The 52,936-nt window shown below is 37.8% G+C and overlaps 4 protein-coding genes across 4 annotated transcripts in view; 1 reads left to right on the top strand and 3 right to left on the bottom strand.

Annotated features, from left to right (window-relative positions):
• Positions 1–255: 255 nt before the first annotated feature.
• LOC146145437 (uncharacterized) lies at positions 256–22,405 on the bottom strand. The gene is made up of 22 exons (XM_083390568.1): positions 22,354–22,405; positions 21,345–21,496; positions 19,113–19,326; positions 18,458–18,604; positions 17,359–17,475; positions 16,518–16,631; positions 15,446–15,559; positions 14,574–14,687; positions 13,815–13,934; positions 12,351–12,470; positions 11,665–11,784; positions 10,712–10,834; positions 10,038–10,154; positions 8,520–8,651; positions 7,749–7,877; positions 5,945–6,058; positions 5,164–5,289; positions 3,838–3,945; positions 2,573–2,707; positions 1,868–2,026; positions 830–956; positions 256–436 (listed from the first exon to the last, which is right to left on the bottom strand). The coding sequence occupies exons 1-22, from the start codon at positions 22,403–22,405 to the stop codon at positions 256–258; spliced, it is 2,835 nt and encodes a 944-aa protein (XP_083246694.1).
• Positions 22,406–28,672: 6,267 nt separating this feature from the next.
• LOC146145436 (uncharacterized) lies at positions 28,673–35,962 on the top strand. The gene is made up of 8 exons (XM_083390567.1): positions 28,673–29,211; positions 29,913–30,099; positions 31,340–31,534; positions 32,091–32,210; positions 33,246–33,372; positions 33,642–33,840; positions 34,254–34,395; positions 35,834–35,962. Exons 1-8 carry the CDS (start codon positions 28,700–28,702, stop codon positions 35,960–35,962), a joined length of 1,611 nt encoding a protein of 536 aa, XP_083246693.1. The 5' UTR covers positions 28,673–28,699.
• A 1,712-nt stretch (positions 35,963–37,674) lies between these two features.
• On the bottom strand, positions 37,675–46,031 carry LOC146145435 (uncharacterized). Its single transcript, XM_083390566.1, has 3 exons — positions 45,957–46,031; positions 39,042–42,475; positions 37,675–38,412 (listed from the first exon to the last, which is right to left on the bottom strand). Exons 1-3 carry the CDS (start codon positions 46,029–46,031, stop codon positions 38,262–38,264), a joined length of 3,660 nt encoding a protein of 1,219 aa, XP_083246692.1. The 3' UTR covers positions 37,675–38,261.
• Positions 46,032–50,452: 4,421 nt separating this feature from the next.
• LOC146145434 (uncharacterized) overlaps positions 50,453–52,936 on the bottom strand; it is an 8,195-nt gene continuing 5,711 nt past the window's right edge. Inside the window, exons 3-4 of the mRNA XM_083389826.1 lie at positions 52,279–52,430; positions 50,453–51,295 (exon numbers count right to left, since the gene is read on the bottom strand). Of these exons, the coding sequence (XP_083245952.1) occupies positions 50,781–51,295; positions 52,279–52,430 (667 nt within the window). The 3' untranslated portion in view covers positions 50,453–50,780. The remainder of the gene's footprint in view (positions 51,296–52,278; positions 52,431–52,936) is intronic.

Genomic DNA, 52,936 nt, shown 5'->3' with positions numbered 1-52,936 from the left:
TTTAAACTAATATTTTGGTAACAAAAATCATTTTTACTCACTATACTGGCCAAATTTGTAACTCATAAGCAAATACGTGACTTTTCTGGTCAACGCATCGGGTTAGACCCAGGCAGCGCGTATTTCTAGAAAATATCTGTTGTGCGATACTGATGTAACGTATTGAACATATATCCTTGGTATAAAAATCAACTTTCGGTTGGTTGAATTTTGTCAAAAATGCGTGCTTGACAAATGATCGCACAAAAAGCGCTTCTACTTTTTCTTGTGACTTTCAGGCTTCGCAGTGATGTCCGAGATTTTCGATTTGCTCGGCTTGCTTGACTTGGCCGTTTTTGTTTTGCCTTTAGCTTTACTGGTTGATGGTTTTCCGGAACTCTTAGCAGCGACCGTTGCTTCGGCCAGCTTTGCTTGTACTGCAGGATTGTTCCACGGTCTGCATATATATTAAAAAGTTTCTGATCAAAATGACAACAACGCTGGCTAAATATGTGCTATAGCCTCATATCCGCACCACAAAAATTAAAACCTATAAAGGGAATGATAGCAGAATATATGGATGTTAAAATATCGCCAGCAAAGGCATCTTCAGTATATCTGAATAATTAATAAACGAAACAGTATAAGTAGGCCTATTAGTCAGAAACATTATTAGATAAATAAAACAAAGTAGGACAGAATAAATTAAAAAAAATCATAAAGAAGGGGAATGATTAATTATTATCTAAACACGATCGTTTACAGTAATTCCTATCGGTCAGATACAAATGTTCTGTTGTATATTTAATTTATTACCGGTGCAATATATCATACCAAAACCCAAACTTACGCCAAATAGAAGACGTATACCACGTAGCCAACCACAGCGATTCCGACGACACCGCCGGCTGACGTAAGGATAATCATCATGGGCGACATGACTGATTGGTGGCCCGAAGCGTAGTTGGTACCGTTTACTGCAAAATGCCAACAAACAGTTAAGAAAGGTTACCGACATCTGCTGCTTGACCATGCTTTTACTTGTTGACAAAAGGCTGTGGAATTATCCTATATCTTTTAAGTTTACACAGACTGAAAAAAAGTGTAAAAACACTATAAAAGCGTGTCAACATTGAGATACACATTACAACTTAAATTGTTAAAGCGAGAAACGTGATTTAATTTCTATGTTGATGACACAACAATGCCATTGTTTTTTCTTCTAGATTCGCTAAATGTTGCTAGCAAAAAGTACATAGCGCAAGTTCCCAACTTTAATTTGTCAACTGTAAATTGGTTATTTCTGTATTAGTTTTTTGTATTAATTAGTCGTATTAAGTTTAGAATTATTAGGAAGGTATAAACATTATGTTTATTGTTTGTTTAGTCTTTAGTTAAAGAAATTAAAGCGAAACTAAAAATTAGCTGTGCATGACTATATTATATCCAAGGCTATCCTGGATAACGTAATTGCAGCCACGACGTGTGTAGAAAGCGAAATTAATTTATCGCCTATTGCCGCTGCATAAAATAACAGCAAAAAATGTAGAAAAGAACGAGTCGTTACAATTAGCAGCTGTACGACACGTGTTTGCGTAAAAAAACGCAGAACGCCATGCAGCACTTTTGGGTGATGGTCTAGTCTAGACTCTAGAAGCCTACCACAACGAACATTATTTGTGCTAGGATGCGGGTTGGGCATTGTGTTTGGGTAGGTTAAGCAATATTAATAAATGATAATACTTGGCCCACTCTCACCCAAACGTTAACCAGCACCCTTACCCATATTGTGCGTTGCTTTACTAATTATTTCAACGCTGATTGTAGGACTCTAGACCAGGGCCACATGTTGCCCTAATCTAAGCCAAAATCATATATATCGCCCTACCAATGCACTGCGGAACAGGCGAGTCGAATTCGCCGCTGTCCAGGCAAAGGATTCTCTCCGGGCCTTTCAGGATCAAGCCCTCGCCGCAAACGCTATCCAAACTTGCCCCAAAAGGAACGAACCCACCGACACCTGGATGAGGATTCGGACAACCCTCGGCTGCATCAAAAGGTTGGAATATGTCACGTGAACGTTAATTTCAGTCTAAAATTTAATGCGACCTTGCGGAGCATACTATTAAAGATGTGCTTAAATTTTAAGTTGTTTTATCTGTGTGACTATTTTAGGGGGTAAACGATGGTCAATTATTATTAGTTCTGATTTTTATTGTTTGGCACATTTAAGGACCTTGACAAAAATCTTCTATTTCATCTACGATTTGAAAAACTTATATGTAAATTTATTTATACACAGTTCATTCCTGTAAATGTTAAAAAATGAACTCCAAGTGAAACTTAATACTAATTACATAAGATATTTGCATGTATATAAATAGACAATAGGACTGTTTTAAAACGGGCCGTATCAAAGTAACATTTTTACCTCTTAAAAATCAAGAAAAATTTATTCTGAGGTTGCCCATACTTCTATAATTATTAACTTTGATTTTCGTACCAAGTCTAACTAGAGCCTCAGACCATTATGCTCTTTTATAGTTGTACGATACGTGATTTTCACCTACAGTTTCAAATGCGATCGACCTACCTACTTTGTTGTCGCAATTCAGTCCGTTCCACCCGATTGCGCACAGGCACCTGTACTTTGTGGCGTTGCCGTTTTTCACCTCTTCGCAATCAGCATCGTTCATGCAAGGATCGCTTGCACAAGGAACGTGATTTTCTTGGTGGACAACAATAACACTATATCGTAAACTGGGAGCCTTACACGAGGAAAAAAACTAACTAAACTTGTATGCAAGTGAGGCTAGAAAAATTATATCAAAGTGAAGTTCGAACTTGGCTTTTCAACTGGGATATAGCCGATTATGTAGAGTCAAAACGACAATGGCACGCCCGCGGTAATGGAGGCTTTAGCTCACTTTAATTCCGTTTTAGTTTCACTTTCAGCATTTTTCTTAAAAACGATAAATTGGACAAACGCATCCTTTGGTTAATCATAAAGACAAACGATTCTGGTTGCACTTACAGTAATGCAAGAAAACTTAATAACCCAGTTTATATAGATGTAATACATAAATGTATTATACTCAAATGGGGCCATCACGTGTTGGACTGTAACTGTTACAAGTGAAACACAAATAGGCTCCACAAATACCCATAGAAACCTTACGGATGTTTAACCGCCATTGCCAAATTGCGCGTATACTTTTAATGTGTAACTAATTTGTTGATTTACCAAATGTGCCATTAAGGCCAGGCACTTTTGTATTGAAATATTACATATTATTAGTACCGGTACTCAAATGGTTATTTTCCCGCTCACGCATACTTTACCCGTTGTACTGCTGTGGTTGTAATAGGCTTCACATGGTGCATAATCAATGGTTTATGCTGCTGCTGCATAACCATCATAATTTCACAATTAAACGAATAAACTACAAACCTTTACATGGTCTTCAATTTTACAAATGTGTTCGAGCCGTACAGTACAATGTACATTTAGTGTTAAGATAAGAAAGGGTGTGTAAAATTACCGAGTTATTTTAATTTTTCCCATCACAAAAACTAAGAAACTTACTTATATAAAACATTTTTATATTACAAAATCCTTTAATACTTTATTATTAAACTTATATTATACACGTTCTTAACGGTATTTTTAGAGCTTAATAAACCGCAAATATGGTGAAAAATAAAAAATAAAAATGTGCCAGTTGCAACAAACTGTACGTATTTGGCCTAGAAAAAAATTACACACAAAAGCAAAGGAGAAGCAAAAAAATGATCATTTGGACGACTATAGGTTTTATTTACTTTTAGATAGCTTTTATTTTTAAATTTTATTCTTACCACAGTTGGTTCCGTTGTAGCTTGATAGGCATACACAGACGTACTCGTTCAGTTTATCGTTGCACGTCCCTCCGTTTTGACAAGGATCGCTCTCACACTCGTCTATTTCTGTAAACATATAACCCACGCACTGATTGCTACCGTTACGATAATAAACTGCGAAGTTTGGCACAATTTTACCAATCTAAACATAGGTTAAAAAGCTTGGGTTCTTTCGTTCTTGTCAGTTTACGTCTATATTTTTAAAGCTGTGTCATGCACAACATTAAATAGTTCATGTTTTATAAACCAAAGTTCTTAGCACTGACTAACGCCATGTAGTTTTGGTCCATAACACCTTGTTATTTAGCTTTTGCATTAAAAGTAGCACACCTTTTTAGTAGCACACGATATGAAACTTTAATAAACGAACCGTTTGGAGTTTTTAAGATTACATCTTTTTGACGTCACGTTTGAATGTAATGCGACGTCAGGTTATGACGCATCTTTGGTACATAATGTCTAAAAAATATCCCCCAAACATTGGTGCCAGATGGTAGGCTATGTTCATTTATATCAGGGGTTCCCAACGAGAGCGGTACCGCCCCCTTGTGGGCGTTGGCGGGTTACAAGGGGGCGTTTTGAGTATTTTTGTCATTTAAGGGGGGGCGCTGAACGCACATAAGGGGGCGCTAAGTAAAAGTACATTCTGCCAAAATTTTATGTTCACACAAAAATAGCAACAAACAGCATTTGTACTATGTAACATTTAACCTTTTAAATGGCAACTTCCGTACTGCGAACTTGTAGTAGTTTTCCGACAATTGTTTACGTAATATTTGGCTTTCTTATGTAAGGTTGTTGTTGCGTTTCACCGTTTTATACGCGGCTGTTTGTTGAAAATGTTTGTTTATTTAAAGCCTTAGACTGGTGCAGAAAGTTGATTTTTTTGTGCTAATACCACATAAAACCTTGGAAAATAATGCATGTATATTAGGAAGTAATCTTTTATAGTTAGCTACCGATAAAACTGGGTTGCATTATCAAGTTAAATTTTCCGCAAGATGCAGTGCAGTGTTATGTTGTAGTATGCATAAAACTATGTAGAATCATCAGCCATTTTGAAAACCTTACCGGAATGATTGTTGTATGTAAATGGGGGCGATATAAAAATAATACGAAGCCCAAATGTGCGCTAGTGTGAAAAAGGTTGGGAAACACTGATTTAGATTATATCAACTCGTGTAAAACAAACAAAATAGACAAGAGGAAACCTTTGTTAAACCTATACGTATACCTGAATGGTTTAAGAATTTATTCTCTGTGAAACTCTGGAGCGCGACTTACCGACATCACAGCGTTCGCCCGTGTACCCGGGATCACATTCTTGACGGCAGATAAACCCGTTGACCTTGTCCACGCACACTAAGTCTCCTTCGCACGGGTTCTTCGTCGTCTTACATTCATCGATGTCTGAAGTTGCGTAATATATTTGATGTAATAGAAAAGGAAGGGGATATTTGACCGGATCGCTCTTTTACGCTTGAACCAATACGTGAATATTTATCAGTTTGTTTTAGGAATAGGGTTTCGGTGTTGATGGTATAAGATTAAAATTTTCGAGTTTTTCACAATTTTAAAGATTTTTTTTTCGGAAATCGACTTAAATTACTTTGGTTGCCGGGTAAATAGCCTCATAAGGTGCCTTCATGTTATTTTTACCGGATCGCACCCGTTAGTGATTATATGTCCTTTTGAACTACCTTGGTGTCCGGGTAAAGAGCCTGTTCAATAGGAAATACGTCACTGCACCGCAATTGCAAATATTCACCCGGTAGTTTACCTACAGTCAGATAAGACACGCATTCGAACCTTATAGTGAAATATAAAGCATTGCCCGACCCAGTTACTTTTATGGTTTGTAGATTGAGCCTCTTGTAATACGGTAATGCATGTTCGTCCACTTATAGAAGCTTGATGGCGAAGATATATAAAACTTTATTTATAGGATTTAGCTCATATACCTATCATTCAAAACAATATGTAGCAACGACTCGGTTTGCGATGAAAAAAGTATGTTGTACGTCTCAAAAACGATGTAATTGACTGGAAACGAGTCTCAACTTACCTACGGAGCAAGTGTCGCCCTCGAATCCGCTTGCGCAGGTGCAAGTGAACGACTCTCCCCACAGAATGCACGAACCGCCGTTTTCGCACGGGCTTGGAATGCACTCGCTCTCCCCTAGAAAAGCGTTCGCCTATAACAGGGGTCGGCAACCTTTTTCTAGTCGTGGGCCAAAACCAAACTCAGAAAGATATCTGCGGCCGCAGAGAATGATTAAGAATTATGTTATTTTCATGTTAGAACAACTGTGAATCAGGCGGGACTCGGATCGTTTTTGCAATTAAAAACGTGTTTAATTACATTAAAGGAGTCAGCAAGTATTGGCGCAAAGTGCGAAAAAAAGCGTTTATTTGGTATAAAATTGTCGCCATCCATACATATAATGAAAAGTGTAATAAAATGCTTTGAGGGAACGCGATAACATTTAAAGTTAATCTAGCTCAGTGTTTGTTAAGCTTTTTAAGTCAAGGCACATGTGCGGCTAGCGAAGCGAGCGCGATTTTTTTAGGTATACCGGCATTTCTTTTAAATTTCTTGCAAGTTTTATTACATTGCCGTAAATACAAAAAATGTTAAAAAATATATGTCCAACATTTTGAATACGTTTTCCGTGACGTACTTGGCGGCCTTCCACTTCGCAACGATTAAGAAGCGCTGATCTAGTTGACAAGACGGTAAACAAACTGGACGTAGAGTGATGATTCGCGCTTACGTAGAAGTAGAATGATGATGAAAATTTTTCGCACTTACGTAGTTAAAATAGTAAAAAAGTATGTGAAATGGACGTGTCTAATTTGTCAAAGAAGCGGCGGGGGCCAGATCCGGCTCGCGGGCCGTAGGTTGCCGACCCCTGGCCTATAACTTCGGACTATGACATTGTCGCTTATAATAACTGATCACGGTTGTTGGATTTTTTGACAAAGTCTCGACTGTATAATGTTGGGAACAAATTCTACCCACTTTTGGTACATGGTATTTGTAACTTGGTAAATTAATATAGGATTAAAATCACATAAATAAAACAATAAATACGACCTAAATCACGAACATAGAATCTGTTGTCGTATTCTACTTTATGTCATCATGCATATATAATATCAAGCATGCAAATGATCGAAAATGTCATAAACCATTAAGGCAATTTGCGTACTCACAAATTGTGCTACAAAGTTCAACAAGTTCTAAAGTATGAGTTGAATCACATGCATAAAATGAATATTCTATTGTATATTGTTAATCATGAATCTATAAACTAATCATAAACCATTTTTGAATAGTTTACGGTCAAACCCTAATCATCCGATTAACAACATATTTTTTGACAAAATCAATGGAACGTTTACGATAAAATGATAACAATTGTAAAATCAACAAAATCCTACATAAAAATAGAAATTACTAAAAAACTAATATCTATTGACTAAATGTCGCAAAATAAACTTTACCAAAAGTTCAAACATATTTCGTCGTTAACAGAAGAAATGTTTAGACATTCTCACAGCGATTAATAGATTTATAGTCATTGAAGCAACACTGAAATATATATAATTATATAAAATATATAATTAAAGATTACTAAGAAATTAACTTGAACGCGTAGAAATATTTGTGAAAGATTAACAACAGACTTCGCACAAATTTGCCGCTACTTTCGGAGGGCAACAACAAAATGTATAGAGGTTCTCGTATATCCAGCAAAGAATGCTTGCCTTTGAATGACACACCGCCAGTTCTAACCACAGCAAAATGGTGACGCATTTTGCCGACCACGCCACCTTCATTTTACTGTTCGCGGCAGACGCAAAACCTTCTTCGCATAGATCGCCCTCGAATCCATCGTGACACAAGCAAAATGGTATCCCGTCTCCAAGGTCTAGGCACTCTCCTTCGTTGTGGCAAGGATTGGGGTTACATATATCGTCCGGATCCGACGCCACTTCTGTCAGAAACAATTCATTGTTAAAAGTTGGGGCCGACTTGTCCGTGTGTTTACGTATAATTAATGTGATTTTCGAGTCCAACGCGTGTGGAAAAACAATATTGTTGGTTTTTCAAACTGATAAATTTTGTGCGCGAAGTCTCCGTGTTTACATATATTTAATTCATATGTTCTTGTCCAACGTAACATCGAAAAAACGAATTTTTGAAAATACAATATCGTTGGCTCTTTAAAACTTATTATTTTTTGAGGCGTTTTGTCCGTGTCCAACACATATAGAAAAAAACGACTTTTGAAAACAATAATATTTTTGGCGTTTTCAACTAATGCATAATTTAATTTAGGCTTCAATATTTAAAATGTCTTCGCAAGGTAAACATCTATATATCTGCTTTACTGGTAACAGTTGCCAACTATATATTCCGGACATAGCTTAACTGTAACAAAGTTGGTCATTTTACAACAAATGGCGTAAACGAAAATAACCTCCTTCCGGAAGCTTTGACTAAATGTTGTTTTAAGTTGAGTTTCTGCTGTCTTATTTAAGTTTGTTGACAGAGGGTTTACAACTGGGAATGGATTTTACGTCTGGCGCCTCACTTACAAATATTAAACCAAACCCCAAATAAACACTTTTACCTTCTTCTTTTTGAACCGCATTCTCACAGCGGGAGCCTTCAAAGCCATCTTTGCATCGGCACTGGTACGAGTTGATCTTGTTTTGACATTCCCCGCCATTTAGGCACGGGTTGGAAGTACACTCGTCCACATCTGCAATGCGCGCCTATTTTAGGGGCTCTGCTTTCTGGCTCGTTTAATACTTATCGGTATTTTTTAGAGCAAGAGAGTTATTGGTCTCAGTGTTATAAAGTCCTCAGTGTTATAAAGTCAAACAAATTCGAGTGAGACATAAAAAACCTATGTTGTATTATCGAGTCTTGACTTGGTTTAAAGACTTTTTTACTTTTAAGATTTGATTTTCTATGAGACATTTTAAAGTGGTAATCTGAATCTAGCTTCATCAAGGATTGGCATCCATGTAAATTATTACAGCTAATGGATCACTAAACACGACAACACGAAATGCGGCTGGTTACGAGTATAACATTCAGGTAGGCAATAAGACGTTTACGTACATTCAATGGAAGCGGATAACACATAATTGCAAAATAAAGGCTCGTTTATATCAGTGGCTCCCAACCAAGGTCCACGGACCCCCGAGAGATCTGTGCGAATGCATTAAGAATTGACAAATTTTTTTTATGCGAAACAATTTTTTTTGGATATATAACATTTATGTTTAGGCCGTTCAACCACATTATTCCACTTTTCTCGAGTATTTATCAATAAAGCCTAGTTTTGCAAAATTATTTGTGAGGGTCCCTTGTGTTAAAATGAGGTTCCGTAAGCCTGTTTTTTAAAGGGTCTACAAACGGCTGGAAAACCATTGGTGTTATATCCTATAGATCAGTGGTTCCCAACACGTTTTTAAGGCGACCCATTTTATAAGAAAACTTCCGTTCGGCAAAATCTTGCGACCCAAGCAAATTTTCGTAACATTTTAAAAGCATTACAAGATTGCGTTACAAACAAACTGCACTAGAAAAGCAGTAAATTTTTTCGAAAATAATATATTTAATAAATCACTAATGAGATAGCTGTGCTCGCTTGCTGTCAATGAGTTTTTGGGCATAGCCGCATGTCGGCTTTAACTACCATTTTTATTGTATGATCTTTTGCCATTTTTTGTAAGCCTAATAATTAATTGAAATATAGGTCACTCAGCAATAAAAATAATAAAAATATTATTATAATAACAATAATTAAAAGGAAAACTGTTAAATGTTATTGCACTACGAACATGCTAGAAAGCTTTCCGATGTCTCGACATAAAACGCTTCGTGACTTCTATTTAAATTTCCAGTTTTGAGATCTCTTCATGTTTTAAAACTTTTTTATTGTAATCTTTTCGTCCAAGAAATGTTATGCCTAAAAACAAACGACCCAAAAACTATTTCAGGCGACCCAACTTTGGGTCGCGACCCATGCGTTGAAAACCACTGCTATAGATTACATAACTTTGCTCAGAAGCCTAAAACCTTTTGGCTGTCGGTGAGTGCTTTTGTCGGACGTGTTTTATCCGCTATTATCACTCACCTTGTGTACAGGTTCTTCCGCGAAATCCGCCCGAGCACTTGCACTCGAAGTCGTCGTCCTTGTTGCTGCAAATCCCACCATTTCTGCACGGGTTGGGTGAGCAGTAGTCCTCGACCTCTGCGCGGAATTACTTTTATCATTGCAGGTTTTACAAACGAAAAATAGTGGTTCTCATCCTGTCATACGCTCACCACTGGTGGTAAGTCAGTAGCTGTTGGGTATGCAATGTTTGTTGAGTTTCGGAACACTAAGCGTGTAATATTAATTTGCGACTGGCTATAGCGGTTGGAAAGAGGTTTCATGTTTATAATTTAATAACTTTAATAAACTGAATCAAATTGGTTTATTTTTTCGCGGTATGAAATTGAATGACAGTTAAAAACAACAGGTAGTGCGCGACAAAAAATACCAAATCAGCCCTATTGGGGTAATACTAATGATACGTAAGCCGTGCTATTTGGTCAAAAAGCAACTTTAGAAGGGCTAGATCACAGTTCGAACCTCGCTGCAGGTTATTGTTGTTTTTGTAGCCTGCCCTGCTTGTATCATTGATCGACAGAATCAGTGAGTCTTTGATGGCTTTCGGTGTATTATTGAATTATTTATATACTTACAGCTTAAGAAATACCCTGATTTAAACAATAGACGTGTATTTTTCGCGAAAGAAATGTTACCTTCCTCCACTAGACAAGTGATTCCTGCCCAGCCGCTGGCGCACTTGCACGAAAAGCTACCGTCCGCGGTGCTGGAACAGGTTCCGCCGTTCTTGCACGGCTCAGACAGGCAGCTGTCCACCTCTATGCATGTATTTATTACACCGGGATACATTGTGTCGACTCATGTATTAACGATATATTTAAAGCTGTATTTACGTAAAACAGTGATTCAGCTTTTCATCTACGCACTCTAGCTTGGAGACAGATAAGCAAGCAACGTGTCAGATGAAACATCAAACCAAATTTAATGCTTTTCTGCGACTGCCATCTGAAAGTTTGACTCATAGAATAGAAACAGACGAGTTTTGCAAACTACGAAATGCAAGCCTTGAAACGACTAACAGCCGCTACGGTTGTACGACTGTTTCGTTTACCAAACGCTAAGCCAAGTTGTTAAAGCGACCAAAGAGTATATAGCTGCGTGTACAGTAAAATTGCACTGTCATGTTGCGGCATCTAGATTAAAAAGCACTGAATCAGAAAATATACCTGCCAAAGTAAAATTGGTGAATGCGTTGTGCTCCGATAAGCTCTGCTTAGTGTTTCAGCGGTGAGTAATGCAAGTTTTCCGGAAAGCCTAAACTTCACAAGCTTACACCCTAAAAGCAATTCGCTATGAGCATGTATGTTAGCTAAAGTTTTATTGCAAACTTTCCTGGGGGCTTACAGTCCAGCTTGCATGGAAAATCATCAAGTATAAGCAAAACGGCGTTAAAGATACTTGCAAGCATTTTTTATTGCATTCGTTGTTATTTCCAATTGAATAGAGAATTATCAAGTATAAGCAGAACGGCGCTTGCAAGCATTTACTGTGCCTTTTGTTGAAATTGCCATATGAAGCAATGGTGATGCAACGTACAAATACAGCCCTTAAACGCAGCAGATGAGAGCAGAATTGTTAAATGTTATACTTTCTTCACACGTATCCCCGGTCCATCCGGTCACACAGTGACACGTGAACTTGTTGTCCCCGTCCGTACAACTGCCGTCGTTTTTGCAAGGGTTCGAGTCGCACTCGTTAATTTCAACCTCTGCAATCCACAGTAAAAGATGAATGAATGTTTGTATTTGGCAGGCTTTAACCCGGTAACATAGCTGTACTGATTTTTCACGGTTGAACAGATTTTTCCATCACTTAAACAAGCAATATCTAAAGCTTTTTGAAAAAAAAATCCGGCAAAGCACTATAAGTCTAAATTCATTTGATTACTGGTGAGCAATTGCTCGAAAATATCTTCAATAACAAAATACGTGAAGCAACACACAGCGCTAAAAATTACATTTTTGAGTTTGCAATGCTGTGTTATGTACATTGTAGATATTTTGGGATCAAGGTTTTTAAGTTAATTTTAAACATTCAACAGTGCGTAGTTCAGTACAAAGGTCGCACCATTGCACACCTTTTCTCTTTCTCTGATTTGTTACAATAAATTGAATAAAAAACAAACAATTGAATTGAATGTTTTTGTCGACTCCTACCACAAAACTTGTTTTACCATATCAAGAAAGAGGTATCTTTGCGAGTGAAGTGTCCAACAGTTTGCTAATAATTGTCGAGCAGGCAAGCGTTTTAGAAAGCAAGCAAGTGTCATCTTACTCGTTTCGCAAGTCTGTCCAGTCCACAGTTCTGCGCACACGCAAGTGAAGGCCTTCTCTCCATCCTGACATGTCCCGCCATTTTGACAAGGGTTGGAATCACACTCGTTAATTTCCACCTCTGCAATAAAATCTTTCGAAACCGCCTTGTCGTCAAACTTCTAAAGTTACATTTAACTACAAGCCAGCCTGATTGTACTTTAACTTCAAGGTTTAAGAAGGCTGCTACACGATGCAGCATCATCATCCAAAAAAGCATGTCTCCGTTGCCGCTTAAAGGTTAGAAATACAATACAAGCAATTTGTTGTGGTGTGAAAACCACGAGCTTGAACTAAAGCACTGTTCGATTGATGAAATCCATTAAACAAACCATTAAAAGCAACCGATTTGCAGCGCTGAATGATCTAAAATTATCATTCGCCTTATAGCCTTGCTGTAAAACGATTTAGGCTACTTCTTACAAAAGCAAACAACAGAACTGGCGATAGCACGGTTGTTTTTGTGTTTTTTCGGTAATTTGTTTATCAAACAAATATATATATAGTTTGATTTAATGTATATTGGGTGTCCCTATTTGAATTAAAATGGTAATATGAAAGTGAACTATCTTTAATAAGTTGTTTAAAACTGGCAAAATTCCCATTTTCATATTTTCATTTTGTGCAGTTTTGATGACTTTTCCAAAACTCACTGAGAAAGTGAGCGAACTTAGCTTAATGCAAGAATTTAATGTCTACCAGTTGTCATATTTTCAATGACAACCTTAGGAAAAAAATATTGTTGGTTGAAGTTGTCGACTACAAACCGAAATTAGTCACCTGTTTAATATAACTGTTTTTTAGTTTACAAAAAATTGATATTACTCTGTTGCTGTAAGTTGATTGCCGTTTGGTTGTTATTCAATAAATACGTATAATCTAGAACGGTGGTTAATCTTTTAACGCGGAAGAAATTGGAGTCATATCGATATTTAGCAGAATCCACCATTTTTACAATCCTTGTAAAAAAAATTCATCCGAAGCAATCAGTCCAAGTTCCGCAAACTCAGTTTATCCTTACATACGAGTACCCACTACCACTTGACAACTGGTGTAATATATTTTATCGAACTTTACAATTTTAAATTCCAAGTCAGATTTTGATAATAACACGACCAGCTTTATTGAATAAGCAGAATCTAATAGCAAGCTGGTAGCGATGTTAAATTGTTAACGCCTTACTTTATCTACAAATCATGCTTGCCTTCAGCTTATATTTAATATATAAAAGCGAATTCAGCGAAAAATGCATTCAAACAGCATGCAAAGCCAGAAGAAGCAGCAACAAAACACATGCAAGTAGAACCTATTAGGCTTACTATTCTTAGTCAGCTTTGCAAGCATAAAGCTAATTACTGAACATGTGAATGATGTAACACAATGTGACGTCATAATGCTGCAAGCCTCTGTGAATGCGCATAGTTACCCTCTTCGCACGTATCGCCCGTCCATTCCGGCGTGCAAACGCACGTAAACGCCCCGTCTCCGTCCTCGCATGTGCCTCCGTTTTGACACGGATCCGATTCACATTCGTTTACTTCTTCTTCTACAATCACGGAAGTTTTATTTTGGTTTAAATAAGCTGTTGACTTTGTTGAGGTTGTTAAATGTGCTGATGGCATGGTCTGGAATTTTTATGGCCCCGTATAGTGATTCGCAAACCCAACATAATTTTTCATAAAAATCATATAAAAAAATATAATTGATTTTTTTATATCGTAAAAGACATTTTGTATTAAACATGAACGTCAACCCCATATAGGGCAATATTTAATAATGAATATTTTTTAGCAAAAATAAAACGTTGTGTCAGACTAGGACCGAATACCAAAGGTTGTTCGCAACCTGCATAACATCTTTATGTGCTTTTTATTTAACCTACATCATATCTTTAGTTTCTTCCTTTATTTTGCCAGTGCAAAAAATTTAAAAAAAAATTACAAAAGGTTCCTTTATGCTGGCTTAAGCCTAACTAGAGTTGTTTATTTGAAATTTGTGTACAAAATGTAAAAAAATGCTGTTTCAAAAAGCATGTCGGTCTTGCTAAAAAACGCCCGAATCGCCTTCTTATAGCCTATATATTAGCCTGTTGCTGAGTTGTCATAAACTATTAACCAAAGCAGCGGTTGTACATATTGCAGTCGATCAGGTAGTCAAGCAAGCAAGCTAGCGAGCGACTTCTTACTGGTTTCGCAAGTGTCGCCGATCCAGCCTTCCAAACAAGCGCAGGTAAACATGTTATCCCCGTCGGTGCAAGCGCCTCCGTTCAGACAAGGCTCGGAGACACATTCGTCGATACCTTTTGTCGCATAACGGCCACATGTGCCTCGTGTCAAACGCAAACAACACAAAAATCTGGACACTTTTGGAGTTCGTTTAGCAAGGTTAACGAAACATTGCTAAACTGCTGATCCGAAAAAAATGTACTAAAACTTAAAAAAAAAACTTTGCTGGAATATTACAAGCAGCTTGAATGAACCAATCGGGGCAAACGTTTATAAAATACAAGCAAGATGCCGTTTTGCTCATAAATATAAGTAAACTAATTAAACGTTGCCATGTACAAAGCATAATAACAACAAATCTTTAAGAAAATATTTTTAATATAGATTCCTATTCACATTTTTAATCATTAGTTACAACTTACAGGCGACTACACAGGTTGGTAGCGTTAAAAGTGTCCTTGTTGCCACTTAATCCCTTTCATTAAAATAACTCACAAACAACGTTTCAAGGACTGCTCCTGTTGTACAAATTGGTTAACAGCTGCGTTAAGTCACGCCCGGCCAATTTATGAATATAATGTTGCTGCCAGGCTTTGAATCAATTGTACACGCAAGGTTTGTTTCATCTTGCAACTTGGCGAAAAATACATATAGCAGTCAAACAACAAATAACTGCTATATATTGCTGACTTCTATATATATTTTTCGCCTAGTTGCAATATCATGGCCCTCGTGAAGCGTCGGTACATTCAGGTAAAAATATTTGCCGAAACAACACTATTTTACAATTAAGGCCAATTTATGTTATACAGATGTAACTTAAGGCTGTTACCTTCGTTGCACGTCTCTCCCGTCCACCCGTCTTTGCAAGTGCAAGAAAACTTGTTCACATCGTTGGTACATTCTCCCTCGTTTAAACACGGGTTGGATTCGCATTCGTCTATGTCTGAGAGGAATAATTACAGAACGTGTTGTCGTCAGTTACCCTTTGCTGGTTAGTAGGCCTATAGTAACATGATGTCCATCTTTCACGTGATTTCGAGCGAACGCTTGCCACTTTTTTGTCTAAGACACAGTTCTATAGTTCTATGTGTTTTTTGTTTATCGCCGTTTATGGACAAGCTTTGTATAGTATAGCCTTTTTGTTGTTGCGAAAACACTAAAAAGGTTTAAATGTTTTTCGAACACTTACTATCGAAATACGCAAAACAACGATAAACACAATTAGGAAATAATGCCTATACACTATACAGTACACCGAAGCCGAAACTTTTTTTCACTATATTCTAATTTTGCGAGTCCGACCTCGGCCGAAAAAACAGAGTCTAACTCGACTCCAGCCAAATGGTCGGTTTCGTCAAATCCCGAGTCCGGCTCCGACTCTTAAACTCTGTATTTCACCCATTTACGTAATTAAATTTAGGTGGATATTTAGCCATCTACTCATATGGGTGTCATATAGCCTCATCTACCCACAATACATGGTTGAAAAATATTCCAGCAATGCCACCACACTATTACAGTTTGACGCCTTATCGGTTTCGAAATTTGGTACTGCCCATGCGCACGTCGGACTCGAGACTTCGCTATAGTCTTACGTGGTCTTACTCGAGTCCCGATTCCCAACTACAACCTGGTTTGGAGTTGTAAAACGTTGTGAACCCATGTCCAGCCAGAACTCGATTCAGTTGCCATTTACGATAGCGGAAATTATAATATTTAAGTATAGCTTACGGAAAAACACACTGAAGGTTCTGTCTGCTTAAATTCCATTTCGTGACACCAAACAAGATAATTTTATAAAGTGCCAGCCTTGGAGATGATAACAAGGCAAAATGCCTATGTTTTTACCAAGTCGTATACTAATTGACTGAAGTAGTTTTATTGGTTCTGTGGTAATCTACCTGCTTCACAAGTGTCTCCTGTGTATCCCCCGGCACAAGAACACGTGAAAGCGTTTGCCCCGTTCTCGCAAGTAGCACCGTTTTGGCATGGATCAGACGCGCATTCATCGATGTCTGCAAAATTACAATTGTTGTAAACTCAAAAAATTAGACAAACATTTCTCTGCAATATTTTATATATCGCGTCAACATAAGTATATAGTAGAGATGTATCTCGTCCAAATATTGACATACGCCAACCTCTATATTCGAAGGTTTTGTATAGTTGATAACTAATGAAAACAGCATTACTTTTAGCATGCAGGCCTACTATAGGCTACTATTAGTATAATACATCACATATATCATTTTCTGCCCACAAACAAAATTGTATACAAGCGACCTTAAAAAAACTTATATCCGCCAAAAAATGAAAATAAACTGTTGTTTATTAACGGGACCATTAAAAAACTATATCCTACCTTAAAAAATGAAAATTGGTATACAAACAGGTCAACATTTTAGGTGCAGCATATTTGAAAACAAAATTGGTTTAATATCCTGTCTATTGTGTTAAAATATAAAAATTGAGTTAAAAAATTTATCCTTACCAATAAACATACTTAGACTTCAAAGTTTCGTATAAACTATTTGAGTAGCCTACTATACAATGCCTTTCAGGTTATCAAGCTAGTTAGTTGGTTTCTAAATCGAGACTATTTGTAATTGTGGAAAATTGAAAGTACCTGGTGAAATACAGCCCCAAAAAGTACAAACGTCTTGCAAAAACCTTACAAACGATATTATATTATATATAGATGGCATCCATATATTAGCGTTGATTGTTAAAAAAGACACTTACCTGTATTGCAAGTTTCTGCCGTCCAGCCTGGTGCACATGAACAGGTGAAACCACTTCCGGTGTCCGTACATGTCCCTTCGTTTACGCAGGGATTAGGGTCGCAATAGTCCTGGGCACCTTTGAAGTCAACGCAATATCAGTTAAGGCAGCCTTTACCAAGTTAGGAAACACTATATGTATCTCAGTATATAGTTTTGGGATCGTGCTTTGTAAAAACAGTTAAGTACAAACCTAACCGACAAGTTAAATCATTGTGGGATGTGTAGCCTTACAGCAGATTAGTGGACAGCTTAACTATTTAAACACTTACGAACTCATCTTGATAGATTAGGTTTCTCAAAAACCTATACCTTGTTTTAGTAGCAAGCGGCACGACCGCGAATTTATTTAGAAACTGAGAATTGGATTTCAGACATATTTTGCGCTGAAACAAAAAGGCGTCAGCGGGTTGCGCAAAACTTGTGAACTGACCATGTGTGGAAAGATGTAGTGCATATATGATCAAACCAAACGCCTTATATAAATATACGTTTAAAGTCTAACGCAGGGGTCGGTAACCTTTTTTTCTTGAATAAAACCATAAAAACGGAATACTTCTGGTTGTATTTCGTTGGGAGTCGTCTAGCATATTTCAACATATAGTTTTTATCTTGAAACAAAATAGTGCTTTAAATAGTGCTGGTTGTTGTTCTGTTCTTATTTAAAAAAAAAGGGCATATGAAGCGCGAAAAAGAATTCTAAGTTTAAAAAACTTTAATTACAGAATGCCGCGTTACTAACATAACCTTTGGAACAATAAGAGATTCCGTTAAACGGACTAAAAGCTACCAAAAGACAGATAGGATTCGCGCAAAGCGCTGAAAAAATTTCTACTCGTCTTGTTTAAAAAAAAAGAAAAATGCAGTTTGAAAAGGGGCCATGGCCGCGTGCAGTTTTATTCACATCAGGCTAGAATGATAATTATGATTTAGTGCGGGCAAAATTTCCTCACCATCGAGCCATATGGTGTCATCAAAAGAGCCATATTTGGCTCGCGAGCCATAGGTTCTCGGCCGCTGGTCTAACGTCACACACACAAACTAGTCTCATATACACTTACTGGACTCCACCACTTCTTCGCAGTTCTTTCCTTGAAATCCCTCGGGGCACTTGCACACGTAGTCGTAGCGGGCAGGGGAGCAAGCACCCCCGTTCTGGCACGGATTCGATGCACACGGGCTGAACGGTTGTAGCACCCTCTGTGTTACTAAAACACACATTTCTTCAAACAATCTATCTCAACATTTTTCGTCTTCAAGTTGTCCGTTCCGCTAGCTTTTTAAAACCAAGTTCATCCCAAACAGTACATCTAACCCTGTTTGGAACCCCTTGTTACACAAAAGTGATGGAGCATTTTTTTGCTTTTCATATATTAAATCTTTTGATTTATAGTTGCTGGTGTTTAATCGTGACCGTAAAGTATATACTTAAAGATTTTTTTTTATTTGTTCTTATAAGAATGAGGATGGCAAAGATTTGTATGCTCCAAGATTGGCATGTTGTTCACTGTACGGTTAGCCTGTATGCTAAATCGACGATTGAAGAGACTCAAAAAATGTGAAACTCTTATAAAATCACCCAGGATGGTCACAATCTACATGGAATTTTTTAATCTTATAAAATGACAGGCTTTGATGGTACCGGTATTCCACAGCAGTCCAAAAAGCTTCGCATTTATCTCTGAGTCATCAAGCTAACAACTAAAATGAATCTACCTTGATAAGTAATGTAGAATCCTCGCAGCTTTTCGTTGTTCGCGTTACCCTCGTCGCTGACGAAAGTGATTTTGACGGGGGCGGCCCCGGAGACAGGTCGACGCGGCGCTGCACGTCCGCAGATTTTAATAGGCTCCTTTCCGTAGAAACCAAATGTGATGGAATCCTTGAGACAGGAACCGCCGTTCTCCATGTTTATGGCTCGCACCGTGAACTAAAATAAAGAAGAATGTTTGTTCAGCTGCCGCATATGGTGTGGACTCCTATTGGGATCTGCATTTTGTTCCCACATGCCAGTGTTTCTCATCCCTTTATGGCTAGCGGCACCCCTCCCTCAGAAATAATAAATAGATTGCGGCACCCCTAAAATATTTTTCTGTAGGTAGTTCACTAGAATGTCACAATAAACGGAAGTGGAACAACACACATCAACTGTACACAACGTAAGGAAGTTATAATGGGAGTTTTATTCACATGAGTTTCCACTCTAATCTTACACAAAGAGTTATAAGAGTTAAGCAAAAATCAGATTCTTTAAGATCTTCAAATAACTTTCGGCACCCTTGAGCATTAGAAATGGCACTCCGGTTGAAAACCACTGCCATATGGACACGTGATAAACACATGGCAGCTTGATTAATGTAGGCCAGGGTGGTCCAAGGCTTACAGCATCGCGAGCCACAATATTTCTTGCATATTTTTTGCGGGCCACAAACATGAGGTTACATCCGTACGAGGGCCTGAAATGTTTAAAAATCGACGTCACAAATAATCGTCCAAGACATACAAGTTTCACAAACTTAATACTATCGTCGAACTTGTGCGCAATGAAATCGTAGGTTATGAGACTGTGGAAAATGGTGCGCGCAAAAATTTTACGTATTGGACAAAACTTTTCAGTTAGAAGACAGCATTTTATAAGCGTAGAATGTTCACGGAAACAAAAAAATTATTAATTTAGCTCAAATTTGATCTTGGAATGGGTCAGCGCGTTAGGCTAAAGTCACATTGAAAACCACATTTTTAGAAAAGTTCGTATAAGACGCACTGCGGCTCAAACCGGTCATTAGTTATAACACATACCAAAATTAGGCGTCCTTGCTACTCCCTGCTGCGAATTTGGTGGGCGATAGGAATCTGGTCTATTTCATGGTATTACTGGAAAAATGTAATCATGACCAAAAAATTGCAGTATTCTTACTGTTCATTTGTCACTTAGATTTCTTTGACTAAACAGTCAACGGGAGCCTACGTATTGCCATAATTCAACAGTGCTCCTGGGTTTGGACCACCCTGATGTAGGCTATATGCAAGAACGGGTGATGCTATGATTGTTGTAATAATGCAGGCTACATTTTTTTGTAGTTAGTGCAGACTATATATATTGTCTAATTATCTTCACCAATGTTGTTGCTTTTCAATGGCTATCAATCAGGAAGTCGCGGCATCCTGGCCTATATAAAACCGCACTTTTTTTAAAAATCCAATATAACTTCTTTCATTATTAGATGTTTTTCTCATTTGTTCTTTGTGGTTATTAAATTGTTCAAGGCGTTTAACTGCAAAAAGTTAAAGGGCCGTGATATAAGTTACTACAGCTCCAGGACGTTGCCTTCTCCTTCACTACGGATAAAGCACAGAGCTTTTAGCTTGTTTACATTAATAAAATATTTTTTTGCTTTGAAGCAATATTGATTTGATAAAATGCAAGAATTTTATTTTCTGCAGTACATTATCTCTTTATAGTATTTCATTGATAAAAAAGTGTTTTGCTGACTTTTAAAAAGCAAACAGCATACAGCCACAGCAATATTTAATTTAATATCGCACTTAAAGGAGCGTGAAATATTTGAATAATATGCAAAGGTTAAATGTTAACTAGCAGTAATCGCACCAAATAACTGACACTTAGATTTATCTCACTCGACCCTACGGTTTATAAAGTGTTAACAGCAGGGTTTGTCTTGTTAGCTGCTTCTATATATTGTTTGTGTTGCCTTATACTACCTGTTCTTGAACTTGTTTTTTTATGTTATTACACTTAAAGATATATCTACTTTGAAAAATTTACAAGGTACTATACTCGGTATCCAACCGGCACTCATGCTTTTATTATTGCCTACTATAGTTACTCAGACTGAATGCTACCCATTAGGCCAGTTTGACCCAAATAGCTGATAATTCCAAAATCGCTATAAAAATAACTGAAGATACGTCTCATGGTAAACTTACGGAGACGTGATCTCTCGGCGAAAACGGCATGTTCCATACGCACTCGACATTGTGGGGGTATGGCTGTTGCGGGTACAAAGGCGACACTATGTAACCTTGAAGCTTGTTCAGTGGGCCACCGCATTCAACTTGCTGCTGACCCTCAGTTCTACCTGTATATATTTTTTTGCAGTATTCATTATTTGACACACTCGCTAAACCAGGGGTTCTTAACTTTTTTTTACCGCGGATCCCTAAAGAAATTTTTGGTTTCGCATGGACCAGTATCGGCAATAGGTTTTAAAGATGACGTCATAAATTTACGTCACAATACAATCATACTTCAGAACTCTGCTATTTCCGGTCAAAGAAATGTGAAAGTTAAATGAAGTCTCCAAGGGGTCCATGGACCCCCGTTTAAGAACCCCTGCTCTAAACAGTGTGTTGCTGTTTGTCTATATAAACTAACCCAATATACGGTTAAGCGCATCTTAAATTTTCTCAATAAACGGTCAGCCGTTTAAGTTCAAATTTAAATGGTTTGGAAATATTATAAATCCAATGAGTATAGTTAAAAACACCCAACTAACCTATCAACATTTAACTGTTTGCCATATTTTTTTAATTTACATATAGCCTACAAATAAAATTTTATTGTTGGTGAACTTGATTTAGCTACTATAGGTAATACTTTTTACTTGAGATATATTATATATAATGTAAATATCATTGTCGGTTGTTTGACAATTGCATTTTTTCATTCGGCCATATTATATAGCACGATAAGAGTAGAGTGTTTACACGTCACTTCATTTCGATACGATGGTTTTTCGTTTACAGTAAAATGAAGTAAATTATTAGAACTCCTCTACGCAAAACTCTTGATGTTTAACGTTGAATTGCAGTCGAATTTAAGGCTTAACTTTGTTGGCCCCCATAACCGAGATACAGAGTTCTACCAAAAAATATATCACACGCCAGAGCTTCATGGCCAAATGATTTAATTAAAAGTAAAACAATTTAATTTCACCTGCTAAGTAGATCAGCATTAGGAATATCATGCTTCCATATCCGCTTCCCATCGCACAACAAACTGAATAGTTTTCTAGCAGCTTGAAGACCCGCAGATTTTTGAAAACACAGTCCAAAATTCACTACAAAATTACATTGGCTGTATGGAAATTACGAGGCTAATCAAACGTTTTCACAAGTCAAAAATATATAAATATTAGTGATTAAACGCAATTACCGTGAACCTAAGATAAACAAATTAAAATTGCAATAACATCCGTAAAACAATTTACACTAATTGGAACCCTGCGATTTTCCTTGCAAACAAATCCAAAACTACAGAAATGCCACCGGCAATGCGCATTGCCGTTGTTGTTGTTATTTAAAAGAATTTTTCGCATGTAGCCTATACTCGACACTTGTACACATGCTTGTGAATAACCCGCCAGGGGAGTCATTGAGTTTCAAGAGCACTTTCGCCGCAATCGAGCTCGCTGGATTCGCAACTGTGCAAGCACTCCACTCGCCATGGCCGCTTGCGCCATACTTTTATCTTTCATCGCACGCGGATCTCGTGGTATAACGAAAAGAAGATATACTTTGAACTAGGGATGTCCGATAATATCGGTTGGTAGCCGATATCCCATGCTAAGTTGTAGTATCGGTATTCGTCCGATACTAGGGTGGTATATAGGTGCTGATCTGATATTAAAGTTATAAAATAATTCAGAAATGACTACCCAACGCCTTAATTTCCACCTTGAAAGGTAAATTAAAAAAAGATTGTGTCACAACCTGGATAACTCAACTTCTTAATGACGATATTTGGTATCGTATCGTATCGTGATGGTTTTTGTAAAAAAAATACCGGGGAAAATGAATGTTCGCAGTTACACGGTACTGATAAAAAATGTTGCTCTCTTAACCGGGCCATTCCGCCATCTTCTTGAAATACTTTAGCACAAACATAGGGTTACATATATTAGACTTCTCGTTATAACGTTAGTTTTGACGTAAACTATTATAAAAAATTTTACCGAAAATAATTTGCGAAAATAAAATTATTTCAATTTTACTCCTGTTTTGAATTGTATAAAAGGCAAGTTCCTGGAACTTAATAACCACTACGTCTGCGCATTAACCTCAAATCTGTCGTACGAATTGACCTTTTTACGACATAGCATGATTTTTTCCCAAAATTAATCGGATTACAGCAATAAGATCGACATCACACCATCATCGGAATCAAACACAGAATTAAGAGCAAAAAGGACAAATGCCTAAAATAGTCGGAATAAGGTCTAAATCGGAATAAGACCTCAACCTGTCAGAAAACGATCCAAACGTTCAGAGTAAGAATTATCCATGCCTGACCCAAACAAGGAAAAAGTGTCAGGTACCAAAACAGCGATGGTTAAATACGGGGCCCCAAACATCTACCAGGGGAGCAGCGCCTAATTGTCTGTTTTAGATGTGGCCGTTTAGATCAATTTCCGGTGGATTAAGGCAGGGTTTCCCAAACTTTTTTGGACCACGGACCACTATTTTCAAATGTGTTTTTTCGCGGTCCGCAATAGAAAGCAAAAAATAAATAAAACCAAATTTTATATATTTACAAAACTGACAAGATCAATGCGATGGGATTGCTTCCTCTGCTTAAATCATCAATTTATCATAAATTCAAAGCGCAACAAGTAAGATTTACGATACTGGATAGCAAAAGCTTTCGATATCAATAAGTTGTTAATAACTGCGGCAATTTAATTATCTTTTGGAAGAGTGCGATTTTTTGGGGGGGTATACCGGCATTTCTTTCAAATTTCTTGCAAGTTTTTATTACATTTCAAAAATAAAAATTAAAAATGTATGTCCAATATTTTTGAATACGTTTTCCGTTTGTACGCGACCCACTTTGGCACTTGGCGGTCAGTCTTCCACAGCGCAAGAAACGATATTCTAGCTCAAATGACAGCATTCAAAAACATAAACAAACCTGATATAAAGATCGTCAACGCAAAGCGCGAAAGTTTTTGCACTTACATAGTTAAAATAGCCAAAAAGTATGAGAAATAGACTCGTGCCTGGTTTTTTAAAGAAGCTGCGGGGGTCGGATAAATTACTTTCGGGCCGTAGGTTGTCGACCCCTGCTGCACAACGTATATGTGTAACTTTTTAATTTCTCGTCATTTCGCCACGGACCACCTGTGCAGTCGTCGCGGACCACCAATGGTCCGGGGACCACAGTTTGGGAAACCCTGGATTAAGGAATAGCCTACAGATTTAGTTTTTACTTTTTGGTATAATATCGTAATATTAATGCGTATGTTTATTGTTGTGTCGTTGTTCCTTATACTCTATAGATGTTTGCGCTGTAGACATGTAGCTTTATTGGTCTTATTGTGTATTGTATTCCGATCCTAATGTGTGCCGCGATTTTTTTCTAATTTAGAAAGATACATTTTTATATTACTCATATAGGTATGCAAGCTATCATGTGAGGCTTATAAGCTCGTAATCCTTTGGAAAACTGATAATATTATAGTTTTTCCCCATGGACAAGCTGTGGTAAAGGCGTTTGTCAAGTTGTGCCTTGAACTGTTTTTGATTATCAAACGTTTAAGAAACACTATTCCCTAACTAAAGCGAATGTTGGAGGCTATCCTTATCTTAAACCACTATGAATAATCTCTACAAGTGTTTCGAGTTACATAATCGAAAGTCAATGGCTCTCTTTGTTAAATCGAGTCAATTTACAGATTATTTAAATTTTGTTATAAATAGGAGGTCAAGGCTGTCGTTTTTATTTTAGTATCAGATTAATGCATCTTTTCCATAAAGCTACAGCTTATTTGTTACAATACTTAAAGTCAGGTTGTGTTTTTTTAATATTACACTGTGTTTTTATTTTAACTAACATGACCTATCATTATTTTTAGGTATGAGTATTCACAAAGTTGTTTGTCCTCTAAACGTCACGGCGTGGCACATGCCTTTGGGAAAATTCTGTTGTAGGCCATTACTAATTAGGTAATTCTTTAGCTGGAAAATACCATTTTTCTGATTCAGCGAAACTTGTACGGAAAGTTTACGAAATTCGTCTCAAATTTATGGTCTATTGAGAAAATGTCCTTTCAAACCCCGAGGCTAAACTTCTTTAATTGTTAACTGCACTATTGTTGATAAGAGGCGTCTCGGTGTTGTGTAAAGAGATTATCCTAGTATACACGGTGTACTAAATTTAAACCGATCATAATCAACAGGCAGTTTAATTAAATGTTACTTATGACTTTGTAAACGCCTTTATCGAAAACTATACTTGTTTCCTAATCGCCAATCAGAATGTAACGTGAAAAGTTTAAGATAGCGAATATTTAATTTACAATTCAGAATAACAATTAAATCGCAAGATAGTTAACTTTGTTAAAATTCTGCCCGTATTTGTTGCTCGAAAAAAACATATTTTATGACCTTTTGTAATTAACAAGTTTTAGGTTAGGAGTCGGCAACCTTTTTCTAGTCGCTGGCCGAAACCAAACTTAAAAAGATCTCTGCGGGCCGCACAAAATGATAACTAAGAACTGTGTTATTTTCATGTTAGAACAACTGTGAATCACTTAAAAACGTTGTTAATTACATTTAAGGAGGCAGTAAAGTGTTGGCGCAAAGCTCGAAAAAAAGGGTTTGTTTGATTTAAAATTCGACTTCACACGTCGTCATCCATACTACTAATGAAGAGTGTAGTAACACTACTTTGGCGAACGCGATAAAATTTAAAGTTAATCTAGCTCAGTGTTTGTTAACTGTTTTTAAGTCAAGGCGTACCTGGCGAGCGAAGCAAGCGCGATTTTTGTTTTGTTATACCGGTGTTAGTTTTAAATTTCTTGCAAGTTTTTATTACATGGCCGAAAATAAAAAAAATGTTAAAAAATATTTGTCCAACATTTTGAATACGTTAACCGTGACGCACTTGGCAGCCTTTCCACAGCGCAAAGACAAAATCAAAACGTAAACAAACCGGACGTAGAATAATGCAAAGCGCGAAACTTTATGCAATAACGTAGTTCAAATAGTCAAAAAGTATGTAAAATGGACTTGTGTCCAATTTGTCAAAGAGGCAGCGGGCCGGATGAATTACATCGGCGGGCCGATCCGGCCTGCAAAACTGGGGTTTATTTATTGCTTGCTTTTATTGCTTGCAAACTGGGGTTTATTCATTGCTTGCGTGATCGCTTAGCACGTAAAGTTAAGTAGAAAAAGCGATTTTATCATTTGTGGTAGACGTTCGTTTTATCTTACAAGGGCTATGTGTTCTTGATTCATCCTGCTTGCATTAAAATCCTTAAAAGGTTTTCTGATTTCCGGTTATTCATACTTAGTGTGCCGTTAGTATTCGTAATAGTGCTATACTGTTGTTAAGGTCCAACACGTAATATACACGTAATAAATTGTACAGTTATTATATGACTTTCCTTATATTTGCTATTGGCGCTTTCCTTATATTTGCTATTGGTGGCAAACGATAAGATCGGGTAATTGCACATCTTTACGAAGTTTTCTTTTCGTATTTGGCGGTTATTCAAAGTTCAATTTGGTGCGTGACATTTGTTCTGCATGATAGCCCTACGGCAAAACTGCCGGTCTCCGTCAAGCAATGCTGACTTGATCAGTTTATGTATGCTATGGCATTTTACTAGAAATACCAGTATGACTGGTACGCAGTTTTCAGTTCTAAAGTTGCACAATTTGCAAAAGAAATATGTCGATGAAGTAAATCAAAATTGGTTTATGATAGTCAACATTTCAGTATTTTATTGAACAAGTCAACATTTTATATGGTTTAACAGTTATAGTAAAAGTCAAAATTGTGGTAATGTGTTTTTGTTACTCTTTTGACAAAGTACCCAAGTGTAATTTTTTAATCGTGTTAGAAACCAATACCTTTCTGTAGCATGTGTATGCTGTTCGCCATGATTTTCTAATCGGATTGTGATTAAAACGAGACGTTTCGAAAGTACAAGCGAGGTCATCAACATGTCACCAAAGCTAGTCATTACTGGATCCTACTACGTCTCTTTGTCGGTGCCCCGAAGGTGATATAATTACATTTAATTTCGTCGACTCTGTTTCCCCGCAGACCGCACTGAGTCACTCAGTAACATTTGGAGCAGCTAGAAGTCTAAGGCGGGTATAGTTTTAGTCATGGTGTGTCAAACCATTTAACTCGAAGTCAGCCAGAAGCAAACCAATACAATAGTTTGTTTCTTGATTACGTTGTGCTATAGCTATAACAGCAGTGGTCACGGTGTTAAAAATTAGTTAAAAAAGCTGTTGGTTTGGACATCAGTATGTTAAGGAGCATATAGCCACATAAACTAAACATACTTTAGCATACTTTAATCACATCTTTCTTTGCACACGGTTTTAAACAGATTGAAATATTTTTACATTTCTTCCTTTGAAAGGTTGTTGTCTTATGTTTTGTAGAACATATAGGTAAATATTCAAATTTCACTGTTTTGTATGTTTTAACGCATAATTAGAGTGACGGGTGCCAGTTGTAATTTCTTGTGAAGCTACAACTTAGCTGTGAAGACTGGCTACCGTTCAAAGCAATTCCACAAATTTAAACACCAACAATTCAGTATTAGTATTTATTGTAGCCCACAGGCTGTGTAAGTTAACGTTTGATAAACAGGGAAAAAGTTTTCACAAGATTAAACCACTGAAAATACTGTAGGTGAACAGGAGTAAATAAGTATATGACATATTAACTCGCAAAGTTAGACAGCATATTAGTCAGTCGGTGTTAATTGCGTTCCACAGTAAATATTTAAACTGTTGTTGTGCTTTACATTATGTTGACGCCAATTTGTGAGTACGGATTTTTTTTTTCTGAAACCTTGTGAGTTTAAATACTTGAATCATGATGTATGTTCCTTTAGTTAAATGTAAACTGTTGGGAGTAAATGAATATATTCGCTAAGTGGTTACTGTAATGTCACAATAAAAGAAATTAAAACAGCGAAAAACAACCTTGCACATTGCAGAAAAGAATATTTGATTAAACAATTTTTGTTGAATATTTATTATCTTAAATAATTCACTATATCTGTTGACACCCTTGAATGTTAAAATGGCACCCTCCTGCGCAGCAGAAACCCTGGTTGGGAATCACTGCTCTTAGTGTTAGCGTCTAACATTGCTAAATCGATACAAGTTTGACGAAATAAACAAGCATCATAATATACATTTAAAACCAAGGCATGTCGTTTTTGTTTCTTACATTCAATCTGCTTTTGACAACTTTTTCGTTTACCATTTATGTGTTGCAGGTTGTATTGTACAGTTTTAAGGCAAAATGATCAATGGCGAACTGCCGTCGTCATATTGTCGTTTGGACGACGGCGCTGGTCATCTACGTGGCGCTCAACTACGACAGTGAATTCCTGACCGAACACTACCAAGAACTGAACTACGTATTTTCTTCTCAAAAGGCCTACGCGCCGCAACCCTACTCAAAACCAGAGCCTTGGTTTGACACCATCGAATATGCAAATCAGCAGGTCAAAAACAACAATCAAGAACGAAAGCAGCCAATCAGGCACGACGCTTGCGACAGCTGCTTTCAGCCTTTGCTCTGCGAAAGCTGGCAATCAAGCCGTTCGGACAGAATCTTATCTGTTAAGCCCAAATTTAAAACCGACCCGGACAAGTTTTTGCTGCCCTGGCTGTACAACGGGCCGAATAACCAGTTGTACGGTCTTAGGCAGGCGGCTTACGTCGCCATCAGACTCAACAGGACGCTGGTGTTGCCGCTTTTTAGAAGACACTTCACAGACGAAACGTGGTTCGATGCTTTCATAGACGCCGGGCACCGGTGAGTTTTAAAAATTTAAGTTTTTTGCTTTTCTGAAAGTGAAAAGCTTTCAACGCATGATTAAAACGAAAACTTTAAATTGTTTCTATTTTGTTTTCTATTTTGTTTTAAAATCTTATGTTTTTTTTCTGCTTTTCTAAAAGACTAAAAAGTTTTCAACGCATGATGAAAGCGAAAACGTTAAACTGTTTCTATTTTGCATAACAGGACATTTTTTTGTTGATTTCGTATAAAAGCTACACTTCCATTAAAAAATAAAGCATTTTACAAAATAGTGGATCCCAGGACCATTCAACGTTGTACACTAATATAATACAGATTGTAATTTTGACCAATCTTTTTTTCGCGAAAAGTGAAATGGTTTATTGCTGGTAATTTTTGTTGTATGGTTTGTATAATTTGCTAACAAAATTTAGGAAAAAGCTTGTTCGCAAAACTATTGCGATTCCTTAAAATTTCGCCAACCAATATTTTTTTAAGCTGATATGTTTATAAATGGCGACTTTAACTTCCCAAGTATATGCCTTTTCGTCTTATTAAACAGTTTATTTACTTTCTTAGAGAGGTTTGCAACAAATAGGTGTCCAATGTCCGTTTATGTATTACGCAATCTCTTATTAACGATTAATTATCTGTCATCCAGCTGCTGTCATTATTACTTTAAAACGACATTTGAATGAATTTCTCTCGTTTCTTCTTAGGTTTGATATCGACGCACTGCGAAAGTTAATTCCTTTCATTCCTTTTGAGCACTATCAACGTCACTGTTTTCGTCACGCCGACGTCATGTTTCTGTCGTCATCACTGTCGAATCCTTGGGCGGTTGAGCAGCTGTGGACTGCCGAAAATTGGATCGACGTCGATATTTTTCGTCCGCGTTCTCACAAGGTAAACGTCGTCCTGCAAAATTTTAACGCCTTGTAGCAGTGCTGACAACAAGTCTATTTGAACTTAGTATGTGTTTCTACAACAGAATCTTGCCCTCCAACAGAACACATAATGCCGACTACAAAAGTAAAACTTAATAGCTTGACAAGCGCACCGCTTCAAGAAAAATCAGTCAGCAAGGTGTAAAACTTTTAATATATAGATGTGCATTTCGCCATAGAAATGATATCATCAGTTTAATCTTAATTCAAAAGATTAAAAATTTTCACACCTTATGACTGATTTTTGTTCTAGCGCTTCGCAAGCTATTAAGTCTATTTGAAACGACTTAAGAATCATTCACAAAACAACTTCAGTGCATGTCACGTCATTTTAAACAAATAACAACTTAATTTCAAGTCTTTTGTTTAACCAAGTCGAGTTCTAGACAAGAACTCAAATCCAAGTCACTTCATTGTCTCTCAGAATAAATGTTCAAACAGCAAAATAACAATGTTGTAATTCTTCACTTGATAAATATTTCGATTATAATTTTACTAAAATGAATTAAATTGAAGCACTCAAACTTAAGTCAAGTCAATTGAGAACATGGCTTAGGCCAGGTCAATTCATTTTGCCCAAAAAACTTCCAAGTCGCGTCAAGTCATGTACCTTATACATTATACGGTAATTGTTCTTCGTGATTTGCCCTGAAATAAAAATAAAAAATTGCTCTGCTATAAACTTCCCCAGTCGTACTGAATAACCTTGAAATACGCTTTATTGAGGTCTAAGAGAGTTCATTCCAATGTATGAGGTTGATCAACAGAGACAGTACGGACATTGTCAAGTATGAGTTTAATCCAGCGGTTGTCAAACGTTTTCACTTGACGGACCCGTTGAGCTTTCTAGCAATGACCTTGCTATTTGTTATTGCTAGACAAATTAACACAATCCCTGAACGATAAATGCTCTTAAGCTACCAATAAATAAGGCCAATGTATTCCAGAGAAAAAAGTATCGGGCATCATTTAAACCAACACCAATAATTTAATGCTGGACAAGCAAAGTGTTACAAACTTACACTTTCAAATTTAAGAGAATTTATACCACGGTACTGGAATTTCAACAAACAGCTGAAGGCCAAATCAAATCATTCTGTGGTGAAGTGGCAAAGCCAAATAAAGTTATTAAAAAATTATGTCCTAAAGGAGGCGTTTTCAAGACCGGCGAATACAATTCACAGTGCATCTTTTCCCAGGAGAACCGCGAGTTTCTGAAAAAGCCGTTGGACGAGCAGCTTGCTGTACCGTATTTACCCGCGTCCAACAAGACTCGACAATTCCGTCTCAGCGCTTCTGGGTCGGCGATACGAAAAGCCTTCCACACCCCTGCTCGATGCGCCCTCTACGTACTGCCTTTTAAGGAGCTCGACTTTCCCAAGCTAGACAAGTCGGTAAGAAACTGAAAGTTCAACGAATTGCCTTCGTTTCCGTTTTTCGACGTTTGAGTTGTCCAACGTAGCCTATACCTTGCGGTTTTGATAACATCGTATGTGACCGTCTGTTACACCCATATTGGCATTGATTCGATATTTAACCGCAAGTTCCAGTTTTGGACGCTTCGCTATAAATTAATTTGTTTTTTTACCATCTGCAGAAAAAATATATTCAGCAATTGAACTCGACACCTTTGCCAATTTAACTCGCTGGACATAATAGCACTGACAAAGGTATTTTCGAAGTTCCAACTCAATAAAATTAGATCTTATCAGAATAGTCATTTATTATTTAGGTTCCACAAAATGTGTCTATCGCTAACATCTGTCGATGTCTGGCCTAAAATCCAAGATCTGTGTTTACAGTATAACGTAATTAAACCAATGCAGGACCTCGTAGTCTTTCCCTTCCGCGAACCTTCAAAACCCCTTAAAGGCAGCGGTTAAACTTTTGCTCGATAATTTTTATCTCGCGCATATCACCTAAATAAACCAACGCTTTTTTGCTTTTAAGTTGGAACCAGTTGTTCGTAACGTGTCCTTGGATAGAGTGGGCAACAACCCAAACAAACTCAGCGACTGGGAGCTCAACGCCCTTGTCATAAAGAGCACGCAACTGCCAGTCTACGTTCAGGTAAGATGCAGTAATCGCCTCTACAAAGTTTTCTTTTAGTTTGAGATGGCCATAAATGGCCGAAAACTCTAAAGCGCTTTGTTTTAAGCGGCCAAGTGTATTTTAATCACTGTTTTTAAATTACTTGATTTGACTTTAGTCTTTCGGGCAAAATGAATTGACTTTAATCAAGTCATTTAAACAGACTTGGACTTGAATTACTTACGCAAACGATTTGACTCAAATTAACTTGCTTTTGAAATGACTTGTTGTGAGACTTGACTTGCTATGGAAGAATGTCTTAGATTTAAGTTAATCTAAAAATAAATTGACTAAGACCTAAATTATTTTACGAATGACTTGACTGGGACTTTCGTCACTTTTATATGACTTGTGTACAACACTAGTTTTTTTGCGCTACGAGCGCAATTTAAATCACGTTTTTGTATTACATCTGGCTCCATAAACAATGCACAACTAAAATACGAACTCATATCAAAATTCTATAAACAGTAAACATGGCAAGGAATCTGCCAGTCATAATAGCTTGGTTGTAAATGAATTTAGATAATGAAAAAATAGCCAACCTGTTCAATGTCGTACTCTTAACAATATGAGTGGAATCCTTAAGATGAAGGTAAGCGTGAGAAAACTATATTTATATTATTCAGAAAAACTCGTTGTCCGAAAGTTTTTATTTAAACCGATTTTAAACGCAGATTAAATCCCGCTTGATGGGAGTAATGAGTAATCACAAACGGTTTGCAACAAGCGATTTCGCTATCTTTCTATGGCCTAAACAAATGTAATCCGCTAGGTGGCAGGAAAGGCCAATGTTAGTGGTCCTTTTCGTCTCGCAAGGCACAGTCCTGGAAAGCAAAAATAGATCATTTGCAGAAAAGTCGTAAAAGAGTTAAAAATAATGCAATTCTATTAACTAGTAAATGGGTTTATCGCCACAGGGCAACATCAGACTGCAATGCGCACATCTCTATAACATAGGCCTAAAATAATCGAAAAGAAGCTCTCGATATCACTTTGTATTCTTGTCTTCAGGAATTGGCTCAACTTTACATCGAAAAAGTTTTAAAGAACAGCTCCTACTTGGCAATGCACTGGAGATTTGACAAGAAGGATTTCTACCACTTCATGTGCAAACCAGGCGGGAACCCTCAAAGTCAAAGTATTTCACGTAGCTTTATAAGATTGTATAGTTTAAAAAGATTTACTTGCATGCTGTCAAACCTGGGTACTTAATTGTTTCCCTAAAACGGACACAAAGATTTCTAAAGCGCTTCCGAGATAAAATAATGTAAAAAATGATAGTACACAAATAAATACAAGTTTGTGTCATTTTTTCAGTCTTTTTATGTGGAAGTATATATGTGTCGTTTTTCTTTTTACCTTTTTTATTTCTGAGCACCATAAGTTGCTCACTTTATTGCAATTCAGACAAAAGGATCAATCCCGCGATCGCGAAAATGTGCAAGGACATTTCCAGCATCAAGCCTCACAAGCTGCTCCAGAGTCTGATCGGCTTCATGGAAAAAAACGTGACGTCATATTTTCCCAACCCCCACAATGCAACGCTCTACATAGCGGCACCAGACACGGCATCCGATTGGCTGATGGAAGGTTTCAAAAAGGCAAAGTAAGATATATGGATAAAACCAGAAGACAGTTAGTTATATTGAAACAGTAAAGGACTCCATTAATGAGATCGAAACTAAAATAACATTTAAAAACAGCTAATGGTCTGATTAAGGTTTAAATTAAGACGTAATACCATCCGAATAAGACCTAAAGATCTAGATTCTAGAATAACATTTCGACAACCTTTCATTTAATTTTAACCCCTAATTTACTTTATGGCGATTGGCGTGAATAGAAATTAAACTGTAAATTAGAAATCTTTTTTAAACAAAAGACTTGGAGATTAGGGTGTTTCGTGGTTGTTTATTGTTTTATTAAACTTAAAGAAAATTATAGGACGCCAGTTCTTTCAAAAACACACAACGATACTTGATGCATTAAATCCAGTGTAATTTGACTCGATTTTGTCAGGACCAAAATGCGTTTCATCAACTCCCGAAGTCTCGTCGACTTTCTCGCCGGTGAGAAACTGGAACAGAGGTGCCAATTCACCGCGAGATACGCCAAGGACCTGGTGTCGCTCATAGAGACCGAGATATGCACAAGAAGCGATGTAAGTCTTGATAAAAGGAAAACGAGCGGGATTTTGACTGGAATCAATTCTCGAACGCTAATCTTTAATCTGATTTTGATTTTTTTTTCAGTTTAATGGACTTTGTTAATGTAATTTTTGCGCCAACTGAACTAATTATGATGTACATATGTATGAACAGCACTTTTAAAGTCGTAAAATTAAAGTGACACACAAATTTAGAGTTATCGTACACACATTGTGCCTCACAAAAGCTTACCGAAAACAGATTTTTGTGCCTATCGCGGTTTTTCGGATTTTGTTTCTGCGTTGTCTTTGCAATTCCTGTATTTTCAGTCGATTTGAAATGCCATTAAATGAAATACATTTATCATTAAGGAAAAAAGGACGACATGTTTAACGCCGATTGTCCATCGTCTACCACAGGCGTGTGCAAAAAAAAAACAGACCAAGAATGCTCATGTGATTTTGAAATATTCAGCCAGCAAGCACACTGCATCCATAAACCCTGTCAAAAAAATAGTTTTGAAACATGTATTAGCAATATAAATAAAAAAAAACGCTCCTCTGGTTAATTTTACTAGAAAAAAAATACAAGAGGAGCTAATTTTTTATTTGTATTACTATGCCTGGTAGCAACCGTTTATATATGTATGAGCAAGCGCCGGATGTTGCTATCTACACTGCAGCATCCAATTTGCGTTGCATCACACATCCGAACATTTGGCCACGTTTTCTTGAGCAATACGGAAAGCAGCATTGTTGTAATCAACACGCCTTATGTTTACGAATTTGCCACCCTTTGTCCCGCTAAGCCTTGGTATGCACTTCTCTGTGACGCAATGTGCAGCATTTTGTTTCCACGTACCGCGCAATCACGGCAGACAGCTCGTGACTTGTCCCACGTACAACTGACTGCTGTTACCACGTGTGCCCCCGCAAGACCCAGAAGGCAGTGGGATTTTTGCGCTATTGTGCCGTTTTTGGAGCGCCTGGCCGCCTGCCTGACGCAATTTGCTCGCGTTGATTTCTCGGTCAAAAGTACAAGCATTTTGCGATAATCGGGGTAATTTTGTTTGTGTTTTAAACGTTTCCTTAAAAAGGAATTGCGAGGGGTGCAAAAGGTAACAAAAAATTAGCATTTTTGAAAAGATTTGAAAAAAAAATATTTTAGTTGGTATTTTCTAAACAGGCGAGATGATTCCTTTTAATAAAATAAGTTTAACCTTCTTTTATAGTCAATTACACAAGAACGAAACAAACAAAAACAAAAATTATTTCTTAAAAACGGCATTTGAACAGCAATTTGTAACGAGTTCTTCATGCGAGAAAATGGTTAATGTGGGAGCCAATTTAACATAGCTTCAGTCCACAGTCTGAATGATGCCGTGTTGCTTTTGTATTTTTAGTAACAGTCTAGGTCGACCGCATTTGCATAATCGCCATGTTTTCTTTTCAGATCTTCTTCCGCTCTTCCTATTCAACTTGGTCGGACAACGTCATGCTGTCACGAAAGCTCTTGATGGAAGAGAACCTTCAGCGCTTCGATCGCAAGATACGAGCGGTCATGGGCCTTGTGGATAGGTAGCCTATTACGCACACAACAAAAACTCACCCCTGCTGTTCGGGTTGCTGCTGTGTGATGCGCATAAAGCCTTTATTATTTCGTTACATGGCGTCAACAACCGTTTCTCTTTACGTTTTTTTCTTACGCGTAACTCAGTCAGAATTTCCTTTTGAATAACAGAATCTGCCTGAATCCAAATGGTGAAAACAAACGATTCCGGTTGCGCATTAATGATAAAGATCAAACTAAATACTGAACTTAGTAAACCAAAATTAAGTTTGTTTAGATGTTATATCTTATAAATTTATTTCGCTACTAAAAGCATCATGAGTATTTTAATTCAAATGAATCTTAGTCGGTAGAAAAGTGTGTCAAGAAAGGGAACAAAACCGATTTCATGGTGAATCAGGTCTCACTCTGTGAGATGCATTTTGTGATTTAAAGCGCCTTTATTTTCCATTATTTTCGAAACCCACTTACCAAAGAGGCACAACGGAAATGTCTGGATCCAAACGATTGGTTATAAACACTGGTTTTACCGTCAAACCTGTTGGTGTGCCGGCTAAGGTGCATGTTACATATTGCATTTACTGCAATGTTGCGTGCTGTTATGTCAACGACCGTTGTTTTTTATTTCAGTGATATCGCGGAATACGTTAGTACGTTACAAGTTTTTCTAAAAAGCCCAGTTTGAATGCTACTGGCATGCATAAAAGTCCACTATGCCAAAATATTTATTCAAGGTCTAATCAGACAACCGCTTCTATGTGGTGCAAATCGAAGTATGTCTAACAAAAAAGAGCTTTGCTTATACTAAAAACTCACTGTACCTTGGCGATATGATCGCAGCCTTATGACGTCAAGTAAAGCACGTTTCCCAGGCCTTTGGCTGTTTGTGGAAAACTAAACTTTTGATTCTCATCAATCTTCGAAACATCAACATCTTGGTCTCGTAGCGGCAAGTTTGTATAGAATTGGAAGAATTGGCGTAATGCTGTTTTTGCAACGTCCGCATAACTATGATTGCGCGTCCTGCTAGGAAAATAAAGTTTTGGCTATTGATGAATTTTCAACATGAAGTCTGTTACCTTTACACGAGTTTAAAAGTCTCCTTTCGTGCTGTTTCAAACATCGAACAAAAATGTATTGGCGACTCTTATCACTATGGATCTGCATAATGTAGAATAAGGGAACTATATGGCAATCTGTTCTGTATATGTGCCTATATGGATATTTATTTGTGAAATTTGTACCGCCAGTTAAGTTTTTAGGGGACTTTCCAATATCGCACGCGTCATTTTAATAACACTTTTCTGCACCATGTACCAGGTCCTGTATATGTAATGTTCCCTCGGAATTCTAGTAGCTATGGTCAGACGCCACCTGTTTTAAAAAAAATGCAGAACTTGATACATTGTTCAGCAAAAATGACATGTAAGCTCATAGGAATTGGGCGATTGTCGCATCTCCTTTCAGTCCAGTCTAAAAATATATTTGCTTTGGCGAGTCTGAGTCTTTATATTTTTTCAGTGTGTTCGATTAAGTTGTGCGCTTATTTTGGAATCGTCCGACATTGTAATTATCGAATTTAGAAATAATTGGACGTTAATTAATTTGCTTTCGTGTAGAAAAATTATTGTATAGACGGTCGCTATAAGAATCATTTTGTTAAATTTTAATTAGTAATGTGTTGTAAGTTTTTCGGTATGCAATTTAACCGACATTTTCTTAATTTTATTTACATCGAAAATATTTGACGTTTCTAATTTATTCACAAAATCTTGCTTTTTAACGCGAAAAATAAACACTGCACATTTTTGCATTTCAAAAAACAAAACAAACAAAAAAATAGTCACAGTAACGAAACAGTAAAAGGCTACATTGTACATTGAACAAACACTGCAAAAATATTTCAAGCTCCAACATACCAGCATTTCACAATTGTACGTTATAATTATGCTAGGTTAACCATATATCACGTATTAAGAAGTTTTGTAATACTGTAATTGGAATGACTTTTATTTCGATGTAACGACGTACATACGAATCATTTCCCTATAACGTGTGAACTTTAAGTTAACCACGGTATTAGGTCAACAGAGCAAGTTTGCGCAAGCCTGGGCGATTTTTATGTAAACAGGCAGGGTATAGAATAAGGCTAATTAGTTTGTAAGTGAGACTTTTCGTCTTACACTTTCAAGATTGTCTTTCAGTTGGGTCTTTTTTTTATAAAGGCGCTCGGTAATGATTTCGCGCGTTCGTTAAGTTCTTTGTGTTCTCGCTTTTTCTCGGGTGACCTTTGAACCCAACGTCACCTGGATCAAACGTCATTCAGCTCCGGCTTAGCCGCGTCGCAATTGACCTTGTAAACTCCCGTCTTCTTTTTGACTCGTCGAAATTGAATAAACAGGAAAACGGCGAGAAGGACCAGCACCAAGACGCCTGCCGCTATCACTCCAATCATGAGATTCCTAAAGCGAAACATTATGCATTTTAAAGACTATTGTAGATTAAATTAAATACCAAAATTAGGATGGATAAACTAGAAAGTTAGTGGTCGCCAAACTATATACGGTTCTCGGCCAAGATCCGACCCGCAAATGTAATTCTTTTGAGCGCAGCATATATCCTAAAACAAGATTACGAATAGTAGGTTAAAAATTTTGCCAGATGGCAAAACATGCTAAAGTTGACTTTACCCATTATGAATAGTGCACCAAATAACTTTAAAAGCTTAAGAGAAATCGAGAAACTATAGCCTACTTGACTAATAACCTAGTAAAATTCTGTTACTCCACTGAACAACAATTGTTACAACCTTCAGCTTATAATTTTACAAAACAAAATCAGGTTTAGACGTAATAAGAATATCAATACCCATACAGAAGTAGGTATCATTTTGAACGTTTCGAATAACTCTTTATTCATTTTCAACATGGTCTTACTACAACCACCAACAAATATGCTCCAAAATCAGAATTGTTATTTACAGCGGTAACAAAATGGAATAACCATCGGTTGCAACCTAAAAGTGTTTGAATTGCAAGGTGATTTCTCATTTTACTTAATCTGTTATTTTACTATAAAAAGGTATAATTACTTTGAAATTCCGGCGGTGTTAACAACTTCATCAGCTTTCGTTGTCCTTGGTGTTACCGTAACTGTTATGTGTGTTTCTGTGTCTAAAGTACCAGGATTGTTCACAGGATTGTTCGCTGACGTGAACGAAATTTTGTCGGACAACGAAGTCGTTTCATTGAAAACGATTTTCGTTGTTGAATTACCACTGCTTGTAGAAGAGGTTGCTTCAGTTTCTGGTGTTTTTGCTATGGTCTTATCTGGTTCGAAAGCGAAACTCGTGTTTGCGCTTGAGTTTGAAACTGATGTGGGTGTATCTGGTTCTTCTGTTGTGCCATTTTCTAGGACCGTGGCAACCTCTTGAGACATTTTTGTACGAGCTGTAGTATCCACAGTTGTCGCTTCTTGTTGTCTTGGAGTTGTTGTTGAACTGGAAGTTAGCACTTGTTCAGTTGTCGTCTTTGTAAAGTTTGTTGTATTTTTATTTGTCGGTTTTATAGTTGTCTTCGAGCTTGAAGGTGTGGAGGCGGCTTCTGTGGATCCTGGTGGTTTTGTTGTAGCCGTAGTGGCGATCTTGGTGATTATCGATGTGCTTATAGTCTCTGTGATTACTTGTATTGTGTTAAACGCCTTTGTGGTTGTTGGCATAGTGGTGGTCGTTGTGGTTTTAGGTGTAGTGGTGGTTTCTAAGATAGTTAAGGTAGTTGTAGTCTCTGTGGTTGTCGGTGTAGTGGTAGGTTTTGTTGTTGCCGGTTTTGTGGTTGTCGGTTTTGTGGTTGTCGTTTTTGTGGTAGTCTTTGTAGTTGTCGGTACAATGTTATGTTTTGTGATTGTTGGTGTAGTGATAGGTTGTGTGGTTGTCACTGTTGTGGTAGGTTTTGTGGTTGTCGGTGTAGTGGTGTGTTTTGTGGTTGTCGGTGTTATAATAGGCTTTGTGGTTGTCTGTGTTGTAGTAGGTTTTGTAGGTGTCGGTGTAGTAATAGGTTGTGTGGTTGTCGGTGTAGTGGTAGGTTTTGTGGTTGTCTTTGTAGTGGTAGTTTTTGTTTTTGTTGGTTTTGTAGTAGGTTTTGTGGTTGTCGGTGTTATAGTAGGTTTTGTGGTTGTTGGCGTAGTGGTGGGTTTCGTGATTGTCGGTTTTGGGGTTGTCTCTGTTGCAGTAGGTTTAGTAGGTGTAGTAATAGGTTGTGTGGTTGTCGGTGTAGTGGTAGGTTTTGTAATTGTCGGTGTAGTGATAGGTTGTGTGGTAATTTTTGTGATTATTGGTTTTGTAGTAGGTTTTGTGGTTCTCGGTTTTGTGTTTGTCGGTGTAGTGATAGGTTTTGTGGTTTTCTGTGTTGTAGTAGGTTTTGTAATTGTCAATGTTGTCATAGGTTTTGGTGTCGTCGGTGTAGTGGTGTGTTTTGTGGTTGTCAGTGTTATAGTAGGTTTTGTGGTTGTTGGTGAAGTGGTTGTATGTGTTGTAGTAGGTTTTGCGGTTGTCGGTGTTGTAGTAGGTTTTATGGTTGTTGTTGTAGTGGTAGGTTTTGTGGCTGTCGGTTTAGTGGTAGGTTTTGTGGTTGTCGGTTTAGTGGTAGGTTTTGTGGTTGTCGTTTTTGTGGATTTCTGTGTAGTGATAGGTTTTGCGTTTGTCGGTGTTAAAGTAGGTTTTGTAGTTGACGGTGTATTGGTAGGTTTTGTGGTTGACGGTGTTGTAGTAGGTTTTGTGGTTGACGGTGTTGTAGTAGGCTTTGTGGTTGTCGGTGTTGTAGTAGGTTTTGCGATTGTCGGTGTTAAAGTAGGTTTTGTGGTTGTTGGTGTAGTGGTAGGTTTTGTTATTGTCGGTGTAGTGGTAGGTTTTGTTATTGTCGGTGTAGTGGTAGGTTTTGTGGTTGGGGTTGAAGTCGTAGGTTTTGTGCTTGTTGGTTTTGTAGTAGGTTTTGTGGTTGTCAGTGTTGTAGTAGGTTTTGTGTATGTCAGTGTAGTGATAGGTTTTGTGGTTGTTTTTGTGGGTGACGCAATGGTTTTGGTTGTAGAAGATTCAACAGTTGTAGACCGAATCGTTGTTGCTTCGTTTGTGGTAGTTTCCATTGTTGTGCTTGGTTCTGGACAGACCTCGCCTTGTGCTAGACATACAGGTGCGTCACCAGTCAAACAACATTTAGGACGTGTCGCGAAACAGTGTCCTCTTCCACAAGAAACCCTGTAAACACAGCTGCGTGGCGTCACTGTGCAATAGGACTTCGAACTTTTTTCGCAACAAAACGGCTTGACAACCGTACATTTCGTGTTTCCGCAAATCAGAGGGTCGCGCGTGACGGTTTCGTTCGTTGTAGATGCTAAAACGTTGGACAATAGATTTTCTGATTGAGGTAAACTTGTCACTGATGATGCATACGTGGTTGTCGTGCCAATGTTGTGCTGGATTGGAAGAGCAGCCGTTAGCAGTGGTGTGGTGCTGGTAAACGAAAATTTCGTTGTGACAGTAACAGTAGTTGTAGTTGGTCTAGGGCAGTCAGACTCCTTCGTGGTACAATACGGACTCTCGCCGGTCGAGCAGCAGTGTGGGTTATGCGCAAAGCAGTATCCGCTGCCGCATTGCGCTTTGTAGACGCAACTTCGCGGACTGACGGTGCAGTAAGGCTCAGGCCCCCGTTCGCAACAAAACCACTTGACGCCGGCGCACTTAGCGACGCCGCAAGCCGCCGAATCCGCGACTGTTTGCGTCGAGCGTGCAATTACGGCACTTGTGTCGGTCAGTTGTGCTGAAGTGAGCAAAGGCGCGATTGACGTCGCGTTCAAACGCTCTTCGATGCCGCCGGTCGGCGTGAAGAGTTCGGGCGTTTGCTTGACGCAGGCCTCGCGGCTTAGCGTACAAAAGTTCTCGTCGGCGTAACTGCAGCAGTAGGGGCGATCGGCCAGGCACAGGCCGCTGCCGCATATGCGTCGGTACACGCAGCTACGACGGCTCACAGCACAGTAAGTGCTGGCTCCGCTTTCGCAGCAGTAAGGCTTGACGGCGTCGCATTGCGTAAGCCCACAAGTTAGGCTTTGAACACAGTCTTCAGGGTCCCTGGCGCAGTAGCGCGCGCCGCCTACCGTGCAACAGTGCGGCTTATCGTCTGGACACCGCACGCTGCCGCAATCGGGCTCAACCGCGCAGTTGTGTCGCGTCGTGGTGCAGTAGGCGTTGGGGCCAAGGCCACAGCAAAACGGCTCCTTTTGGGTGCACGAGCTGCCGCCACAGACCCGTGCCACGCATTTTCGCTCCGTCGACGTGCAGTACGCAAAATGTCCGGTGCCGCAACAGTAGGGCTTCCATAGCGAGCAGGTCTGTGCGCCGCAGGTCTTCCTATCCACGCAACTCCGCGGGCTTACAACGCAGTAGGGCTTGTTTCCCCGCTCACAACAGTACGGCTTCACGACGGTGCATCTTTCATTTCCGCACAGTTTCTCTGCCGAAAAAAGTAAACTCTGTGACTATAAGTTTTACAGATATTATTACTTTGTTACGATATATAGGCAAAACTCGATTTGAGGCGTGGTGTAGCAAGCAATTGTTTGGATGTGGAATGAACAACAAAGCCAACATAGAACTTTGCGTTTGGTGTTTAGGGCTAGGCTATACTTCAGTATATAGGGAGTAAATTTTCCAGTATTTTTGGTAATATGCTTTGTTTATTTTTTTTCACTAATGAAAGCGACTCATCAACACAATTATACATGTCGGCATTAAAAATAGATTTAAGCGGTTATAAATAATTGTAATTCCTACATAAACTTGCCATGACTAGGTTGTCTAATAAAAATTAGGTTTTATTTATGTAGATATATATACGATTTTGGTAAAGCTAAATTTAAATCGAAAGCATATAACAATATTTCATAATGTAAACATTGAGACGTAGGCTATAGGTCATATAGGCTGAATATGCACCGCATACCTTAAGACTTAAATTAAACATTACAGGGGAAAACTATATTTTTACTTCGTCAAGTGTTACTTCGAGTATGGTTGCACCCAACACAAGATTACATACGACACATTTAAATGCAGATCTGACAGTTATTTTTTTTAAAGGCATAAAACGAGGCACGTAATTGAACCGCGTGATCTGTATAAGTATGTTCCAATTGTAAGTCGCTTTTGCTATATGATATGGTTTTAGCGTACTTCGAAAGCTTAAGCAGCAATTTCATTTCAGCCACACGACTTAAAACTATTTGATAGCCTACATAACTGAAGTTTGTCAAAGTTGAAAATTCTATTTCCTACCAAAATTGTATTTACATTCTGCTTTAGTCAATTCGCGCACTTTTTTTTAGGTTTTAAGCAGTCTTGAAGGGTAAATTTTTGGGGGGTGGTAATTGAAATTTTTGACATAAATCCTTCATAAATTTGCCACTATATCTATGTTATTAAAAGCATAATATATTTGTAACTGCGCATTAATTAACTTCAACCAAGCATTTTTAAACGGAAAATTAGACGTATCGCCTGATAACGAACACTTTCATAAAAATTTACTTACCTTGTGCCGAAGTGGTGTCCCGTATTAAATACAAAATAACGGCTGTGCAATAAAGACGTAGCAGCATTTTATCGTATTTCAGTTTAATAAATCTCTAAAAAAAATCAAAATTTGTTTGGCTGTATAACTGTTTCGCTCTAATTCAAAATTTGAAACAAAATGAAAGAGTTCAACATAAACCATATTACAAAAATAATCGTTTACGTGTTTTCATTATGACTGCTTTCCTACGTTCTTTATTTTTTTACGCTGCACAGAAAAACTTTTAGGCTTGAATCTGAACTGATAGAAATTAAATTAACAATAAAATTGTTTTAGCACAACTTTACATTGAAGAAAGTTACACAAAACCTGAAACAGTAATGTTGCCCTGCCAATTCAAGTGCATTCAACCCTTATCTAGCTAGAACTAAGACCGTTTAAAAAACCTTTCCAAAACATTACCAACTTAATATTTTTACATGAGGCCGCCCTTGATACAGGCGTAATAGTCCAAAACGCGATTTAAAATAAACCCAGTTACTTCGATATCAACACTGAAAAAATAATGATCTGGCAAGTCCCAATGACACTCCACTATCTTTATGGTGCACCAATTCTTATGTTATATATAGAACGTACGATAATGTGCTGTCTAGGTATGGTGGTAACTTGTACAACCTTTACAAGAGCCATCTGCCGATTAAATCCCATGCAAAAAAAGGCCCTGAATAAAACAGTCCCAGTTATCCTGTTATTTTCGCAAAAAGCACCGGCAATCTGTTTTTGGCGGCTGACCGTACATGACGTAACACTTGGCCACGTCATGACAAGGAATTCGACCTAACCCATGTATGCACGAAACGGTGCCAAACACGAGCCTCATAATCCGCGATCATTTCTCTTTCGGGGCGCATAAATTGCACGATACAGATGCCTATGTTTTTAATCCCGCGTATACGGCCGTAAGCGTAAGTTGTTTTCCAATTAGGGCCAGCGAGAAAAATCGAAGCCCATCGCAGCGCCATGGCTGTGTTTATGGCCAATACAAATCAGTCGCGCTTAATTGGCAATATGATCTAATAGCCTTCACCTTGGTTATAGATTCTCCGGGTGACAGGCTTATTGTCCCTGATTCAAGAGTTAAGCGCTGTAAAAATGTACTGTTTTGCGTCGTTTTGAGGCGTGTGATTCCGATTTATAAAACACGTTTATGTAAAAACATTAAAAATAACAGAAATAGAAGGCTACAACGCAAATATTCCTTTCTAGCTACAACGCAAATATGTTTTTTCTATCGTAATTACAATCAGCCATTTCATGACATGTTAATATTTTCATAACAAAATACAGCTCGAAGCGAGTCGTTGTATCAAGACAACGCTTTCCCGTCCGATCTTCCTAAAAATAAGTTTAAGCGGAGACGCCGAGAATAGAACCAATAAGATAGCCAAGTGGAAATCAACTACGTAACGCCAAAATACTCGACCTTATTGGTATTTTTAAGCTACATTATAGATCCGTCAATAGTGAATCGAAATTCAATCCAAAATGAAAAACTGTACTTCGTTAAAAATTTAGCAAACTTTTTTGTTATTCTTGTCAGCAATTGAAACGTTTTTCAGATGACTTGAGTTGTTGTTTTTTCCGAATGGAAAATATTATTTTAAAACTCATTTGCTACCGGGACCTTTGGAAACGTGACTACCACAAACGATGACAAAGATAACGTCATCTGTAGAACTGTAAACATTAAATTGTTAGTCTTACCAAAACAATTTTGTTCTGCAAAAGTATGTACGAAATGTAATAAATAAAGCAACAAAATGAACACAATAACAGAAGGCTGGTAAAAATACGGCAAAACAATTTAAACCAGGGCGCTGTAGGTGGTTAGGGCACATACATCAAAAATAACAAGCCATCTCATTTTAAACCGGGGGATTTCTAAAAGCAGCACGTGCCATCTGGAAAACACAGGCACCGGTTACTTCTACGAAAAATAGCTCGAAACGATTCGTTATATCAAAACAACGCTTTTTGATCTTCCTAACAATATAAGCTTAAGTTGATGTTGCTCCACCTTAATTGGCGGAGAAGCATGTAACCAGTAGGATAGACAGGTCGACTTCCACTACGTAACGCCAATGAGATTCAATCCCTAGGTCCAATAAAGTTCACTTCAATTACTCGACAATTTTGGCTTTGGCAGTCATTTTCAAGCTATACATTACAGATCCGTGAATAGTGTAGGAAAATACTTTACTTCTCTAAAAATATATCGGTTAATTTTTTTTTTAAATTTATCAAAATCACAAGTCATCTCACTTTGAACCGGGTGATTTTCAAGAAGGTTATTGTACGAAAAATAGCTGGGCCCGAAACGTTGTATCAAAACAACGCTTTCCCGTCCGATTTCCTAAAAATATAAGCTTAAGCTGTTGCCCCACCTTGATTGGCGTAGACGCCGAGGCGATCGTGTCGGCGATAAGACTCGGGAAATAATTGGCAACGTTCCTCGACATATTTTCACGCGGTGCTTTACCGCGCGATGTTGTTTTTCTGTCCTAATCGCTGCCAGCGAACTAAGTTTGAAAAAAAATTATTATGAGTTTAATTTATCCGGGCTTACGTGCAATCAAATCAAAAGCACAAAGTATTATTTTTTAGGGTCGCGGTATAACTCGCACCGTGGTACAATTCGTATTTATACTGCACTTCTCAAATCGTATATTTAGCCAATGCCTAAGACGAGTTTTGTATAATTTTAGAAACTTTTAATAAGGAAAATTAATATGTACCCTATCGAGTTCAAACCTAATTCAGTTTTAAATCGAATAACGAGAACCTTTCGGTTACATTTTATGTAATTTCCTATAAGCAAACCTATTTGGTTTCTAAAACACTAGTAGGCTATCAAAAGTTTTATTTATGGACTATATGCTAAAAACAAACGTTGGGCGCATTTCAAAATTTAAAAACTGCTTGTGAACAACGTAACGGGTTGATGTTGGACTGCCAAAAAATACCCTTATCCTTAGTTTGCTTAATCTCCATTGCAGTATCACGCTTCACAAATATTCAATACATTTTTGTTTCTCTACTAACTTTAAACTTATGATTCAAATAATGACCCCAATGCTCGATAACTCTGACTGCTCATATCTATCCTCAAACATCTATACTAAGACACACAGTTCAGCCCCCTGCCTTTTATATCTCTCTAAATTTGAATACTACACTTAAGATTTAAGGCTGCAACATATTGCAGGTCCCAGCTTTATCTAAAAGGCCTGACCATGAACAGATTTGCATCCTTACTTCGCGACCTTCTTTTTATGCACAATCGTTAACGATGTAAATACTCCTGCAAATCGCAAAGAACAAACCGTTGCCGTCCGGATCGATATGATTAGTTCGAGTCCACATTTCACACCTTTCAGTAAACCAATATCGTGAGCAATGGTCGTGCCTAAACCTTTCGGCTACTAATAGGGCACGTCATCTGCCCGTTCGATATAAAGTATAGGCCAATATAGCATTTGGATTGATACCGGGTAATTTATAGCGAACCCTGGCTGTAATTATTCGTGATTAGTCAAGCGGTTTCCTCAAATTTAATGCTTAGTGTCCAATAGCTTTTCTTCTCATGATAAATTATCGTTTCCAAGACTCGGTCAAGTAAGTGATGACAATATATGCGAATTGTTGTGAATGGCGCAGAAAAAAGATGGTATTTAAAGAGCCACCGTCTTTTGAATTGGGAAGATCATATCTTAAAATATAATATGTTGACAATTTTATACAAATATACTCTAAATTATTTCATCTTTCTATATATGATTAACGTCTTTTCTATATATGATTTTTTTGTTGAATGAAAAAATGTGTTTGATAGTAATTATTAAACGATGTAAACCATGATGCTTACTTATCAGTTGGCTTACATAATTGTATTCTATACAGCGTTATTACCCAAAATAAATTTCGTTCTTAAGTAAGGTTTACGTTTGACACGTGGCACTTTGGGGGTACAAAGATAAAAATATCGCAAATCAAAGTAAAGGGTTTAATGGTTGTTGGAACCTACCTCACTTGTTAATGCGGCCATTGACTGATTGTTTTTCAACAAAATATTTTAAAATTTTCTTTAGGTTCTCTAATTGTTACTCTAATTGTTCTCGTCACCGAAACTACATAACACAACTCAATATGAAAAACATTATTATAAGCATTGTACAAATGTAACATTTAATCGTGTATATCGAAAAGCTTGGAAATACCGGTTTCGTGGATGAAAGAGATTATGTATTAACGTTAAAAAATATTTGTGCCATTTCATAAACATTTACTCAACTTTGTGTATTTAGTTTACATAGTTACCAAATTTACAAATTCCGGATTTCGTGAGCTGCAAACAAACGCCACACATGCAAACAATACAGAATTGTAGAACGGTAGGCCACATTTTGAAAAAAAAATACATTTTTTGAAAGTGCCCATTTGTCCGACTCGTTCGGGTTACGCATTTCCAATTAGGGATTGGACATTAAGTTCGAAGTATTCCTATGTATGTCAGCCGGGTTAATAAAATCTTTTGTCCAAGATCTATAATTTATAGGTAGTACTTCCTTAAATCTGACCCCGAAAAGTGTAGGCCTACCGCATAAGTTTTACCCGAAATACTGCCGGAAACTTGAAGCTCGCATGTGACCCGTATGCGTTAATTACTGACAGGATAGTGATCTCGGGCATGTCCATCATATACTTACGAATAGAAGAAAATTTATAATCACAAAGACAAGTCGTCATTGTCAAGCTATTTAACCCTCTACTGTCAAGTATCGGCTTGATTCAGTGTCACATCCTTATCTTATGAGCGTACATCACAAATTCAATATTTAAGAAATCGTTGGCTATACAAAATTTTAGAAAATATTGTTTTCATACAATTCTTCATTTAACTTTTTAAACAGATTTATTCAAAATATTTACAGATACACATGCAACCACTTAAGTATTTTTTGCCTTGTTTAAAACTTAGTTTATAAGGTCAGTAATTGTTTGAATTACCCTTACGGTATTTATTAAAACTAAACAAGTGTAGAAACATCTCAAACAATTTGCTAATTCCAAACTTACCACGCTATGTTAATATGTGTAAAAAATCCAGTATTATTGGGCGAATCTCCGATATTCGGTGTTAGTACCGGTATTTATCCTTTTGTATTTTGGTATCGGCGCAAATTTGGTATGTCAGACTAAGATAATTTACTTTCTTAAATCATTCCTACCTAATAATAAGTTTAATCTAAAATAAAAAAAAATTCTCACAAATGAAAGTACATCGACTGTCAAATTATAGCTAACTATATCTTGGTTAAGATACACTTTGCTTTTCAATTCCATTTTTACAAATTTAACCTTTTGAATGACAAAAGTAATCACGAATCGAGTGGCCGTATTTTTGTTTTCCCTGAAAGACAGCGAATCCTACTTTCAAGCCCTGAAGTGGTATCAAAATAAAATGTTCCGACCTCCTGAAAGTATCAGATAAAATCATCCAAATATGGAGATTTAAGTTTGTTCGGGCGATTCCAATTAATTTTCGCAAAACAGTTTTGCTCCAACTTAGAAACTCAAAATTTTCTACACCTTCCATACGGAGGAACACCATACAAACCAAACACACCTATCCCGGTGTGTTTCGCGACGTATCCTTCAACTAAATAAACCGCAAATTTTAACGCATTTTTGTTACTACGTCCTTATTTCAATTTTTCGAGAAATTGTTTCGCTCAGCATTAGGCTTTGTTAGACAGAGTTTGTAAGCTCTTAAACAACCACTGCGACCCTTTAAAGCAAGTATTCACCTTCAAACTTGCAAACTTTCTGAATCGGGTTTAAAAATAAGTTCCCACTTTTGTAGGCTCTGTTTAAAGCGGCCTGCTTTGTACTCAGAGTTAGCACAAAATTGAGGTTTGGCCAAATAAGGCGTATAGCACTTCAACATGACAATTACAAATGCGACATAAGCGACGTATAGCTTTCAAGGTAGCCGCTTCTAGCTTCGTGGTTCTCGTGTTTTGACTTTAATTGGACGGTTTGTGTCTACGTAAGTGAAATATTTCTCATTCGTTAAGCTTTCTTGAAAATTTATCGACAACGTTTTGGCAACAGGGCATTTTAAATGCACTGTCAGCTTGCCACTTAGGGCATAATTAAGTGAGGTCGCTTTGGAGTTTGCATAAACACTCCCACTGACTTATTTTTTCCCACGGTATGTGAAGGATAGTAATGTTTTTTTCTTTCAGACTTTACAATTATATTGGCTTAAATTTTACGAGAGTAAAATAGCAAAAATTGATGCAACAATAGAAATCTAATGATTACTATACCCGTAAACTACTTTTGATTCAACGTTTTTTGTTTTTGATCCAACGTTTTTTGTTTTTGATTCCACGTTGTTAACTTTTTGCCCAACACGTCTTTTGTTTTGAGTGTGTCTTAAATTTGTGATTATTCTTATTTTATTTACAAAAACCCTGGCTGCCAACACAACTTAAAAAAAAACAGTTTCTCATGTCGGTGTTACTGGGGCATTGGCCAATGCTAAACTGAACATCTAAATTTGCTGCCTCTGTGGCACCACCCAACGAATGTGTCTGAAGATTTTTATGGTTTGAAACGGTGAATTTTTACGAATTACAAAACAAATAGAAAACTTGGGAAAAAATTCTCGTTTTTGAATCTGCCTTAGGATTTATTTGCAACAAAATGTCATGTTTCGAGCCTAATCGAGAATTAAACAAAATATGTGACATAAATAAATGGATCGTTTTTGGTACTCTGCATCTAAGACAAAACTAGACTTATTATTAGAGCTGTTAAGTTTGAAAATAACGCTCCTTTCTCATTGTAGACCACCCGAATATTTTATCACGTATCTCATTGGGCAACTTGTGCGTTTCTTTTATTCTTACGCAACACTTCGTCAATATAAGGCGATAAGTAAAACTAGGGGCGACAAAGAAAAACCGCTTCGTTTTCGGTGAGTGATCAAGGACAGCAAGCATTTACACAAATGCCGTGTCGGTCGCTGTGAAGTTAAAGCAAGAAAACAATCAGCGCGTGCGAAGACTAAAGGCGCCGCGTCGCGGAGCGCAGAGTGAACGAACTAGTGCAAAAATACCGAAGAAAGCAACCGTCGCTAGACCGCAAGCCTTATGTACAAGTCCCAGGCAGGCGCGCCATCTAGCGGTAGTCGGTAGCGTTTAGGAGCGGTCACGCGATGGCGACTCCGTGGTAATCAAGGTGACGATGGCGCTTCCCGTGTCCGACTCTTCCTCCAGCTCTTCGACTGGTTTGATTTTGGTCTCGCAGTCTCGCTCCCTGGTAGCGCAATACGCGGTCAGGCCGGTTCCGCAGCAGACGGGCTTGTTGGAGAAGCAGAATCCGGAGCCGCAGCGTTCTCTGTAGACGCAAGTGCGCGGGCTGAAGGTACAAAAGGGCTGCGAGCCCTTGGAGCAGCAGTGGGGCCTGAGCCGGTCGCAGCGGTTCTCGCCGCATTTGCGCGGCGCCGGACAGGAGCTGGCCCTGGACAGACAAAAGGAAACAAGCCCCAAGTCGCAGCAGTGGGGCCGCATCAGCGAGCAGAATCGGTTGCCACAGCGAGACGCGCTTCGACGAACGCAACTGCGCTCGCTCGTAGTGCAGTACTGGCGGCCGGACTGGTTGCAGCAGAACGGACGCACCCTGGAGCAGGTCTGTTGGCCACAGGAGATCGTAGCTGTGGACGGTAGAATGAGAGCGTTGTTTGAAAAGTCTTAGTATATGGCCGTATTTGTCTAATTCTAAATAGAGGAATCAGGTGGCACTGTATAAAGACAAAATATATTGGATTCTCGACAAAATTTCGCACAACCGTGTTTCATCAGGTGAAAGTAGGATTCGCTGTCCATAATTTGACCTGATGAAGCACGGTTGTGCGAACGCTTGTCGAGAATCCTGTACAATTTGTACAGTGCCGCCTGATTTCTCTATCTTGATTAAAACTGGCGTTTTTGAGCATTTGGCTTATATAGCGTTCCGGCTTAAAAGTGCGATTTTTTTGGCCGAAGTGGTTCATTGTTATACTTCGGAAAATACAAACGCTATATTTATTGAATTTTACGAGCAAAAAAACTATTATTAAATGTTTTGTATTATAAAAGGTCCAGTTCGATTGTGAAAGTCAAACAAGCTAATTCGGTGACTGAGCAAAACTTTTTTGCAGCACTCTCTAAAATGTTAGTTAGTTTTGAAAAAAGAAACGCAAAACTATTGGATATTATTCAACGGTTTAAAACGGCTTAAAAATTTAGGCCTGAAAACAATTTTTCTCACATGCAATACATGTGAGCTTTAGTCAAATTATTTACCAATTAAAAGACACAGAAACGACATACGGCAAACATTCATAACGTTGTCGCAGAGTTCGCCAAGCATCATTAGTTTACAAATTCCTATACAACTGTATTTCGACTGCCTTGTTAGGTGAATAGACCTTTCTGTTTCGGAAACGCTTCCTGATCAGCGCGTTTCAATGTCTGGCAACGCAGTAGGTTTAACTTGGTATCAGATCGTCCCTGGAACCACCTAAGTTTTGGACAAGTACCGATACTAACAGTATACGCATCGGCTGTGATATTATCGGACATCCTTAGTGTCACCTAATATAGATGTTGGCAAAATTTGATTGCAGATTGCTATGCATTCCTTTGTTTATGTTACCTGGGTTTCTTCGGGGGGTCGAGATCTCAATGTCAGCTGGAGCAGGGTATCTCTTTGTCACCACAGGCTTGCCTCGTTTCTTGGCGATGCATGAAGACTCACTCTTCGCACACCAGGGATAACTGCCCGTCTCGCAACAGTAGGGAAGCGAGCTGAAACGTTAGGAGGTGGTTGGCAAAAACAAATACTGATATATGCGCAAAAATTGGTGGATGCTGGTGTCGTTTAAAAAGCGGAATTAAAAACAAATTTTACAGGTTTGTTTTAAGGTAAATTGCTTATCAGATTAACTTTTAAGGCTGAGCATGCTACTTGCACAGTGTTATATTCAGATATTTATTTGAAACGTTATGAGGTGTGTGACAAAAACAAACACAGATGATGTCACTGTTCCGATGGCGCGTATATAAACGGTAAAACTCAAAGATTAAAAGATCATGATCCTTGTTTTACTCGGGTGTTTTAACTTTGAGTTTTATTTACAAACGCAGATGGTGTACGCAAAACTTGATGGATGTTGCGGTTGTTTGAAAAGCGGAATTTATAAACAAGTTTTAAAGGTTTGCATAAACGTAAAAAGCTTAAGTTTTAAATCAAGTCAAGTCGCTTGATTTCAAATGACTTGCTTTGACTCAATTATTTTGGGCAAAATTAATTG

Source organism: Ascidiella aspersa, chromosome 5 (assembly GCF_963924565.1).
Source record: "Ascidiella aspersa chromosome 5, kaAscAspe10.2, whole genome shotgun sequence".
Classification (NCBI taxonomy): Eukaryota; Metazoa; Chordata; class Ascidiacea; order Phlebobranchia; family Ascidiidae; genus Ascidiella; species Ascidiella aspersa.
This window is presented reverse-complemented; position numbering and strand designations above follow the sequence as displayed.

Excerpts from the sequence above, each read along its gene's own strand:
- LOC146145437 (XM_083390568.1), bottom strand. The coding sequence starts at position 22,405 with ATGGGAAGCGGATATGGAAGCATGATATTCCTAATGCTGATCTACTTA. Across the intron at positions 14,688-15,445 it reads GGGAGAGACGTGCAACGAAG|GTATCGACGAATGTGTCTCC; the intron begins GTAACAGCCTTA and ends ATGCGACAAAAG. Across the intron at positions 2,708-3,837 it reads CTACAACGGAACCAACTGTG|AAAATCACGTTCCTTGTGCA; the intron begins GTAAGAATAAAA and ends TTGTCCACCAAG.
- LOC146145436 (XM_083390567.1), top strand. The coding sequence starts at position 28,700 with ATGGCGAACTGCCGTCGTCATATTGTCGTTTGGACGACGGCGCTGGTC. Across the intron at positions 30,100-31,339 it reads TTCGTCCGCGTTCTCACAAG|GAGAACCGCGAGTTTCTGAA; the intron begins GTAAACGTCGTC and ends ATCTTTTCCCAG. Across the intron at positions 32,211-33,245 it reads AACTGCCAGTCTACGTTCAG|GAATTGGCTCAACTTTACAT; the intron begins GTAAGATGCAGT and ends TCTTGTCTTCAG.
- LOC146145435 (XM_083390566.1), bottom strand. The coding sequence starts at position 46,031 with ATGTCGAGGAACGTTGCCAATTATTTCCCGAGTCTTATCGCCGACACG. Across the intron at positions 42,476-45,956 it reads CGGCGTCTACGCCAATCAAG|TCACAGAGTTTACTTTTTTC; the intron begins GTGGGGCAACAG and ends TAAAACTTATAG. Across the intron at positions 38,413-39,041 it reads AACACCGCCGGAATTTCAAA|GAATCTCATGATTGGAGTGA; the intron begins GTAATTATACCT and ends GTTTCGCTTTAG.